We start from the raw sequence: 50,815 nt of genomic DNA on the forward strand, positions 1-50,815 counted from the left end.
ATAATAATTAATTATTGTCCTCAACCCACAATTGATAGTCTACTGCATATGTTTCTGTGTCGTCATTAGTTTAATGATCTTGGATGGGACTGAAATTAGAGTTAAAAATGTTTTGGTAGTGTGGTTTTTGTGATTGCTGTATGACCACACCCACAATGCATGTAGGAACACTTTAATTAGAGAGGGAATGGCATGGGTAATGACCAAGCAGAGGACCATGAGAGATGGTATTGGTTTCCAGGGTTATTGGAAGTGATGTCATGATTGTCATCTTTAAAGTTAAAGTAAATCCACTTTCTTAAATCAATACTTTTAAATTTTTTGTAAATTAACAATATATAATATTATGTTGCTAAAATTTGAATACATTTCATTGGATCAAGAGCTTTTCTCTGGTTATCAAGTGTTTTGTAAACCTAGTTCTTGGTTCAATTGCTTTTATTTAGTAATTGAAAGACCACTTTTAGAAGTAGAAGAATCATACATATGAAAATAACTCAACAAAAAATATATATATTTCAATGAATGGAATAAAAACTAATTTACAAATGATAATTTGATTAAGGGGAGAATATAATTTGTTTGTGTGTTCTAATTGATTCATATAATTTTATCAAGGTGTTTAAATCCAAGCATAATAACCTTCATCTGGTCCGTCATATCTTACAGGATCATTGACAAAACACTATGAGTTAGGTTAGCAAAATCTATCATTCTCACGTCGACAAGTGGTGTATAGAATCTAGATGTTTGTGCTGTAGGAGTTGGGTTAGTACCCTCCAATTTGTGTGTCAATATAGGAACAGTGGTTTTGGAGAGATACCAGTGTCCTGATTTAGTGGGTTGTCTTCTTCACCTTCATATATATTAACAATGAACTAGAAAAAAATCGATAAGTATTCAGTTTACTAATACATTTTTTTAATTTGGTAAGTTTCTGGTAATTTCCTGTGCGACATCCAGTCTTTTTGTGTGTGTTTGGCCATTAAGACAAACATTTTTCAAATTATCAAATAAAGCTTGCTCAGTGAAGCCATTTCCATAATATTTGGCATAACAATGGTAGCTTTTCCTTTAAAGTGTTATAAAACCTAATGGAAAAAAGTATCAAAATTTCGAAATAAATAAAAATTACTATTGTTGTCTTACGTGCATGCCTCCCAAGACGTATACCTAACTCATTGATGTTGTAGACGCTGACTATCCATATGTTTTCTTGTCTCTTATTGGCACTCATAACATCAGTGTACAGATCGAGTTCCTACTTTTTAAATCAAGAATACAAGACATCGATATTTACCAGTTTAGATTTTCAAGAACAATGTACTCTGAAGGGTGAAGAGAAATAAAAGAACTGTTAAATGACCTTTAAACTCTACCATGCATTTCTGAGTCTTGTTTTTCCAGTCCTTTGAAAACACACCTAAACGAACTTGAGTCCAAGGACTAGTGAAACCATCTCCTATTGAAGTTACATGTTGTGCTAGAGGTGGTAATTAAAAGTTTTACCGTCACTAGGTGTGAATGGTATCTCATGACATTCTGTTCGGGTAGGATCATTCCTCATGGAACATTTCAAGACTTGCAATCTTTCAAGTTCCTCCTCTCTGATACTGTTATTCCCACACTGGCCTCACAGACTGTCTTGCTGGGAGCTAATGATCTAGGATGGCTGTTATAAGGGTATGCATGTATTGGAGCTCTCCTGTGTCACCTTTTGTAAATTGAACTAGGATGGCACCTAAAATTGTGAACAAAGGATACCACTGTCAAACTATATACTTGTTTAAGGACTTGGTATTAATATGGACGCATTCTTACCATGATATTGTGGAGCAAATTCTTTCAGGTCTTCCGGAATCGTATCATAGAACAATTTTCTCTCGACTAACCAGTGGCTTGCAAATGAGATCTTTGTTGATCTCCAGGACAAGAAAATGGCCCCCTACTTGATGGTTAAATGGACGTAACAAAAGCAAATGAAAAAATCTTCCATCGTGCAAAAAAAATGCAAAAAGTCACTCTACAGACAACAATAAACAATAATTCTCTTCCTGTCACCGTGCTGACCGTGTTGCCCATGGTTACAAACATATGGCGTCTTTTACGAACTGTCACGTAGTTTATTACAAATAATTATTTTTTCCCTAAAACTTTAGCTCTCTCTATATAGCAGCACGCCTTTATTTCACAAAGTAACTCTGCGAAAATGTCGCGCAGTGTGTCATGGAGACGATTGTGTACTGACTTAGTCAGTAAGAGAATACACGAAGCACTCCAATCCGTTGTGTATAGACTCCACCAGACGAGGACCAACTGGTTATGTTATCATAAGAAAGATGAGAAAATCAAAAAACATAAGGTAACACAACAACAGACGATGATGGCTGCATTTATACTCGGGTACGACTGACATAGTTTTTCTCGGAGATCCACATACTTGCACATGTCTCTTTTATAAAGAAAAGGAGGCTGTGTATACATATATTATGGTAAAATAACTATAGCTACAACTGATACTATAATTTATACTAAAAATTCGGCTGCTTCTCAAGAAGTTCAGAATTCCTAAAGACCATACCTGGTAGGTACAATTGCTAAAATATATTGAGAGTATCTGAGAGACTATGTCCTAAGTAGTATATTCTGTCTAAATGTCTAAAGTGTTAATATTAATACTTTATGTGCATCAAAGTGCATATCTCACTTATGTGAGTACATGTATCATCTTATTATTATGTATTGCAGTCATTTTTCAACTTGGATTGGTTGAACGAGAGATAAATGAAGTCCCCTTGGATACTTGACACGACAAATCCCAATGAAAAAGATGGTGCTAATAAAATTCCCTCTTGTGATCATGTGATCAACGACGACCATTCTTCTGATGACATGTTCCCATTTGTCAAGATGAGTTACTGAAAATACCTCCAAGACTCAGCTACTGCAGGTACGAAGAGTTAACCAAGAGATGTTATTTGTTACTTAGATATGGATGTGGAAAAAGCATTCATCCTTTGAAGGGGCATTAAAGTATGGGCTGAACATCAAAAGTCCCCCAAGGAGAAACATAGATCATCTGTCCTCTTTGCAGAGAAAAGATTCTGTTCCATTTAAGTTTGTTCATTACAATATATAGAATCACTAAGATGGCTTTTCTATTACATTATATGAGGACTGAGTCATGAATTACACAGCAGCAGGACAAAAAGACAGGCACAAAAGCAGGAAGAGAATCGCTCCATTTTTGGAAATGCATGCAAACCATGTCCCGTTTGTCCTATAGCTGGCAAATGTTACAAGTACAAGAGAAATGATCATATATAAAGTGACAATCTGGAACATTTTGTAGGTGCACTTCCTGTCCTAATTTCTATCTATGTCACCCGTGTTTTGGGCAGGCTAATCCTCATCCAACTCATTCTTTCCATTTTAAACAAGTAAAATATTGATTCATAACTTTGCATGCATTAAAAATTTTTATAGCACCCAAGTCATCCTGGGCGTCCAGCAGTTACGTCCAACACTCCTTTCCTCTTTTCTCAATCTTTCATTGATAACATTCAAACAGAGATCTCACTGAGAATGATATGATCTTCTTTTACAGTTGGACAACCCTCATCATTCTTCATTAATGATAGGAGCTCCCCTCTTTCATCCTCCCTCCATCATTTCTCACATTCCTGAACTCATTCAATACAGAACCATTGGATCATAATAGTCTGCTGATAACATCCGGAGCCACATGTCAGATCTGCTCAGAGCCATTCCAACGAGGAAATGGATTAGAAATTGCCTTGCAAACACAAGGGTACACTAGTACAATGTATAGTTTAATACATTTACTATAGTTATGTTTTAAACTTTTCGTTTCACAGAGAAGTATTGACAGTATAATAGAAATGAAGGATGTACTGCTTGTCCTATTGATGGAAGAACCCTCTTTCTTTCTGAGGCTCAAAGCATGAGACAATCCAGGATCAACAGTACGACCAATCCGTCAAGTCATCATAGGACAGGTCATCTTCTCTCTAGTCAAGAACATCAATCGCCAGTTGAAGATATCAGTATCTCAGTATCAGGTCATGGACTTTGTGATATCAATGGAAGCAGGAGACAACACAGTCTAGTACATACATACAATTAAAATACTTGATCAATGCTACTGTATAAATTTTCTAATAGAACTCATCTTCCAGCCATTACTTCACAAGCTAAAATCCCCTCTGCTATTTGTCGAGGAGTGTGTTCTTAATACCTCCAAGCATTTGCCTCAAGAGAATCCCCATTTACAGCAGATTTCAGTCTACAAGTCACTTCATTGTCCTCCAGGCAGTTCCAATAGCCAGTCTCCAAGTATAAGTTCGTCTTCAAAACAAAAGAAAGAGCACGTCAAGGTGACAAAATGGACACTTTAGACAGAAGAGGACATAGAAACACGACGACATCACAGCTTCAGACAGTAAGTCTTGTAGCTAAAGCATGTGAGAAATCAAGGAAAGAAGAAAAGGAGAGATTACCAAAATTATGCCTGGAGGATAAAGAACAATACATTCAACATTACATGTATCAAGTCTACAACTGTTACCACCTATCAATAACAGTACAGAGTTAATGAATACAAGTTAATAATTATATTTATAATTTATAATTCCCTTCAATCAACTTTACATTGACTAAGTGTAACATATGTACACAACTATTGAAAATAAAATTAAAAAATTAAATGGGGCTATTTGCAGTCATTATAATTCCTTTTTTTGAGATGTCATAGACAGTGGGTAGCGAGTGATATCACTCTCATTGCGTAGGAGTCCCAAAGATAAGCTGCAACCAATGCTAAAAATGGCAGTGCTAAACACCAACAGAGATTCTCTTGAAATAAAAGATGAAAACGGACATTAAAAGAGACAGAGTCACATTGTCTGTACTCGTTACATACTTCTACACACCATCATAGGCACGAACTGGAATGGTGGAGTCACAGCATTTAAATTAATAAACTCAGTCATTAGATGAGTGACTTTTAATGACTCATTGAGGAGAATATATTTTCTGCCTACCACTTAACACAGCTGTATAATGATGTGGGGTCTTTTCCGAAGCCCGGGGGGGGCCTTTCTGTCATGAATTTCAAATGAAAAGGAAAATACTTTCCATTGCATCTCGGGGACTAAGAACTGCGACCACAGACTAGAACAAAGGTACTCTCTTTATGTGTCAAATCCATTTCCTCCTAATGTATCAGATGGCCATGTTTCTACACTTATCATAGTCTGTTGGAATGGACAGTACCAGTTGAAAAACATACTATTCCCCTGATTAGACTTGTTTGCCAGTATTTCCAGACCTGAGATTAAAGGATCTATGTGATCAGATTGTAGTGTGTGAGGTATAAATCGTGTTTCAGTAGTAACATGGGTCCACACATCCAGCTACAAGTCGACAATGATATCACACCACTTAAAGAATGGAACGATAAGCAGACAAATGATATCCCCTTTAGGAGAAGACAAGTGTATAAGAAGAGGTGAAGAAATGGACAATTGTATTTAAACTCATCGGTGTTGACATGGTAGGTTTTACCTGTTGTACCATTAATAATCCCAGGTCACCGAAAATTTAGACAACAAAATAACTTCCATGGAACTGTCTGCATGAAAATTGGCAAATCTTGCACTCAATTCTATAGGCATTTTAACATTATACTCCCAGAGTTGTTTCCCAGTTTTATCGACACAGATAATGTTACCACTTTTAATCCCCGACGACTAATTCTTTTAGATTCCCATCCCCTGTGAGATCTTCAACAGCAACTTGTGCTATAATGGAATCTGCTGTGACAGGAAAACCAGGAGCATCATCTTGAGTTCAAGACCTTGAAGAACAGCAACTGGGCCTGCAGTTGAACCTATTATAATACTTAAAGTGTCGCCCTTTACTGAGTCGTACTACAGTGGGTGAACCCAGTAAATATGAAGGTTGGTCTGATGACAATTTCGATTCAAACTAAGCAATTCGTTTTTTATAATTTGTTTTGTTTTAAGACTTATAATTACTATACTCAGATGCTCCATAATTGATTAATTCCTCTGTCTAAGTCCAGTTTTGATCAAATTAGAACTCGATCCGTATTGATGCGCTTGTCAAAGTAATAGCTTACAGGAACAATCATTTCATCTTCTTCCCCATCTTCGTTAATATCAATAATTACAGGGGTTTGCCAATACATGAGGATCAACAAAACATACACTGTTGTCATTGGGATCCAACCAAAGGTTCTCTCTCCGTGGTTGGTGGCCGAGAGAAAAGAGTATCTGCATCGTGACCGAAATACGAATCAAACTTAGAAAACTGGTCTGAATCAGACCAGCTGTGGTTCTTGTTGAATAGGTTTGTAGGATGGATTCTACAAGTAAAAATATAGATAAATAGTATGTGTAATCATATGCCATATAGCAGGGAATCTTTGTGGACAAAATATTGGTAATTAGATTATAATACTAGTAAAAATTAAGTTTGATACATATGATTGACAAACTAATGACAAATGTCTCTTCAAAAAACCAGGAAGAATTTGTTTTGTTCTTTTAAAATCATTTTGTAAAGTGTAAATGACAACCGAGGTAAAAAGTTAGAAAGGGCATACTCACTAATTGCTCCACCCACTACCACACCCCCACTTGCTCCACCCACTACTACCACACCCCAAATCAAAACATTGAGGATAAAAGTTTGACAACCGAAACACGATTTGCCAATTTTTCTTCCTCCAAATTTACCCACTATATGGTACATAATAAATTACTGGATTGAACTTGAAGCGATTTCCTACTTGTTTTGTCATTTCTGCTGCTAATCTCTCTATATAATCTTTCTCCAAGCTGTACCACATCTTTCTTCTTCACTCCGTAATGGAGGAATCTAACAGAAAAAGGAGGACAAGAAGACAGATGAATGAGCAAGATGAAAGCTAGCTTAGTAAAACTTTATTGCTGTGTCTCCATGGAATAAAGTGTTATTGACTCGGAGTTTCTAAATAAAACTTCAGCTCAGTATAGTCAATACTATATCAAGTTGTCCATTTCTGTCAACATCATACTAAAATCAATATAAAGAGTTGACCCTGTTATAATAATAATCTTGATTAATAAAATAACATACAGCTAATGGACTTGCAAAAAAAAGCTCGATCTTCTACATAAAAGGGCCAGTTGTCAACAATGTGTCCATTTTCTCTCCATGAATAGCCCAAACTCACCTGAATAGGAGGAGCGATTATGTCACGTAAACTATCACCGTCCACATCATTAAAAGGGTGTGGCCATAAGTGGTGATTCTCGAAGACGAGATGTCCATAATGTCTTGAGATTGAATTGAGATCAACTGTAGATGTGTAATAAATAACTAATCAATAATTATAATATACTTATTAATTCTCAATATTAATTAAGATTATTTTTCAAGCTAATTAATTAATGGTGCCAAAATTTAGTGTATTTTACCTTTCTCTTTGGGCTTTTTTGTGTCCTCTTCGCTAGAGCATTCCTGTATTGTTAACAATAGAACATACTAGAACCAGATGCAACGAGACTCATATTCCTTTCACCTTCTTAGCACCACCCCTTCACGTGTTGAATAGGTAGGCGTGCAGACGACTCGTAGTACAATTACGTATCACTGCAGTTTACTGCATGATATCTTGCTTACTACAACAGATACTCTCCTCCTTCTTTTCACTAAAGCTACATTGCTGACGATCCTCTTCTGCAATCGATTACACTCACGATTCAGTGTGTCATGTCGACTCCAACTATAACTTCTCGTTACCCCAGACCTCTCAAAGCAACACAGACTTTCCAACACCAGGTGCTAGCTTCCTCTTCTTCCTCTTTAATTAAGTCTCAAACCAAGGTTCTCCTGCCTACTCTACTTCGGGAAACATAGAAAGGGTTCAACCCACCTCCTGATCTCACTTCTCATCTCCCAGTATCTGATAACAGGAGAGGTCAGTACTACATTGTTTACATAGTATAGTTTTCTCTCTGTTAATACTCCTGGCTTTTTTTTGTCCTCCATTTTTAGACTGTCAACAACCACATCCATCAAGTAAGAGTTTGTTGATCGTGCCAGTCTTTCTTCTCTACTTTCAATGGTGGCCCCGAGACGTGCTAATTCCCGTTGACTCGTTGGACAATGCCATATTTACCCTCAGTGTGGCAGCTTGGCCAGGGGTGGAGATATTCACTGACATCTTACATTTACAAAAGCCCATGTTTTGAGAGGTAGTAGTAACCAGCGCTAACTGACTATAACCGAGGTTTGTTTTTTCAAATAAGAGTATGTTTATCACTAAGACTTAAAGATATCACATTCAAACTCCTGTTTGGAGAACAAACATCCCTCCCTTATCCAATTAACAACCAGTGACAGCCAATTGTGGGCAGCACCTGTTCACATGAAGAGGTTCACACAAATTGGGATTTAATTTGTATACAGCACCTGGAGTGAACCCCTTTGTAGTTGATTTATAATTTGTTTCGTCTTCTCCTTTAGTCTGTTAGTCCAAAAGAGGATATGTGGAATGAATGTTCACATAAACGATCCAATTCTTGCTCCAGTGCTGACAGAATTAATAATGTAAGTATGATTTTTTGTCTGCTCATATAATTATGATATTCATAGTTTATAATTAGTCTTGCATACTGGTCATAGTATCAAGTAGTTTATTAAAAATATTAAAGTATTTATCATTACAGCATTGTTGTTAAATTGTGTCAAAGAACATTATTTATGTTCTTTAGTTTCAACTGTCACTGTAAGCAAAACTAGTCACTATTCACGAAAAAAGTGTTGAAGACTTAATCAAGAGATCTCGGCTGTTTTGGAAGGAAAGTCCTTTGATTATGTCGTAAGACTTTCAACTCTTTAAAGAACACTGTAGTTGTAGTTTTTGTTTAAATACACTCTATCCCGATGGCCATATAGCACCAGTTTCACGAACTTCTACTCAAGTCAGTTTTCAAACCCTCCCACCCATTCCTCTCCCTCTCTCTCTCTTCCTTCGTCTCCTCATGAGCTCACTCCCTCTCCTTTCCAGAGGACAGTCCCATCATTATTGATGTTTATTCATCTTCTCATCCACCTCTTCCTAAAGCTGCATTTGGTCCGCGAGCCTCCTGATAGTGCAGAGAAATGTACTATTGTACAGGATAACTTGTAAGTCCACCATTAATAACTGTTAATAATGTTATCAAGCAATAACCACAGACTGTATCATTATTGAATGTGTGGTGTGTGTGTGTGTGACATGTATAAATTAGGATGTATCTAATTGTTGTCATTTGCAACAAAGGCTGTTCCTGTGATATCATAAATGCCTTTGTGTGAACATAAATTGCTGTATATTCTGTTTTATGAATCTTTCTCTCTCTCCTCTCTCTCTGCGCTTTCCCTCTCATCCTCTCTCTCTCTCTCTCTCTCTTCCTGGTAGATGTCTCTCTGAGAATTATATCCACGAGCACACCTGACAAGTCAAAAGCTAACATTGTTTTTTAAGGAACTGTATTTGCTCCTTTATTAACCTCTCATAATTTGAAGACTGTAGCTATTATTATAACGCTGGTATATAACCAGGTAAGGGCTAATGTCAGTGTCTGCTACTACTTTTTTTTCACCAACCTCGGTATATAATATAAAATGGCAGAAAATAGGCGGGGGCTGAGCTGCGTGGTGGGCTGAAATAATTCTCTGCACAGTATTAAAGTATATTCTAATTATAAGTAATCTCAATAATTCCAAGATGGCTACCTTGACGGAGCAATTCGGAATGCAGAGCAGTTACTATTTAAAATCAGTCAATGAACTGATTGATAGTGATATTAAAATAAGATAGGTAAAAATCTACTAGGCTATAATATAAATAATACATTTAAAAATAAATGTTCGGGGGACCTCTCGTGGCTATCATCCTGCAGTTATTAAATATGGGTCGGGGGCAGTTTTATTGCTACTTAATCTTCTCCCAATGAAGACGATAAAGAGAGCTATTAAGTTAAAAGAAATAGCAATTTTAAAACTGGGGAGACTTTGGCGAAACATCAAATGGCAGAAGGGTTTCAATTTTGTGGGTGTGGTTATCGTATCATTGCATATTGTAGCGTTGCAGCGCCTAATAGAACCAACAAGAGCGTCCATTGCTGTCTTCTCTAAAGCTAAAGCTGCCAAGTTAATTCGTGCTTTGGTAGATTTATTTTTAGACATTGAAAGTATCTACAGGACAACGAGTCAAAGTTCAATTTATTCATTGAACCTAATTATAAAAATGGCACAATTTTTAACTGTTATTAATATTGTTAAGGTATCACTTTGTAAGGCAGTGTATTGATTGGGCTAAAAATCAAAACAGAGTCATTTGCGACAGGCACTAGAGGTAATCTCCTTTGACCTTTGAACTTTCGACCTTTATTTTTGTTAGCTCGGCTAATAGCTGTCTCATATGACCAACAAAGTTTAGTGATGTCCTTATTGATAGGTTAAATGACAAGCTTTGTTAAATGTAATTCTCTGTTTTCTGTCTTATCTATAGCATCTTCGTTGTTAAGGGAGTTAAAAAAATAATACATGACAAAGCACTACTTGGTTGAAGTAAGTACATTAAAAACTATGTGTCCTTTATATAACTATGTATCCATACATACAACTATCTGTCCATTCTAGACACATGCATCCATTCACTCATTAATGCATATAAGAAAAGTGTATTCATCTATTTATTCTATATTTAAATACAGGTCCAGCTGCTGGAAAGCCAGCTTATCAAAAACTAGGCAACATCAACCAGGCCGGTAAGTATATTAATATGTTTATTATATTTTAATATTTTGACTTAGAGCTGGCATTAACATCAGCTAGACAACAGCTAAATGGCAGTCTACTGCCCACCAAAACTACAGGTAATATTATCACATCTCATGTTAGCCAACCTGCCACCTGTCTCTGTACTCCGATGGACACACATATTTAATATAGATTCAATTCCCAAAGTTTGTCTTGTATTAACAGCGACAACTGTATGTCGTTTTTTATTATATTTTTGTTTAGATTACAGACTCTAGTGAAGTTTTCTCCATATATGTACATTTGTTTATGATATGGTAACTATCCAGTTGGTAATAGTCATGTGGATCAATTTTCCCATAAAGGATTGTTTCCTTATATTCCATAGTATATTGTCCCATGAGAATTATTAATTGTTAATGGGCTTTGAAACCGGAGTGGGGCAATAGGCATAAATATGAATGTTAATGTACATGTAAGACAATCTATAGAATGGAATTATTAGGTTTGTTATTGTTGTGTTTTGTTGTAATGTTCTTTTGTTCATTTTTAGGCATCTTTAGATCTTCAATCTGGTATTGTTACTACATTTTAAATGATTTGTTCTATATAGCAGACAGGTATCTTCATGCTGAAGAGAAAGATTTCACGAAGGCTTACTCTTCCTTTTATGAAGCTTTTTTTGGAAGGTACATGTTTAACTAATTGGATATATGGGATATTGATCCATATATCTTGTCAGATCATATTTTAGAATATGATCAGTATATCCATCAGATAATTTAGGATATGACTAGTATATCATCAGATCATTTTAGGATATGGTCAGTATGCTAGTTTCGTGGTAGATAGTATAGGATATGAGTCTGTTTTATCACTATTAATAGTCGACGGCGGAAACTATCTTTGGTTTCCTTTCTAATGAGACAAAAATTCATTTTTGTGGGCAATAGAGACATTGGTTTTCTGGTTATTACCTAAGAAGTTGGGTGGGGACTAGACTAGTTCCTTTTTGTGTTCACTTTCTTGCCTTGTTTCTCAGAACTATGATTCCATTGATCATCCCCAGCTTGTCATTGCTCTCAAGTACATGTATATATGTAAAATTATGCTAACCAGTAAGTTTTAAACTGATAATGTGATTAGAAATACGCTTTCCCTACTTTCTTTTCAGACCTGAAGATGTCTCAACTCTATAATTACTGGGCTGGTGTTAGCATTGATGTATAGCGGGGCCACAGGTAGAGGGTTTGGTCTATAATTACCAACTGTTTAACGTTATCATTTGTAGTTAGTGCTATGCAAAAATTGCTAAGCTAGTCAAAATCGCTCTGTTGCTGAATTTGAAAAGGTAATATTAATTTATGTACAACAATATTCATTCTTCTTGTGTTGTTTATTGAGACATGTCAAATTGCATTTGTGAATACATTTCAGATGACCCCAATTGTTACGGTACGTTGATTATCTTATCATTGTTATTTAACGGGAATCATCGTAATTAGTCTCCTCTGGACAGTCTTCTATGACACCTTACTGGAACCAAATTATTACGAATTTATAGAGCCATTCTCAAGGTATAGGTGTAGACTCTCTCCTCTCTCTCTCTCTCTCTCTCACTCTGTTTGTGTGTGTGTCTGTGTGTACATGTAAAGAAGAGAAAGAGACTTACTAATTGTCATTACTAGTGGTCACTTTAAAGTCACTTCAAGGTTTGTAAAGAAGAGACTAACACAAGTTAAGTTGTAATTAGTCCAAACACTAAATTGACCACAGCATGTTTGGCACAATTCATTTGTATTCTAACCATATCATGACATAGACAACTAACTAATACTATCAAATAGTATCCCTAGCTGTTAGCTGTGGTTATTAGAGTAGTACACAGTCAACAAGTGCTTTTCCTCATTTTTTTTGAATGTCTATGTACTCACTACATCATACAGCTGTGACTTTATCAACACATGATCATATTATAGTGACATTGATTTTGATGATCATGATTGTCACACATGATTGTCACGTGATTTTTACCCTAGAGTTGACTATTGTTTACATTGAGGTTTTTTTTTTTAGGTTGATCACGTAGCTTCTCTGATTAATTTTAAGACAATAAGTATATAAAAGATATATATCTTGTTGTATTACTCATTATAGATCTTGTAGAAAGGAATATATCACATGATATTGACAAAACACTACATGGTGATTCTTTGACAGTTTTATGGGTTTAGCCCCTGTCATTTAGATAAAATTAACTAAGGTATAGCTTTCTAATTATTGATGCGATGTATATTAGTTAACTTTGTTACTCTCCACCATCACTTCCACTAACTTCCCCGTCACTTTCCGTGTTATAATTAATTACATATTATAATTAACTAATGGTAGAGTTGTTATGTAACTCTAGAAATTGCAATATTTCAACGAATTCTCTGTTTGTATATTTGAAGATTGGGCAGCTGTAAAATATTTAGCTATTATTGTTTGATACATGAAATTGGGTTTCATGCTAGTTTTTTTGAGGTAGCTTGTCATATGACATACCTCAACATTGACTCTCCCCATCAGTGAAGGGATGCATGAAAGAAGAACAAATTATGGATAAAAAGATACCTGTCTTAATAGATTTATAAATCATGTGACTTGATGTTGTGGTTTATATCAAGCTTTCTTCCTTTCCACATATGTATCTTGGATCAAGCAAAGGAATTCCTTGTTGTTTTTGAAGATAGTACTGTTATCCACATATACAGCTGCTCTTGATACCAACATTGGACAACTGGAAAGGTTGGTTTGATTCTCTTTACCCAAAAAGCAAACTCGTCCTAACAAAATACAATACAACTTGTATAATTGAATGCATGTTCACAGTGTATTTATAAAAAAATTGATAAACACCAATAGTATTCTTTGCGCATCAACTTTTTAAGGGAGACAAAAAAAATTGTGAACAGTTAGAAAAAATACATTTTCTCTTTCTCCATTTTTTCCTTTTAACCTTACTAATCTCCTCTCTTGGGGATGTCCCACTTTCCCTAGTTATGGCCTCTTCATTTGACCTGATCATTATGACTAATGCTCATGTAATTTACAGATAGGACATTGTTTCAAGTATTTGTTCATAAACATTTCCACTGACTTGTTTTAAAATATTCGTCTCCTAATAATTCTGTCATTTTATTCAGTATAAACATACATTTATATTACTTATATACTACATATTATATCTATAGTATAATCTATTAATGTCATATTACTGAATTACTCATAAACCTTCCTTGTAACGCATGAGTAGACCAGGTATTGATATACCTGTTTAGCTAAACAAGAATACTCCCACGCATTAGAATCAGCTTAATTGTTGTTCATACTACCAGAACTTTCCAATTCTAAACCAGTCCCTCATCTACCTTATTAATACAGACACCTCATAACACATACTCTAATAATTATAATATATATATTAAAAATTTATTTTTATTCTCGAAAAGATTGAAGCCATCTATCATCCTTAGATCGTTTTGGGTGTGTGTTAAGTCTTTAAACAAGATACTAAGAATCCTTACTTTATTGATATAATACTTACATTGTTTAGACAGAATGTATAGATCAGGTATTTGGCATGAGATAAAGACTGCCAGATGTTTTTAGTTTATGAACAGCCCATCATCATTTACCAAATAGTTTACTCATAATGATGTTCAGCTGGACTTAAGGAAACATTTTCTCACCCCCTATCCCCTCTCCTCTCCACAAAGGGGAAACGGTGTACACACTCAAATGCTAATGAGTAAATTGAGATTTATTGTAATTATTATAATTGTCTATGGTCATTATAACTAGTGGTTTAGCTTATTAAGTTTAAATATGTTTAGGTATGCAATTAAAATAATGAATTTAATTTTCTGCTGCTTTTATAGTGTCCAGCAAAAAATCTTAGATCATCTATTGTACCTATTTAAATTTAAACCCCTATTTCAAAAAACATTTCAATTAAAAGTGAAGGAATTATATAAATAAAAGAATAGTTTAAAAGAGAGGTTTAAAAATAATATAATTATAAACACTGTACAATAGGAATAAAGGGGGGGGGGGGGTGGGATACGTGGGGGGGGGGGGGGGGGGGGGGGGGAACGGGGGGGGGGGGTAGTTACCGACCATCCTATCATCCATAAAATATATAATAGTTGTCATATGTCATACAGACTCTCCACTAGTTAATGTATCCAGTGATGTCCTGTTAGAGCTTTTTGTAGTTTTTGAGTTCATGAAGTTTTTTCTGTTTTAAACAGAGTATAACGACGAGAATAAAAAGGAATTAATAGTATAATATAATATTACAGACAAAATAGAGACTATTACTAGATGTGATGAGCAAAAGAGAAGACTTGTAAGAGAGGGATAGGTGGGACTTGTAATAGCGATATAGGGGTTTCAGTCAGTGTCGCTGGAGGATAGACGAGAAGGCACAAGTGACAGACAAAAACAAAATATAATTACCAATATATGTTAATGATAGTTATAATTGATATTAAATATGGAATTTGTTAAACATCTTGAATTATGCATACGCTATTAAATGAATATAGGTTTTTATAGAACACCTCCCTGTATTGTTAGTATATAATGCTCAATGGATCACATCCTGTGCGCAAATTTGTCCCCTTGTAAAAAAAAACTTCAATTAGAAAATGACCACATTTTAGGGTGTTCAGGCCTCACTCCTACAATATTACAAAAGAATACCTAAGAAACTTAAAAAACAACTAACTCTCCTCCCTCCCCTCCCACTGAAACACAGATTTCTCACAAAACCACAAGTTAATAAGCCATTTCTTTATTGTGGTGTAAAACTTACTAGTTGTTGTTGTTGTTTGCCATAGCAGTGGGAGTAGTAGTAGAGATGCTAGAAGCAAGTAGACTCTGAGAAGATATAGACACTTTACTAGATGCAGACTCCACTTTGTTTGAAGACAACAACCCTAGAAACAATTGGTAGCCTTTAAAATCTCGCTATTGTCTGAAGGGAATTCTAGTTGGCGTGGGTTTCACCTGCCATGAAAATGCATTACAAAGTGACGTATTACAACATTGTGTTGGACTTTCTGTTCTTTTTTTCTTTCAACCGCAAGTTTTTGAACATCTTGTCTTTCACTGACAAGTGGAACCGTTGATGCAAATCTTTGTAGTTTATAACAACTACCTTTTTTGTTAAACCAAAAAGGTCCTTTTGAAGGCTTGTTGGGATTGTACTGATAGCACCATAATATCTAGAGAGCGAGAGAGAGAGAGATGGAGAGAGAGAGAGAGAGAGAGCTCTCGAGAGAGAGAGAAGAGAGAGAGAGAGATAGAGAGAAGAGAGATCCTGAGAGAAGAGAGAGCAGAGAGGAGAGAGGAGAGAGAGGAGAGAGAGCTCGAGAGAGCGAGAAGAGAGAAGAGAGCGAGAGAGAGAGAGAAGAGCAGCTCATTTCAGGTAGTATAATTGCACCGTTAATTTGATAATGATTGATCTACATAGTACCATTCCATGCAATCGTTTAGCCTAGCATATATTGCATCTGGATATGCTTCACTGAGTTCTCCATGCATGTTAATATGCATTTTTTTTTTGCTAGCCTGTTGTAACAACTTTTATGACGCTGCTGCTGATATTCCTCAATTGTACACCTTGTAGAGTTAAACTCTAGGCTTAAAATCTAATTCATGTAATGCATGTAATTCTGCTTTTTCATGCTTGCTACTTTTCTGGTGATTTACCTTAACTAAGGTTGGAGTTGGGTACAGTCGTACTAGGTGTAAATTTGTGTGACACAGTGGTGGTAAGGCAGTATTTAAGGTTGGAGGGGAAAGTAGGATTAGATTATCATTACAATAGTCCTTTATCATTACACTCACTCTATGACCCAAATTACTGTTGTTTGGAACCGCACCCAGTGGATATCGCTGGGTTGTAGCAGTGTCTAGTAAGATGATAACTGTTGTTGCTCAGGCGTACCAGTCGTGTAAAAACAACATCGACCATTGTCGCCTATTGTACAGAAATCTGTATGTCTAGTATAGTCTTCTTACAGTCTCGCAGGCGCACTTCAATCCATCTACTTGAATAGAAGAAAAATGAACAGAGTTAAAGCTAGTATCATAGCTAGCCACCTAGAAAACACACTATACTCCACTGGAGTCAACATCTTCTGAAGTCTAATCAAATTAATCGCTTAGAACACCCACTTACCAACTTCCCAAGTAACTAAACCAGTAGGACAAGCAACTTCAACGTAGATAGTCCATAGCTCTTCTCTTCTTTTTTTGAACGCCCCAATCGGGCATCAAATTTATAAGTCCTGTCAGCTACTTATCAGGACTTATTAATTAATTAATTAATTGATTTGTAAAAATAGTTAAAGTAGCCGGCCGGTCAGGGTTGAAGCTAACAATAATTATGACATGTATAGTAAACTAATTCATGAGAGAGGAGAGAGAGACGGAGAGAGGGGGAGAGAGGCGGATGAGAGAGAGAGAGCGAAGATGAGAGAGGGAGGAAAACTCAAAATGTTAATATAATTAGAGAAGAAAGTAAAAAAGTTGTGCATTTCTTGTAAGTTTCCAAAAAATTTTAATTTATAAGTGTTTATTTGTAGGTGTAGTTATGTGAAACAATAAACATTATATTGTAAATAATTGTAATATATTAATTTTGTATAACATATATATACAGACGACACACACACACACAGATTAATCATTAGTGTAGAGAGTTAAACAATGACATCATTGTCTTTTATGGCGTCTTGTGTTTGTTGACTGGTTTGTGTGGAGTTGGATATAATGCTGAGTGAGTGTCATTCCTGGGTACCTCGAGCCGATGTCTGTAATTAATAGGTGAGAGGGGAGATAAGGGTACCTAAAATGCTAGACAGAACTAAAGAGAGATTAAGATTACCAGCTACATATGATAACAGGAGAGAGAGACACAATAGGAGGAATCTATACAATAAATGATATTTTGTCTATAAACTATAAAATGAAGAAATCTTTATACAAAACATAATTTCATAAAAAATATGATGACAGCCATATGTCAATTTATGATTGCAAAAATACAAAAATAAGTTAAGAATATCACACTTAGTGACTCTAATTATCAGAAACACATTGTTGAAAACTAACATTCCTATCAATTAAGCCATTGAACAAAACTGTCTTTGTGCCAAATACCACTAACTACTACAACTATTACAGGGAATCACTCTTGGACTGTATTAGGTCAGATCATATGCCAATACCTATAATACCAGCATCTTGAGTACTGCTTCTTCAATTCTTTCACAGCACTTACTAGGTTGCTCATTACAGAGTTCTCCGTCAAACCACTGGTTCAGTACAAGCATGTCATATAAAATAATATTGAATTCTTACCGTCTACTAATGGTTCTCTTACATAACGGACATTTTGGTTTTTTATTACTTGGATAATACTGTACCGATACATTTCCTATTGTTGACATGATAACAATTGGAGTATAGTTACACACGTCTCATACTTGCAAAACTGGTGAAGACAACGCTTTTTTACAAGGTTCGTCCCAAACGTTCTAAACTTTATGAGTGGGTGGAGTTGAGGGAGAAGTCAATCTCTTCAAATTTTCTTACCATATAGGACACTCTAGACACTTTTTTCAAATTTCTTACAGTCTCTCTGACTTCAAATACATTATCTTCTGCTGGAACTTCTTCTGTAGACATTTATTTTTCCGCTATTAGCACGTGATGTTTACCACCCACCCACCTCCTCAAAAATGGATACAGTAAAATGAAACTATCAACAAGGCTATGGCATTTGTAGAAGTAGATTTTTCTGATTTGGAGTTCTACGAGAAGCTCGGTGGAGGTTGCCTCTGGATCAGTTATCGAGCAAAATGGAAAAGCAAAGACAAGATAGTTGCCAGTGAAGAAATTACTGGATATTTGGAACGGAGGTTGGAATGCTTTTATGGTTTAAGATAAATAAAGATTATAAGGACAGCTGAAGACTATCTGTTATTATATTACAACTAGTTACTATTAATATTTATCTATGACTCTTACAACTAGTTAACTATTAATATTTATTATGACTCTTACAAATAGTTAACTAGTTCATATTTATGTATGACTCTTACACATAGGCAGAGGTATTGTCGTTCTCTCAGTCACTCGAAATTATTGTCCCAGTTTTTTTGCGGCAGTGACCACGAAATCCAAATTATTGTTTAGTAAACAGGTAATGTTTATTGGAATATTTTGCCTCAATATTTCCCTCCATGGTATAGAGTATGAAGAACTTGGTTGTCTTTATGATTATCTTAAGAAGAATTCCATTGACTTTTCAACAGATTCTCTTGGGCCCAAGCAGATAGCATTAGGTTAGTTATTATGTAATGGATCTAAAAAAATATAAACAACTTATATTTTATCATAGGTATGAATTATTTGTCATTTCGAAGCTCCTATTCCTGTTATTCACAGAGATCTAAAATCTAGAAATGGTAAGAAAAAATCAAATGAATACCTTTCCTCTCTCCCTTTGTCCTCTCTAGTTTTGTGATTGCTATGGATTTATCAGCAAAGGTAAGTTTTTGGTATTGCATTCTGAAGCAGCTGTAATCATGCCCTTTGATATGTGATTTTGGTTCATCCAAGTTCCACTCTCACACAACTCATGTGTCACTTTTAGGTACTTTCCCTTGGATGGCCCCTAGGTACACACCTTCTAATATGTTAATTATATAATTACCACTGTCATAAATAGTGAATGCATTCAACTATATAATACTCTTTCAGATTTTTACCAGTAATATTTTTAAAGTCCTCTTTCCATGTAAAATTTTATTTAATATTAAACCCTCATTTCAGACATTTATATGTACCAAATGTAAGTACTTGGCTAATTTGATTATACCTAAAAAATTTATGTATATCAAACTTGTAATTGTTGATAGTTTCACATTCAATGGTAAGTATTTTATCTTACTATCTTTACAGGTCATTCAACAGTTGCCTGTCCCTTCAGCCTGTGATGTCTTCTCCTATAGGTGTTGTATTGTGGGAACTATTAACTCATGAAGTACCATTTAAAAGCCTAGAAGGTCTTCAAGTAGCATGGCTAGTTGTAGCCAAAGGAGAGGTACAATTTAATTATAGACTCAAATGCTATTTATAGTAACATTACATCATTATCTATATTTAGCGTCTACGATTCCTAAATTGTGTCCACCTGCCTTTGCAAGCTTAATGCAACGCTGTTGGGTGACAGAGCCAAAAAGTATGATATAACGTAATGTTAATGATCGAAGTCACTGGTTCTTTTAGGAACGCCTACTTTTAAACAAATACGGATGCTTTAGAGAGCATGATAGAAAATGGTTAACTACTAACAAAAATTATGTAATAAAAGTACTTGTCTTTTTTAGATTCTCTTCGTGAAGAGACTGACTACTTCTTGGAGAAAAAAAAGTCATTTGGAAGTATGTTGTAATTGTCAATTATTTTAATTTCATTGATTTCTTTAGAGGAGAGATAGAAGCTAAATTAATAGAACTTCAATCAATGCCGAAAGATTTGATGATAAGCAACAAGAGTTAGACCATAGAGAGCGATGGTGGAGAGAGAGAAAAAAGAATTAAAACGAAAACTATCCAAAGACGTCTACAAGATCCAACTGCAACCAAGAGTAAAAGATTTTTGATTTCTATATACTCTAATTATTATATCATGTGTCCTCTGTAGCCTTCTCTTCAACTTCATGACATGAAGGATGGTCTGAAACAGATGTGGTAAATAACCATGAAACTAATAACTGTGTATCTCTCCCCCCCTCTCCCTCCCTCCCTCCCTTCCCCCCCCTCTCTCTCTCTCACTCTCTCACTCCTCACTCCCTCTCTCTCTCTTTTTCCTCCCTCCCTCCTCCTCTCTCTCTCTCTCTCTCTCTCTCTCCCACTCTCTCACTCCCTCACTTTCTTCTCTCTTTCCTCCCTCCCTCCCCCCCTCTCTCATACACATCACACACACACACACACACTAGGCTGATTGGGTACGTAATACATTATCAATGACTTAGACCAATACGCTGACCTCTTTGTAAAGAACAATGTAAATGGTAAGACATTGTTTCGTCTTAATGGAGATGATCTTCTGCAAATTGGTGTATTGTCTGTGGGACATCGAAGAGAACTACTAGTATGTCGTGAATATTTAGTTATCTGTCCATTTTTAATACTATATCTGTCCATTGCTATTTTCATGTAGGATGAAATTTCAAAATTGAAGAAGGAAAAATTTTCGCTTACTTAACTTTCCTCCACTTCCATCTGCTCCAAAAAAGGTTGGTCTTAAAAATGATTACACATTTCCTTACTCTTTGTCCCCTATCATCTTAGAATCATTCACAAAGATCTTGGTATCTCCAAGCAAAGAAGTTTCAGGTACAGAAGAGATGCTAACTATAATGTTTGGCAATATTTCCAGACAGATACCAACTCGAAGGTCAGCTGCTTTCTTGGTCATGGTGTTAGCCAACAAATGACAAACATTTTCTTTGGCACATGTATACATGTACATGTTACAGATTACATGTAAATAATGCATATATATTATATTATATTCTAGGATCCCAAATGGAAGCTGGTTATAGACTTTGAGGGTTCATCAATACGCGTTAGGTTGTATTAAGGCAAGATACATATTCTCGTTCCTAATATAGTGGATTTAAAATATATCTTTTGTACATGTATAGGAGGTCACCTTTATAATCACTAGGAACCATCCCACCAGACCAAAGACACTTACTCAACCTCCCTTTATAACTTCCTCTTGGATTAAAAAGGCCATTAATGAGCCATTGAATGTATAATTGCATACAAGGTATAATCACCACAAAGATCACATGATAGTCACATGATTATGATGCATTGGTAGGAATCTCTAGTTCTTAAGCCAAAGGAAACTTGCCATCCTTATCTCTTCGGGGAGAATGGGTGTCACAGAGGAAATACAGTGATGTTTGGAAATGAGAACAAGAGAAAGACACTCAACAGGTCAGCTCACAGCCTCTTCCACTGGGAACTCCTCCAAATGGAATGGTTTTCTTTCCTCCGACAACCAGTACATCAACACTGTCAGGTAACACAAATATACTAATCCCTTTGGGAAAATTCCATCTTTTTTTACAGGTGTATGGAAGGAAAGAGCATCTTTATTCCTACCTCCAGAGATGAAGACGATACAGAGGAATTCCTCCCAACTGCTCAGGCCACACCCACTTCTGCTACACCTCCTCAAAACAGTTATTACACCTGTTTCTGTCACCCCTCCTCAAACAATAACCTCTCAGGTCTTCTGATACTTCTAGTGCCAACTATCGAGGACAGCCTTTACAAGGTGTTTGGGGGAACAGTGGAGTTACAGGAGCTGCCATGATTAAAAAATCACTTAGTGTCCAACCTGGTTTCAACAAGTAGTCCTGCCTCCATTAATCGTGCAAATTCAGGTCCGTGTCGCACTCCTAATAATCTAATTTATCCTCCGCTGAGAAACCTCATCGAGGTCAGAGTCGTGGTAACAGTGACCATGGCAATAAGGAGTGGAAACGTCAGCAGTCCACGAGATAATTGGAAACGAAGTAGTGACTCTCAAACTAGAGGGCGTGGTTCACGTGAGGGAAGGGACCACGGAGAGGTGTGACGATATTTGAGGTCAGTTAGTGATGCTTCTTATGCTACTCCTCATGGACAAGGAAGAGGAAGGAGGCGTGGTCAATCTATCCATCCCATTCATCCAGCGAACCTGTTGGAAACCGTACACGATACCAAAAAAATTAATGGAAACTAAAAATTTTATTGACTTCTATTTTATTTTAGTATTTGGAGAATACAAGATTCTTATATGTACAAACTCTTTTTATTGAATATAACTATCATCATCATTCTAATATTAATTATATAAAATTAATCAATGTTTTAAAACGAATATAGCAGTGTTGTTCTGGTTTGTTTAAATGGGACTAATTTTATTCTTGGCTCTTAAAAATTTATAATAAATTGACTAAAACATTTACAATACACAATTAAAACTAAAACATTTACAATACACAATTAAAACTAAACATTTACAATACACAATTTAAAACTAAAACATTTACAATACACAATTAAAAACTGAACACAAAAACAGAATGATTATTAATGTTATGATGATTCATGAAAATAATCATAAATTAATTGTTATTAATTAACTTTGTAGACTGTTCTAAAAAGAGATTGGTCTCATTCTATACCAAATGTACCTCCTTCTTCAATGGCAGTTTTGTAGTTTTTCATATAGAATTTCAAATGTTGGATAGGGTGGTAAATCCAATCGATTAAACAAGTATGAGCTCTGAAAAAGAAGCAATGAAGTTAAAGTCACATGACAATATGTTAAAGTCATGTGGTATATCATGTAATTATATAGTGTAGTCACATGACTTGTACTAACCTGGGAAAGCTTCGTACTTCATTGAAAAAATCAATTGTGAATCGTTTTGGTCCACTACTACCTCTCAAAGCTTTAAAAACCTTCATAAGGTACACTAGATGTACCAGTGACAACTATACAAAAAACATGAGAAGCTCACTAGTGTGTCATATGACGTGTAGTACCTGTAACAAACGTAATCGTTGTTCATTGTCAAACATTTCCACCGCCTTCCAAAATGACACAATCACAGGATGCTCAGCATGATAACCTAAAAAAGTCATATAATATTCAGAGAGGTCACATGATCACTTACCATTTCTATAGTCAGTGTTATTTCTCCAGTCATCAACATCAATTTCAAGTGTGCCTGCAATGATGGAAAACTCAACTTCATGGCTGTCAAAAGGCTGAAGTAGACTTCGTGGCATAATTTCTGCAAAACCTTTAAGAAAAGCTTGTGTTGTGCTCATGAACACCTCTATCCAGTCTCCAACGAATCATGAGGGTCAATGTACTCGTGTTTATTCTCTTCCAAAACAGGGAATATCACTTCCACCTTCTTTTAATTCATGTGTTGTCAGCTAGTGTGTAAATAAGCTTTATAATAATTCATTTTGTTTAAGTTTCCTTACTTGTCCAAAGGCCTCCTCTTCAATTGTAAATGTTAAATCCAAGGTTCTGGATCATTCTCCTTGTATCCATAAAAGACTGTTATAAAATGCTGGTTCTAAAGACTCCAAATCTCTCAACGATGGGGTTCTGAGAAACAGAAAGAAATAAAAAATCATACAAGGGTTCTCATTACTTTCCAAGAATAGACTTATAGACTGGTCTGTAAAAAACACATCCAAGTAAAAAAACCTTGAGCAATTACTAGTCCTATAATTCGTCCAGCAAACCGGAACCAATCTAAGTTATTATTTGAATAAAAGAGGAAGTTGGACTGATCTGAATTGTATAAGTGTCATTGGCTGAATACTCAAATAGTCCATAATAGGGGGTTAAAATGAATCGAGAAAGTAAGAAAAAAAATTCTCGCGACGGACCTCCATAATCAAGTCTAAAAGAGAGCAACATATATTTATTAAATCATAATTGTTTATTATTAACTCCTAATATATTTGGTATTTTGTGGATAATTAAGATATAAAAATTTCCAACCAGCTAAAAATCGGATCATAAACAAAATTTAATGAACAAAAATTAGTATTTGAACCTCAAAATTTGAGATTATAATTTATTTTACTGGGCATATTTAACAGTTAAGTTTGTGAGTTACGCTTACCCTTCTTCTCCACGAAAGGCAATGTTTAATCTTTTACGTTGCAACTGACGTATCTCAGATTTCATCGTGTGTTTTCCTATGCATCCTCCCAACAAGTGGTCTCGACGAATATTGAACTTCAATCGAGAACTCTGAGCAAATCCTAAACCGCCAGTTGTAACTTGAAGGTCTGTAATTTTGGCAGCAAAAGCTTGTTTTTGTCTTTGTATGGTGTTAGATTGTCCTCCACTCTTTTGTCCATTTGTTGGTGCACTATCAACTAATAAAAGAAAAATAATAATATATACATTGTATATTGTTCTAATGATAGAAATACTGACCAACAATCTGAGGAGTGGCAGTTGGTGGTTGAGGTCGTAGGCTACTAATCTCTTCTTCAAACATGCTAAAACAAGAATAATAACTCTCTCTCTCTCTCTCTCTCTACCTTAAATAATGTAAGTTCCAAAGCAAGGCCACTTCCTGACAGCTGGACTCTCTCCAAAGCAGATACTCCATTTCGTCGTATATCTTGAATTACTTCTTTCATTTGGGGGCGTACCCCTCGTCTGTAACGAGCATTAATTATGTCAACAACATCTGACTGTTGGAAGAAAGTTACCACTTGATCCTCATAAGCTAACGTGGGAGGTAAGATAAATTTTTAGCTATTAGGCATCTTACTAGGCTCATTAGAAGAAGGTGGAGCTTGATTTGAATCACGAGCTGGTGTGGTGTTACCAGATGATCCTGGGACAGATGTGACTGCACAACAGTAGAATGATGGGGACGAATATTTGGCTAAACAAAGGAACCCCATATTTAATACTGATTTGTTGCCCATTACAAAAGTATGGTTTAAATGAGGTACCTCATCCGAAGTGGAATAAACCCGTCGGACTGCAACAGGAATGGATATAGTACTGGGTGGAGACTTAATAGGTTCATCGTTTTCCTTAGGAAGACGTGGATCAATGAATGTTGTTATTTTATGGTTGTGGTCTATAAAGAAAACCCTACAAGAACAAGAGATCACATGATTGTCACATAACACTCACTGTCCTGTCTGTTTAATTTTTTTCTCCCATCCCTCTGGTAAGTCCTTATCTTCTCTAGCAAACTTGGTTTAATGCCTTTATTAGTTGTCGGCTGTGTTGATATCTATGTATAATTAATTACACTAATTATGGGTGTTGTGGTTTATAAATGACATACTTGACAAATAATTTATTATCAGCTCTTATTCGCTGAACTAGTTCCATTATTGCTCTCTGAGAGAAGAATTCTTCACCTGCTTCCTGCAATACAAATAATTTAAAACAAAGACAACTTTTTCTACTTACTCCCAGCAGAATTCAAGAATGTATATAGATCATGACGAGTAATAAACTTGAGAGCAGGTATTGTTTAAGACCTTCTGATAACTTTAATTGTCCTACAATTTTGGTGCAGTTTACTTGTGAATCAATAGAAGTTACAGATCTTTTCTATTTTGTTCCTCTGTGTTCTATTTGTTGTACTCTCCTCTCTCTTGGTTACTCTAGCATCAGGGTTGTTGTTCTTCAGTTGGTGAGGACAACACACTACTTCGTGGAGACACTACTTCATTTGTTTCATCGTCTGTGTCTCTCCCTCCTGATGGGAACTCTCTCGACTGGTACGACGAGCATGCATTCTTTGCTGGGCAAACAACTGCAGCTGCTCTGTCTAAATCAGTGACAACAGCTGATGTTCTGGTTCCCTCCTCGACATTACGAGGTGGGTGTGACTCTTCTGATTTACAATAGCTATCAAGCAGCATTACCACTTCTCCTCCATTTCTGGTGGACCAAATAAAAGACTGTTATCTGGAGGCATATTTTATTCCTCTTTCAGTGATAGTAGAATCTGGATGGTGCTCTCTAAAATCCTTCAGATGTGTCTAGACTGATACCTAGTTCTTCTAGTGAAGGAGGTGATGAGAGAGAGGACTGAAAATATCGGGGCTTTGTCCTCGAGTAGATATTGGCAATACATTGTCGGAAGTTTCGAGGTTGCTGGAGATTGAGGAATGGTAGACGATTGAGATTTCCGTCCAAATGTAAACCATTTTGCTGACTTACTCTTTCCTTTTTTACTTCGAGGACCTGCCGCTGGGGAAGTTTTTGAGAAGATTCTCTTTCTAGTGGCATATATGATATTGCACCCACAGACTCATTGGAGTCAAAGTTGTGGGAAGAGTTGGAATCTCTTCTCTGATGATGAGCACTACGAAAACTTCTTTGAAGACTTTGATAACGTCGATTGAGCATCTCACGTCTAGCATCATCTATTCCTTGAGTATTAGGTCTCTCGTTTGTTTCGTCATCATAATTAACTGTGCGGGGTCATGATCTAAGTAATAGGTACGTCCTTGGTTATCGACGCGAGACTCACCTGTACAGATACAATCAATAGTTTCATTGTATTGGTTTTAATAACAACAATAGTTAATAATAATAATAATAGTTAATTAATGTATAATAGCTGCTTAGAAATTGACAAATTTTAACCCACAAACATCAGATTACTACTTCATAATGCAATAACATTACTAAGGCTCTGAAATGCTAGTATTCTGTATAGAATATACATCATATATAATATAATACAATATAACATAATATAATACAATATAATATAATACAATATATATATAATACAGATATTAATAATACAATATTATAATATTATATAATAGTTAATATAATGTTATATAATACAATATAATATAATATAATACAAATATAATAATATATATAATACAATATAATATATATATAGATGACTACATGATTGAGTAGCATGATTATACGAGCAATAAACTTATAAATTTTAGACTTACGTCTGTTACAGCAGGTGAACTATTTCGATTTTGTTCAAGTCCAGGCTTCCTACGTACACCTTGTTTGTGATGTGTCCCAGTAAATGATTGATGCTTGGTGTGTTGATGTAACAAAATGATGACCAGGGGAATGTACCATACCAGTGGGAGTGTCAAAGTTACTTTTCATGTTTGATGTACGTTTTTTCCAGAAAATCTAATGAGCTTTGTTCATCATTGTCATTCTTGACGTTGTGGAGTGGGGCGAGGTCTTTTGAATCTAGCAGAATAACGTCTACGACTGTGTGACAAGTTTTTTCGTAGAAACTCATATTGATCATTAACTTCATCAAATCTAGGAATCTCTCCATGCTTCCGTCAGAGGGGAGAGGTTCCAACTGAGAGGTTCAGTACTACTAGTGGGTCCATACTCCAAACTATATGTATCAATTGGAATAGGAGGAGGTAGGGCAGAGATAATTTGATCTAAATTATCAGGAGCATCCCCACTAATGTCCAACAGGTGGTAAATCAGGCAGAAGACCCATAATATTGATGTCTCCTTCATCATCATAGCTACTAGCTGGAAGTTCAATGAGGATGGGAGTGGCAATGCATCAATGTCAACAGGATCAAAGGTCTGTCGGTCTAACGATACTGCCATTCTCCGTTATGTGTGGTTGCCATAGTAATCCACTGTAATGAAATGAAATAGGGCTACTAATTACATTGTAACAATTAGATTTATATTACAACAAAAGTCATGTTGTGTATTGTTTTTAATAACAGCTGTTAGTGGAGAATTTTTCACTTGGTCCAGAGTTGAGGGTCATGTATTAAACATTGGATCTTCCTATCATTATTAACTCGTATTAATTTAAACAATATATCACCAAAGGAACTCATAACCACAATTTGGACATGTACCAACTACAATAGCCATGATTTAAAATATAGTAATTAATTGTATAGAAGTAGTCAGTACTACATATTAACGTGAGCTAATTATATACCGTTTATATTATGATTTCACCTAAAATATCCTATAATATACAAATACTTCGTTACATTAGAAATTTATCGATATTAGTGTAATACAGATTAGCTTTACCTTTACTCGAGTGTCTGTCTAACAACAAACGATGGGTTTCAGCTGCTCGTATATAAATTCAAGGACAGAACAAACTGGAACGGTTTTGCTTATATCCACGAGAGCAAGTCAACTTTCAAATTACTTTCTTTCTTAATTATAAGAATATTTACGGTATAGGTAAAGTAAAAGACAAAATTTAATAATTACAATATAATGAGTAAATAAAAGAAAAGGGGAGGGAACTATTATAGCAAAAATGACGTAATATAGAATGAATGAAGTAAAACATCAATCATTGAACAAATCATTAATACCAAATTGCTGTTCAGCTAATGTTTGTTCAACCTTTGAATATGCTTCTTCTAGCTCTCCATCAGCATCAGAGCTATCGTCATCATGTCTCTTTCCCATTTTAGTACGAGGCCTTCTTTCATAGCTTTGTCTAAAATCCTTTCTATCTTCATCTGGTGAGTAGTAATGAAGATCATCTTTAGTGCCATGTTGTGAGGCTTTCCTTCTTTCATTAGACACAGTTGGGTGTTCCCTCTTCCTATCAGAGGTTGAATTCTTTGATCTTTATTATTATCTATCGATTCTCCTTAGGGACTTGTGGACTTAGGGTGCCTTGTATGATTGTTAACAGGAGATTTCTCTGTCTCTGTCTCCCTCTATCTGATGACCTTTGCCTCTCTCTCTCGGGATCTCCTTCTCTCAGGAGGAGATTTGTTCCTTTGATTGTCTCCATCTTCTACTTCTACGTTCTCGGCTATCACTCCTCGACAACGATCTTCTGTTGCGTCTCCTGTATGGTGGTGAGGGTGATTGATTTCTTCTATCTTCTCTCCAGGTGCTTCTCAATGCATTATCTTGATTGCTGAATGGAGGAGGGGTGATATTTCTGGACAAAAATTAGTAGTTATGAAATACATAATCGAGTGCTTACTGACCATCATTCCCTCCTTACTTCAGTTTTCTTCCCGATCGAGACCCCTAGATAGAGACTTGTCAATAAAATTAAGATCATTTTTAATTATGCTTGTTCTTCTAGATGAAAAATGCTCTTCTTTGTTTGTGTGGTCCTGTTGTTGATATCAGATGTGAGAAAAGAAAGAGAAAAGGAAAGAGAGAGAGAGAGAAGAGAGAGAGAGAGAGCATCTTTAACTACTTTTTAAAAAATACCTTTTCTTTTCTTCATTTTTTGGACTTGGACTGCGACTTGTACGATATAGCCAGGACCGTCGATTTGAGGAGATCTCTGGAGGCAGAGATCCTTCTTCAAGGCTTTTTTCAGGTTAGAGCAGATTGGTTCCAAATTTTCTTCTTCAACTTCTTCTGAGTTAGATTTCAGAACTTGGACTAAAACATTACAAGTATTAACAGAGGATAAAAGATTATAATTACCTCTTCTCTTTTTTATCATTTTTATTTCTCTTTTTCTTTCTTTTTCTTTTTTCTGTTATTTTTTTTCTTCTTTATAGCTTCCTCTTTCATCTGTCAGTACCAAATGCATCCACAAAGCAACTTTTAAAGATCTTACCTGCTTCTTTTTTTCCTCTTTTCCTTTGGATTTCCTTCTTTTTGTGCTCTTCTTCACTCTCTGATTCCTCATCATCACTGGGACGAGGAAGACTCTTCTGACTCAGAAGTAGATTCTACCTTAGCTCTCTTACTTTGAACAGCTTTGCCTTCTACAAAGAATATAAAGAGTTTAATAATAAATGTACATATTATTAATGTATCTAATATACAATAATACTAGTGTTACTTTCTAATTGTTTTATATATTTTGTTATTCTACTTTAACTCACTTTTCATGAGGATTAGCTCCCCACAGTTAGAAATACGTATATCAGCCATATGGACGACTTTTGGTATCCACTTTTTGGTTCTCCATTTCTGTTACAAACTGGTGTCCACTAACCACACAACCAAATACAACATGTATTCTAAGAGACAAACGAGAGTGACTTTCTCCATCTCTTCCTTATCTTTACCCCATCTAAATGAGGAGCAGGCCGAGTTGTACTGTAACGGGAAAAGGTGAATTGTGACTTGATTGGGGTGTGGTCAACTTTATATACATACATGAGAATTTGATCCATTTGTGTTGGGTCCTTTGTTTGCCATAGACAATAGAAATGGTTGATCATGTTTAACTTGAGTTTTCATCTAAACATTAACCAAGAAACACCAATGATGACAGAAACTTCCTGTTTTCACAGTGACTATAGCTTATGTCCACAAGTAACTACATATGTATTAATCACCTTTAAACAGCCCCACCATATATGATTCGCCAACCACTTCCAATCACCTAATTATAAGAATTTTTTTATTCTCATTTGGATAATTATAATAGTTTGTACCCTTTGCAAGTCCCCGCCTTGTATTTATAAATCCTTCACAATACGATGGATAGGTGTGCCTTTGTAATGCAATGGGCTTAAAGTTTGTTTTTCCTTCCCCTTCTCTCCCTATTAACTAATTACATGGCAAGAATAACACCTGTCCCTATGTACTGTACAGAGACAACGAAAGTTTTCACAAGTTTTAGGGCACGCAATCCGTGAATAGTTCAAACACCAATTAACCACCTATAAATAAATTTATAGTCTACTAAATAGTAGTGGATTATACTTACTCGGTAACTCCATTAATAGAAATATCAAAGAACACCTCGGAAGAGGCATCCTTCATGTACTTAAACACACGTGTTGGCCGGCACACCCACTCATAATAATAACATATTATTAACTGTTTACAAAAATTCCACCCCACCCATTTTAATTACAAACAGTATGATAGTGTTGTTATTCTGGTAGAAGACTTTCCATCTGTTGCAGCTGATTCAGTAAATCTGAATACCACGTTCATCAGCTTGTTCATTCACCTAATACTTCAAGTGTCTGATTGACATATTTACAGCCAAACATCATCCCATATAATGATCTAAATGAAGGACAGAAAAAAAAATTTTAAAAAGACTTGATTTAGAGGGTTTGCTTTAATTACTAGGGGGTTACCTCTCTACTTGTATTTTTGTTGAGGGAGATGACATAACACATTGAGAATGATTTTGCAATGTGTTGTTAATTAGTTTAACACAAGATGTATATAAAACAGAGGCAAGTTTCTCAGATTGAGGGAGTACCGTAATTAGACCTAATTATCTGAATATTAGAAACAGCAAAATAAATATTTGAATTTACCTGATGTCCGTGCTTGCCAGTTTAAATACGTCTTCTAAATAATCGACTGTAACAATGATTTGATCTTTAGGACACCTTCAAAATTGTTCACATACAATCTGATAAAGAGATTAAAATAAATAGTTATTAATATAATAGTTTGTTTACCGGACGTTTAGAGCAATGATATGACCATCATATTCCTTAATACAAATAGCAATGTAAGTTGTAGATAGTACAGCAGCTTGAACTAGCGAGTCCATGTAAACATACACTAACAATATGTAGTAGTGTTATAGTCAGTACATAATGTACATTGTGATAGTGGAGAAGAGATCAAACAGTTAGCAAGTAATATCAATCCTTCCTTAGTTTCTCTTAAGCTAAAGTGGAAAGTAAATCCTTATTGAAAAGTCTCATACTACAACTTACCTTTGTTAGTCGAGTTGATTTCACTGCACACACAACACCATCAATTTTTCCTCCCTTCTTCAGTACTATCTGACAGTAAAACGTGATACCAACTGACCAAGGTATTCTTTGAGCTGACAGCAACAATTCTTCATCAAACTGGTAAACCAGAATCTGTCCAGAACTAAATAAGTACTTAAAATCTTAGCTTTATACAATGTCTTAAAACTAACCGAGCAGTAGTAGATTGAAGAGTAGGCCCCATGTTTTTGGTTTATGATTAAATTCATCACGAAGCTGTTCTAGGTAGTTATGCAAGTTAAGTGGAACGATGAAGAATTGAAATTAGAGTCTGTTTACAGTTTAACTTAATATCATTTTGAATTTGAACACATTCAGTCATTGTTTCAATTTTCTTTTCAGCAATCGATAAAGAGGTAACTCTTCTACCATAAAACTCCATTTCACAACATTAAAACAAGATCTCTACTTACCTTCATTTCACATTAACCTCCTGGAAACCATAAACGAAGCATCTTTGGAGTCTCTCACTACTTAGAGAGTTTCTCTAAAGTACTAGGCTTTCAGACTGTAGTGCTATGAAAAAGGAAGGGTTATAGTAAAATTATAGCCATTTTCCACCCTAACTCAAGTACAGTTTTGAACTAAACTTCGCTTTGTTTGGTTTTGACTAATGCAAGGAAGTCTGCAACTGGTACCTTGCGTTTGTGTGCCTGGATCTCAACCCATTGTTGAGCCTAAAGATGGATCATTACAATAAAAATAAGGTAATGTGTACCTTAAAATTTGAAACTGTGTCCAGAAGAAGTTTTACTCTCCCCTTCCCCTCCAGTCTTTTCATCATTCTAGTCCTTAGTCTGTTCTGCATTTGTTTGAAGTTTATTTCGATTTTTAACTTGACCAGATACAGGTGTGGAATCTTGACTACCAGGCCCATGATCAGAGAAGCAACGGAGGAGGAGGAGGGACAAGGCAACAGTGGGATAGGAGGAGGAGGAGGAGGAGGGGGAGGGATTGTTTGATGCTTTGTTTAGCTAAAAGGTACCAGTACAATTCATTACTAGTAATGATGACATACCTGCAAGTCGCGGACTCCTTCTTGGAGCTTCTGTTTGAGTCTCTTCAATAATAGTATGTATAATTTGAGAATGAACTGTCCATATAGAAACTCCTCAAGAAAGAAGATTTCGATATTCCATGTTTTACTAGACAGTTTTGGACTCTCCATCAATCCCATTTAGTCCTTTACTATTAGTTTGATATTTCTCAGCAGATTGAAGTAAGGAACGTGTTGTACAAACTTTGTGTCCAAAACTTTTGCTGAGATAATTCGGATGATAGTCCAGTTGTTGGGGATTGAAGAGATGTAAGAACTAATGGTAGGTTTCAATTGATCTATTAATACACTATCTCCATAAATGAAATGATGTGATAATAATCGCTGTCTTACCTTCTTCGTTCCTTAGATGTTTGTTGCTCATGATTCCAGGTCCCAGAGTCATTCTCCGATTTTTTGAACGAGATTTTGAAAACACGTTTAGCAGCTGGCACATCAAACTGGTTTACTTCTTGCAAAGGACGTTTCTAAATGAAAGATAATAGAGTAGCTATTTTATAAAAATGACGCTCACTCTAGGTGATGAGGGTTTTGAGGTGATGTCAGCAGTGGGTGTGGTCTCAAGTCCAACAAAAAATCCAATGGGGCAGACTTCATCCATGTAAGGAGACCATCCCACATTGATTAAGGTTTGACGGTGATGCTAATGGATTAAAGATAATTGTATATTATCAAAATCATAAAGTACCTTCATTGATTCCTATTGAAGATTGATTTTGTCACAGGACATGGCTTTCTGAATTTTTAACATTGACTAGGTTTTAGAAGTGATTGTGAATTATCCTCACTGACAGCAATAGCCTCTGAAGGAACAGTATCAGGACTTAGTGGACGTTTTCTAGTAGTTTCTGGTGATTTATTTTTGTTAGGTCCTCTCCAACACTTCAGGGAAGGGACTCTGCAGCAGGTGAGAAAAACCAGTAAAAGAGGTGGGACAGTTCATGATCGTATACTATAGTAACCAAAACCCTATTACTTAAGCTTACATTTTCATCTTTTTTATTCTATTATCACCAGGACAGCAACCCATCTTGTTTATGTCTTGAAAGACCGATTGAAAGTTCTTCAGGACAACAGCTTCTCCTTCTTCTCAACATGCTGTCACTTTGAATATCCCCGCTCATTTAATACGGAAGTATACGGAAACATTCTGAAATTTGTACAGGAAATAATAATGGAAGAAAACGCGCTTAATTCTTTTTCGGATCTCCGTATCATTTATAATTATACTAGAGACAGCAGAAGAAAAGAATTCCCTTCCATCATTTTGGGCAAATGTCTTACTGTTGTAGTGCAACTAGGACAATGTGGTAATCAAATTGGAACAGCACAAACTCTTTTCAATTCTGCATTCAGATGCTAAAAGCAGCTGTGGACAGGTTAAAACAAGCGTCAGGACCCTTATCTTTCATCAGCCAAACCTTCTTCCTATTAGGCTTCAAAAAGACCATTAAATAAATACTTCCATGAGAGAGATAGCAAAGGTTCCACAAGCCAGAGCAGTGTTAATTGACATGGAAACGAAGGTGTAATTGAAGCATCTCTTAGTGAGGCAAGACAGGATGGACATTGGTTGTATGACGCAGCCAGTATATATAAAGGTCATAAGGGGTCTGGTAAATAATTGGGCTAATGGATTTTATCAACATGGACCTTTTGCACGTGAAGGGGTCTTGAACATAATACAAAGAGAAGTGGAGAAATGTGATTACGTAGATGGATTTCTAGTGTTAATGAGTGTTGCCGGGGGGAACTGGTTCTGGGTTAGGAACTTATATTACTACTGTACTACGTGATGAAAGTTCCTACTGTTAAATATCATTAATCCTATTATATGGCCGTATGCAGCTGGAGAGGTTATTGTACAGAACTATAATGCTCTGCTGACTACAGCTAAACTCTATAGCACATCAGATGCATTAATTTACTACTAATGATCATTGCATAAAAATAGTTCAAAATTACTTCATCTATCTGAAGCGGATTTCATCAAAGATTTAAACAAAGTTGCTAGCCAGCTTTGGCAAGTGTCCTTCAAACCATCTGTCGTATTTGATGAACAGGCACATTCTAAAGATCTCTTGAGTCAATGGTGCTCCTCTTTGAGTGACCTTTGTACCCTACTGACTCCACAAATAGACTATCGGTTACTCACTATTAAATGTGTGCCACAAATGCCGAGCGTTCTCATGCATACATCATTATTGTGTGGCCAGGGTTATTGAAGTACCTACGACAGATGGTGCTGACTGATTCACACCCATTGAAGAAGGCATGGATTGGGAGTTGTACTCTTTCATCACATCAGCAATATATCAGCTCTTCTTATTAAGCTTAACAAATCTTTAGCAATTTGCTCATAGTTAGAGGCAAAGATTTTAAAAGATATAGAACATAGAGAATTCTCTGACGGTTTCTATACTCTAATTGGTTCCAATGTATATGAGGCAATCAATTTGGTGTAGTCCACATAACTTCAACCACTATGAAAAAGAGTTGCACTGTTGTTTCTAATAGTCAAGTGTGTGTTTTGCCTTTAAATACTATTACTGAGAAAGCTTGGAGGATGTACGGTTCTCGTGCATATGTTCATCAGTACACTCATTTTGGATTAAGTGAAGAACATTTCATGGAAATTTTGTCAAAATGGAACAGATTTTAAAAAAACTACTCATCCATTAAATGACCTTTTCTAGATTTAGAATTTTTGATTATCTGATACATTTTACTTGATGTTTTTTTTTATTACAAGAAGTGGGGCTATATTTATTTTCCCTCGGAGGGGAATGAAACTTTATGATTTCCCATAGTGGTATAAAGTAGGGAAGGGCCTAGGAGGCTACTGATATATGCTAGTGTCATATATTGAGTGTTCATGAGAGGGAATCAAGATACTAAGAGATAGATATCCATAGATATAATGGATGCTAATAGCTCACTCAATATCTATCACTATCTATGAGTATCCCTCTCTATCCATGAAATGAATATATATATAACTAAGATAATGATAGATATTAAAAATGAACTAAAAACTTAAATGTAAAACCACTGAACATAACAATTTGAAAGCTATAAGTTATAACCAGCAATTTAATGAGCATGCGCATAACATTTTACACCACAAGCCCACATATTAGTGAAAGCGAACAGAGACATGGCTCTCGCTACAATTCTCCTTTTCTATTGGCGTTTCATCTCTCGCTTGGTCGTCCAACACACCCTATTCTAAAACGATCATCCAAAGTGAATAGTATGGTCTGTCCCGATGGAGAGAATGAATGCCCCAGCGATAATACATGTTGTAAAATGTCGTCTGGTTATTACGGCTGATGTCCACAAGAAAATGCTGTATGCTGTAGTGATGGCAAGCATTGCTGCCAAATAGCTGGAGCTGTGATGCGTTGGTTCTTGTTCCAAGCAAGCTTCCAGTTAGAGTCATTGTTAAGAATGTCATTTGTCCTGATGGACAGAGTGAATGTCCGATAGTAACACATGCTGTAAGTTGTCTTCTGGTCAATGGGGTTGCTGTCCTCAAGAAAATGCTGAATGTTTGAAGTATGATGGTAAAACATTGTTGTCCTAGTGGGTACACATGTAATGTAGCTGAGGGCACATGTGAAAGGCAAGCTTCAGTTATACCTGTTGAAAAAAATGCCATCAAAGAAAGTTACCAACTTGAAAATGTCGTTTTGTCCTGATGGTAGTGAATGTCCTGATAGTAACACATGCTGTCCATCATCTTCTGGTGGATATGGTTGTTGTCCTATGGGTATCCTGTATGTGAGTAGTGATGGCAGAAAAGCTGTTGTCCTAGTGGGTATGCTGTATTGTTGTAGTGATGGTAAAACACTGTTGTCCTAGTGGGTACACATGTAACGTAGCTGATGGGACATGTAGCAGGCAAGGTTCAGTTATACCTAGTTTTAAGAAAGTGGCATCAAAGAAAGTTACCAATTTTGAAGAATGTTCATTTGTTCCTGATGGACAGAGTGAATGTCTGATGGTAATACATGCTGTAAGATTGTACTTCTGGTCAATGGGGTTGCTGTCCTCAAGAAAATGCTGAATGCTGTAGTGATGGTAAACATTGTGTCCTAGTGGGTACACATGTAATGTAGCTGAGGGACATGTGTAAAGGCAAGGTTCAGTTAACCTATGTTGAAAGAAAAATAGCATCAAAGTAAAGTTACCAACTTGAAGAATGTTTGTCCTGATGGACAGAGTGAATGTCTGATGGTAATACATGCTGTAAGTTGTCTTCTGGTCAATGGGGGTTGCTGTCCTCAAGAAATGCGGGAATGCTGTAGTGATGGTAAACATTTGTTGTCGCTAGTGGGTAACCATGTAATGTAGCTGAAGGGACATGTGAAAGGGCAAGGTTCAGTTATAACCTATGTTGAAAAAAAATAGCATCAAAGAAAGTTACCAACTTGAAGAATGTCAATTTGTCTGATGGACAGAGTGAATGTCCTGATGGTAATACATGCTGTAAGTTGTCTTCTGGTCAATGGGGTTGCTGTCCTCAAGAAAATGCTGAATGTTGTAGTGGATGGTAAACATTGTTGTCCTAGTGGGTACACATGTAACGTAGCTGAAGGGACATGTGAAAGGCAAGGTTCAGTTATACCTATGTTGAAAAAAATAGCATCAAAGAAAGTACCAACTTGAAGAATGTCATTTGTCCTGATGGACAGAGATTGTCGAATGTCCTGATGGTAATACATGCTGTAAGTTGTCTTTGGTCAATGGGGTTGCTGTCCTCAAGAAAATGCTGAATGTTGTAGTGATGGTAAAACACTGTTGTCCTAGTGGGTACCCATGTAAGGTAGCTGAGGGCACATGTGAAAGGCAAGCTTCAGTTATACCTATGTTGAAAAAAAATGCCATCAAAGAAAGTTACCAACTTGAAAAATGGTTGTTTGTCCTGATGGTAGTGAATGTCCTGATAGTAACACATGCTGTCCATCATCTTCTGGTGGATATGGTTGTTGTCCTAATGGGTATCCTGTATGTTGTAGTGATGGCAAAAGCGTGTTGTCCTAGTGGTATGCTGCTATATGTTGTAGTGATGGTAAACACTGTTGTCTAGTGGGTACACATGTAACGTAGCTGATGGGACAGTAGCAGGCAAGGTTCAGTTATACCTAGTTTTAAGAAAGTGGCATCAAAGAAAGTTACCAATTGAAGAGTGGTCATTTGTCCTGATGGACAGAGTGAATGTCCTGATGGTAATACATGCTGTAAGTTGTCTTCTGGTCAATGGGGTTGCTGTCCTCAAGAAAATGGGCTGAATGCTGTAGTGATGGTAAAACACTGTTGTCCTAGTGGGTACACATGTAATGTAGCTGAGGGCACATGTGAAAGGCAAACTTCAGTTATAACTATGTTGAAAAAAATAGCATCAATAGAAGTTACCAACTTGAAGAATGTCTTTGTCCTGATGGACAGAGTGAATGTCATGATGGTAACACATGCTGTCAACTGTCTTCTGGTCAATGGGGTTGCTGTCCACTACCAGATGCTGTATGTTGTGGTGATGGTCAACATTGTTGTCCTGCTGGCTATCTTGTGACACAGGTGCTGGTACTTGTGTTCAAAGAAGTACAACTATACCCATGTTAAAGAAACGTCCCAGTTGGATTTTGGTTCTCATACCAATGATCGTCGTCTTTGAAATGATGGCAACATGCTGGCTGCTGCTGACATAGTGTTCATAATAGATGGACTGTTACATTTTCTGTAACACTTAGTTTATAGGTCTCTCCCTTTGTTCATACATACATGTACCATTGCTACTTCAGTCATTTACTGTATTGCAGTTGATCAGTTTTGTCATAAAAAGTTTTTTTCAATAGCAAATAAGTCAAATTAATATCAAATTATTAAAAAGGCATTATAGGTTTTGTGAGTGGTCTTTTGACAGCATTCTTTTCATATTGAGTTTTAACCTGTATTGATATAAATGATTTATTTGTATATCAATACTTAAAGGATCTGATGAAATGACATGAATGTCAATTGGACACAATTGTGATGTACTGCTGTATCAGTGAGTAAATTCTCTTACTTGATCTGGTGTTCTCTCATAAGGTCTAACTAGTCCAATTTTTTATTAAGAGTGACTCCAAATCCAGGTCTGACAAAAAATAATATATTTATAAAGTTATGTATCTAATTGTACACAAAACACACTTATCACCATATAAGCTAATTAATTTAGTTACAGTTAACCATGTGACTGTCACTATAGTAATTAGTTATAGCATCCACTAACATTACCAACAACACATTGTCAACTATATACTAGCCTATACAATAACATTGAAAACAAATTGACAACAGCTGTCGTTTAGACTCCTACTAAAGCACAAACATTAATTCAATTCAATGGGATTGTTTAGTCTAAAAAACTAACTCATTGATGTTTGTTTTGAGCATATATAACAAACTTTTTTCATTTCTTATTAGGTTGTGTGTTGTACACAATCTACCTGTCTGGTAGTTGGATAGTCCCATTGTCTGGTAGTGGTTCATCTGGGAAAAGACCTCCAAAATAAGGGTACAATTTGGTCAGCCTACAGTATAATAGTTTATATTGTCGGATATGTACACATAACTACCACAAAATGTACTAAAGTGGGTTTCATGTTACATGCAGGAGTGTCGACACTAATTGGTGGTATGAAGGGATGTTCCCTGGGACTAATGCCACAAAAGGTGTATCATCTGACCTTTGGGCTGAGATTAATATATTCAGCTAGTGGGCAGTTAGCAAATGCATACTGCAAATGATTAAGAGTAAACACTGGAGCCGTGTGGGATCACATGTATGTCATGATGATGATGCCATAGCAACCACACGTCTAGCCTAAACAAAACATTATGATAACTCTTTGTTTGAGATATTTTCCTAATTCTTCTGACCTCAGTTATTCCACCAAGCCAAGTAATATCAGGTTGTAAAATATCAGCACATTCACCCTCTATTAGTAGACGAAAAACCATACCTAATGTGAGTAATTAAGAGAGATGCAAGCTCATTTTATTATGTACCTGGTGTACTCATGTTCTCCTGTTGTAACTAAGGTAGTCCCTCTTAGAGCACTGTGCAACTGACTATATCCAGAGTAGTTCATCAGGTGGGAAACATTCTTCAATCCACTTGAGATTGTATGTCTGAAGAGCTTTGCCAGCTGGAGATATCACCAAAAGTGATAGTTAGGGAAGAGGAAAGAAATTGGTACCTTTATAGCATATGGTACTGAGAGTGCCATATAACAGTCCAACCTTATTAAAATGAATATATCTAATTATAATTATTATAACAATAATATGATGTAACAAACATCAATGGAAAATCAGGTCCAACTGATTCTCGAGTCTTTTCAAATAAGCCAACTTTTTCCAGAAGCCTTCTTCTCCTTCACTGGGACCATAAGCACAGGGTACCTTAGCCCCTACAAACCCATAATCCTGCCAGCAAAAACATATCACTGCATATTGAATATACTTACCTTAGCAATATCAGCTCTGGCTGTTGTACAATATACTGGCAAATAATCCTAAAAAACATAAAATATTGTAGGTAGCTGACCAGTCAGTCCTTTTATTGAACTTAGATGTCTTTTCTAATTACTCAGCTTATTCATTCATCCCATCTATCACTGATTGCATACCTTAGTTTTCCCTCCAAGTAAAGCATAAACAGGTTCCTTTCTCAATTTTCCAAGCAAATCCCATAATGCTAAATCACACTGCACTGATTGCTTGACTATAAGTGAATTAGTGAGTGAAATAAATAGATCAAGAGAGAGAAAGAACATAAGAAAATTGATTTAAGCAGACAATTCTTACAGTGGTTAGACCTTTTCGACCATAATTGAGAGTACTGCGAAACATTTGATCCCACATAATCTGCATATTGCGTGGATCCTAACAATATAATTACATTTGGTCAGTAATCATACATACGTTACCATAGCAACATACCTGACCTTCTATAAATCGACTCAAGTGATGTTCTATAATATAACAGGCTGGAGGTCCACCAATAGAAAACACCTAAAGAGACACATTATGGTAACATCAGCAGCAGGTCCTTCTGGATATAACTAAACAATTGCTATAAATAGTAACACACAATGTGCGTTATTATGTTTAAGGAATACTCAACAGTGGGATGGGTGTAATTTCAATAGTGGTTACATCCAGAAAACTGCCTCAGTAGCAGGAGAGGACCACTTGTTAGCAAAAAGTCATAGCTATGTATTTATGCAAACACATGTATAAGTGTCTATACAGAGTATCCTTTGTTATATGATCTTACCAACTCCTACTGTTCCATCTTCACTTTCAACTTCTACCACACACCCCCTAAAGCATTGATACCCCAGAGTTTCCTTTGAGGGCGGTACATAGGATAAGTGTCATGGGGTTAGCTATTGGTGTGGGATAACCATTGATCCAGTGCTGGTCGACCACATCATGACAATCTGCACCTGTCAAATGGTATACATAATGTTATTAAGTACACGTTAAAGAAGTCTGGAAAGTTTTGTAAAGAGGGTGTGGCTACAATCTGTTTGTACAGTAACTTTTCCAATATTGCAGTAAATAAGTATTATGGTATACTAATGGTGAGTCTACCTTGATCAGATGATTCTTCCTTTGCATAAGCTCTCACACTTCCTTTATCTTTGGAAACTTAACACAAACAGTAGCCATTATTGTTGTGATTTGTAATGAAATTAATTATATAATATATTTTTGAACAATAATGCATGCACTTTATTAGTCGATGACAATTAATTCAGAGACATCAAACACACACCACATTCCCCAATGATCACTTGGAAAACGGTTAATCTCAGATACTCGTTTCTTTTCCAACAAGTTCAAAATTCAACGTTTTCACATTGGGCCATCACTAGGACAGAGATAAAGTCGATCAAATCGTAATTTGGGTTTGTTACGATAATGCCAGTCCAAATTATCATTTTTTCGTAACATCCCCATGTGTATCTGTGTTCCTCTATACTGCCACAGGCTTCCCAAACATCAACCATTGATGGTAGAAGACCAACCTTAGCTACTTCTTCATCTCGTAGATTAAGATCTCCACCCAGTATGCATACTCTGGAGAAGAGTTCATTCTGTTCTTTGATGAACTCAAAGCATTGTTTGAGTTGGTCTTTTTCGTTCTGCAGAGCAGTCTTTAGTACTTTCTAAATGACTGGTATACAATGCAACAGGTACACCACACACTTTGATAAACAGCTGCAATAGATGGCGACCCATTGTTGAACCAGGAAAATCGAAGGCACCAACCTTTCCTTCAAGAGCAATTTTAGCTGATTGTTTCATAACTAATATAGCAATAAAGTAATGAAATACTATTTTATCACTTATATGTACAGAATAATCTGATCTAGTTTAGACTTGATAACCTTCAATGTAGCTGGAACAACTTCTTGTAAAAAACAACATGTGGCCTTTGCTTGTGGATCAATTCACATACTGCGTTTGTTCTCTTTATTGTGTCCCGACCATCAAGTCCATCGATATTCCATGACAGCACCTTTAATTCAATCCAGGACCCTCTGTCTCCTCAACAGATTGAGCCTGTCCCATCGCCATACTATGTCTTTTGTTGTGAGGTCACGAGGTCATCAAATGGGTGTGTCATCTCAAGTTAGGTCATGGCAGGCAAGGACACCCCTTCTCTCACTCTACTGACTTGGAACAATTTATGGTCTCCAGAGTAGCTATCTCCAAGAGCGGACTAGATCAATTTGTGACTATATCATTACTCATCAGCCTTCAATGGTATATTTGCAGGAAGTAGTATATGCAACATGGCCTACCATTACAGCTGCTCTAGGCGTCCATTATCATTGTTTTTGTGGGAATCCTAAAGCTCATTATTTTATTGCAATATTAATTTATAAAGATGCTAGCATCAAATGCTCTGAGAAGGAAGATGTCGTTGAGTTTCCCACTTCAACTATGGGTCGTTATCTTATTGATGTATGTGTTGTTTGGCATAGCCTCACAATCCATTTTCTAACATCTCATTTGGAAAGTATGAATGAGGAAAGAATTGTAATTGAAAGAAAAAAAACAGATGAAAACAACTTTTTCACTCATGCAGGATTATTGTGAAAGAATGTAATTAGTGTTTTTGGCGGTGACTTGAACACTACTAACTTTGAAGTACAAGATGTTGGTCTTCCTGATTGTATTGTTGATTTATGGGAAGTGTGTGGATCTGATAAAAAGAAAAAATGACTTGGAACAGTAACTTCCTTACTACCGTTATGATCGTATATATTTAAGTCAAAAGATGGCCCTGTTCAACCTGTTAAATTTTATTTAATTGGTCGCGAAAAACTGGATAAAATTGGTTGTCATCCCAGCGATCATTTGGGCATATGGGTGAATTTAATTTACATAAGTAATATTCATTGATGTATGCTATTAATATTATTAGTGTGTATCACGTGATATTTCCTGGACCAGCTCCACCCAATATTTTTGGTGAAGCCATTCTCAATGGAGGTTATAAGTCTTGATAATTTTGATGATCCACAGTACAAGAAAAAGTCAATATGTCCTCACTAGTCCAAGATCTCTACAAGTTTGTGCAAATTTAGGAATCAAAAGTAAATTATTGAGAGGCGTTCTGTCTGTTTTATCCTGTGAAATCTAGCCACTTGAACTGCTTCCTCAATCATTCCAAGAGTTCAGAAAATCTCAAGCAGGACTTGGTTTACAAGGTAGTATTCTAGTTGCAGTATATGAAGAATACGAGAAACAGAAAAAAAAGTAGAATCAAACTTTAACAATTATTTTTAAATATATGTCATTTTAACACAGTTAAATTGAAACAAGGCGAGAAAAGAAAGACAAAACTTCTACAACCACAAACTGTACAATTGAATAGAGGACACACTTACAACTATGCCTCAACAACCATCACTGAATAAGCAAACCCAACGAGGATTCTCCATCAAGAGTAGATTTGATGAAAACAATGAAACCAACTGCAGAATGATGAGGACACAACTACCAAAGAAGGTAAGGTAATGATAATAGTATTTGCTGGTATTTTTGATATTTAGTTTGTATGCATAATTTAATTTGTTTAGTTTGTTTATAGGATCAACGCATCATTGCTGCTTTAGCAAGAAAAAAGAGAAAGCTTAAAGCAAATGCAAACAGAAGTAGGAGAGAAATGGAGAGATATGGTGTTGCTAAACAGATACAGAAGAGGAACCACAATCATTATTGACTGAAGAGCAATTACAGAGACATGGAAGAGCATCTGTGAATAGAGAGATATTGATGAAATGAAACTCTTGTACGTTGAGTAAATAATGATGATTTAAATATTATCATAATTTTTTTTATTAGAAACTTAAAACAAAGAATTATGCCGAGCAAATGAGATTTAAGAGAAATCAATTGCTATTGCAGAAGAGAGAAGGTGATATTAAAATTTCTCATTGTCTGATTATAATACTCTCCAGGTCTGAAGATGAATATCTCAAACATTCGTTAGAAATCAAAAACACTGAAGCAAATACTAGATTAGAATTTCAAGCATCACTGAGAGAAGAAGAACAAAACAATCAAAGTATATAATTAATATATAATTTGTCATTTACTTTCTTTTTCAGAGAGAGGAGAAGAGCAAGAGAAGACAACAAAGAAAGCTAACTGCTGACATTATAAGCTGCTGAATTAGAAGAATGCGCCAAAGTGTTTGATGAACTTTCTAGAAATGTAAGATATGATAGATATTTTTCACAATATTTGCTGCCTTGTGTTAGAATGCAATGAAAGCAACACAAACAAATCAACAAATATTGTTTAATAAAGTAAGTCAACTCCAACAAAAGAGATTAAAGAAGGAATTTGAACATGCTCAAACTTTGAGAAAGTAAGAGATCGATCCATTTTGTTTTCAATTTATCTTCATTTTTATGCACACAGATTACAGGAGGAAGAGAAAGAAATAAGGCACACAACTGCTCAACAGATTTCTCAGAAATATAAGAGAATTGAAGACTTTAAAAGATACAAACTGACCAACTATCAAAAGTAAGTTAATGATCCCTCCATTGTTGATCTATTTGGTATCTATTCATTATATTACCTATATAATATGACAAACTTGTCCTCTAGTCATTGGAAACTGCCCATTTAAGTGCAAGAATACGTGAATCAATTAAAGATAGCTACTCATTTAAGTAATAATGCATAGTATATATGTTAGTATGACCTATATAGTAAAATCTCACTGCTTTAACAGGTGGTAGTATATTACACATGTGTTAGTTAATGAATTTATTTAGATATATTAAATATATTATTATTATTTCTACTATTTTTAGTTCTTTTGATCAGTTAGTATATTATGCTAAAACAACGTGCTGCCTTAGAAAAAAAGAGATGAAAGTAGAAAATGTTTAGATCCATTACGACACCATTCTAAAATCTGCTTGGGATGACTATTAATGAAGAATATATTTGTCATATAATTCCACCAAAATTGTTCTTTAAAAATGATGCAATTTCTATAAAAATAAAAATACAATTATACTTACATAATAATGTCACTATATCTTGTACCTCTATCTGAAAGGCAATATCTTTGTCGTTCCTGCCTTTTCAAACTCTCGTCTCACTTCTCTTTTATAAAACTCTTTGTTTGTATAGATGAGATTGTTAGAATGGCGTATATTGCGACGATATAACTCAGTACCTCAGCAGAGGTAGCCATCTTGATAATCAGATCCTGCCACGCTTGGTAACCATTAAATTAACTTTGTTTAAAGCTCAAGACAGCATGTGTTGCTGCATGTGGAATCAAAGAGAAGTCTGTGTCTATAAGGGCTCTTCTGTCTTTCTGTGAGAATCTGGAAAAACGCTGTTAGAATCAATAAGATTCGGGAAAGAAGTTTTACCCCTGCCTATTTATCGTTATCTTACTTTATAGTTGATAGACAGTTACTGACTGAACTCAGTGAACTACAAGATCACGTCTGCTACAAATAATTGAATCATATACTAAACCAAAGATGGCTAACTTTAGCTCTGAAGAGACTGGTAAGGCAGACTTTGTCTTACTAGACTCAATCACTATGGATGCCTTCATGACCAATCTGACACTACGTTACAAGAAGGGGAAAATTTATACATATTATGGTGAAGTTGTTGTCTCCGTTAATCTTATCGGCCATGAAGTATCTATGACAGATCTTTTATACAAGACTACAAAGGACGGGAGAATGTACGAAAGGGAACCTCACATCTACGCTCTAGCCGACTCTGTGTATCGTAATATGAAACGTACTGGTCATGATAGTTGCATTGTTATATCTGGTAAGAGGAAGAGTAATTGTTTGGTTCATACCAATACCCAATGGATAATACCAAATACAAACAATAGACATAATAATTAATAATGTTTGTCTATCTTGTCTATATATCCATTCCATTCTCTTATGCATCCATTTTTTGATGCATAAGTGGACAATCAGATAGAACCATCTGTCTATGTATCCATAGATATGTCCATCAGAATGTATCCATTAACATCTATTCATGAACATGTATCCATTAACATGTATTCGTGAGCATATATCCATTAACATATATCCATTAACATGTATCCATTAACATGTATCCATTAACATATATCCATTCATATTGTTTGATTTTATGTGTTTTTAACCTCTTTTTACCTTCTTTGGCCAACATAATTTATTTGATGTGGACAAACTATCCTTACTTACAGTATTCTTATACCAAACTTCAGCCTTAATTCTTTAGATTAACATTTCACAAAGACCATGCCAAGATTAATTCATTGCTAGATGGCACTGAGTTATCTAGTTGTCTAAAATGGATAAGTAAATAATTTCTTTAATCTTTTATCCTTTTAAAGTAAAACTATTGACCAAGCACAGGCACTCTATAGTAATAACTATTTGGTAGTACAAGCCTAAGCCTGATATTGTATATTTATAAGTAGTTTTCTCTATGAGATAGGTTTTCCTTAATCAATCCTTGATGACCAGCTGTTCTTGCCCATGTCTAAAAATACGTATGATTATTAATAGATTGTTAATGTCAGATAACAAATGTCATAGAGGATTCTGTTGAAAGTATAAGTTTTTAGACTTATCATTAATGTATGAGAATGTTTGATTACATGTATAGATGTATATGGTTTGTATAGTACATGTCATTAATAGTAAGTTACAAAGACTATAATAGTTATTCTTATGATAATAGTTTGTTGTAACTCAGTACACATAACTAACCCACAATAATTTATTTATAATAATATATCTACAACTTGTTGACGGTATCGTGGAGGGTGTATGTGTCTCTTGATAGTTTTTTTATTTATTATTTATTTCTCTAATTACTTATTTGTAATTCACATTAACTCTCTCTCTCTCTCTCTATCTCTCTCTATCTCTCTCCCTTCTCCTCGTCTCTCTCTCTCTATCTCTCTCTCTCTCTTCTCTCTCTCCTCTCTCTCTCTCTCTCTCTCTCTCTCTCTCTCCTCTCTCTCCTTCTCTCTCTCTTCTCTCTCTAGGTGAGAGAGTGGTGCTTGGTTAAAACTGAGGCTAGTAAAATTCATTATGCGATATATTTGTGAAACAACTAATCGATCACAACGATCAGAAATTGAAAGGTTAGTTTCCTTTGTTAATACAAGTATCTCATGTAATATCAACTCTTGTTTATAGAGTGACAGAACATGTTGATTAAGGTCTAAACCAGATCATGGAAGCTTTTGGGAAATGCCAAAACTAAGTAATGATAACTCATCACGATTTGGGAAATACATGGATATCAACTTTGGATTTTTAATGGTGAGCCTACTGGGGGCCATATTGAAAACTATTTACTAGAGAAAGTAGTTGGACTCATACCAATATCACTTCAAAAGATTCATACTTCAGTATCAATCCAAATCATGTTGACAAAAACCCTTGTATCAGCTCAGACTCAAAACCCATACAACCTCATCTAGACTCACATGGAGTCACATCATCTATTCTAGACTCATAACCCACCCTACTTTAGCTTAGACTCATATACATAGATACATACCCATGTCATTCAGCACACCCAGACCATATATTCTAGACTCATGCACATTGACACACACTATATTATCTCATGCTAGGCTCATTACCATACCAACATAGTCTCATACTTATATCCTTTCTTTTTAGTCTCGTGTTGTCAAGCAACAAGAAGGCGAAAGGAATTTTCATGTATTTTATCAGTTCGTGATTATGGGCTCATCAAGAGTCACTGACCACTTGTCTCTCCTTAAAAGATCCTAAATGTTATCACTATGTGATCAAGCAATGCTCAAAAGGTACATTTTGTAGGACACACTAGATTAATTATAAGTGCTCCTTTATTATTATTATGTTGAATATTGTTATATTGAAATGCATGTTATTCCACCTGGTTCTTGTGATAACTGTTGATATGTGTGTTGTATATTAACTCTCTTTACTCTACATATCATAAGACCTTATCATATCTCTTTAATACTATTTTGTAATAACTATAATATGTGATTATCATGTAGATATTTCTCTTATTATTATAATAGGTGGAGTCTCTTAATGATAGAAAGGATTTTGACAAATATTCGTAATGCTATGAAGGTACTTGGGTATCAAGTTCATGAAATTGATACAATATGGAAATTAGTGGCAGCCATCTTGCATCTGGTAGGTGTTATAATTAACTGGGGGTGTGTTGCTTTAAATATAATAATAAAATTTTAATTGTTTTTATCCTAACACTAGAGGAACCTCCAGTTTCGAGATGGAGAAGTTGAAGGGTGTGAGGGTGCCGTCATAACTTCACCTCATTTGGTTGAAACTATATCTCAACTTCTTGCTGTTGCTCCTGAAGAATTAGAGAAAGCTCTTTGTTCTCGAGTATTGTGCTAGTAAGAGAGAAGTTGTCAATAAAAGGCATTCAGCTGAGTTAGCCTATTACAGTCGAGATGCTTTTGCTAAAGTAATAATGATATATTGTACATATATTATATATTAGTGACATTAATATTATATATCAATCACAATTTATATAATATTTAGTCACATTAATATAACGTATTAGTCCCCATTAATATAACGTATTAGTCACAGTAATATAATATATTAGTCCCTACATTATATATAATTATAGTCTTGTCACATTAATATAAGCATTATTCACAGTAATATAATATATCAATCACACTAATATTATATATTAGTCACATTAATATATGTATTAGTCACATTAATATAATATATTAGTCACATTAATATAATGCATTATTCACAGTAATATAATATATCATCACACTATCTTATATATTAGTCCACATTAATATAATGTATTAGTCACATTAAGCTAATGTAGTATTCACATTAATATAATATATAATATATCAGGCACAGAAAATGATTGTTGTTAAATTAATTATTATTGATTACATTATTTTATGAAACTTCTCTTTCTCTTCTCTCTCTCCACACACACACACATACACACATGCACACACAGGCCATGTATGAGCGTCTCTTTAGTTGGATAGTTCGTTATTTTTAATACTAAACTTGGTATTAATATAAATTGCAAACGAGACAGTACTGTGGATTGGTTGTTTTAGATATTTATGGATTTGAAATCTTTGATAATAATTCATTTGAAAAAAAAAACAAAAGCTCTGTATTAATTATTGCAATGAAAAACTTCAACAATTGTTTATTGAATTGGTCTTGAAGCAAGAAACGGAGGAATACAGGAGAGAAGGCATAGAATTGGGTCCAGGTATGTCAAAGAGACGGAGTAAGAGGAGGGACCCTTTAATGAAGTTTGAAAAATAAGAAATATTGATTAAAGAAATAGAAATGAATTAGTTTTATAATTTATTAACTTTTTTAGATTGATTACTTCAACAATAAAATTATCTGTGACTTAGTAGAACAACCTCACTCTGGTGTTATTGCTCTTCTAGATGAAGCTTGTTTCCTCGTTGGTACTGTCTAGTACTATCGTGTGTGGAGATTTCTCTCTCCTCCTCTCTCTCTCTCTCTCTCTCCTCCTCTCTCAAATTATATTAACGATTTTTATTGTTACATAACTTTAATGATATTATCTCAATCTGTTTTCTGATTTAAATATAGCATTTTCTCATGCAATGGATGAAAAATTTAAAACTCATGCTCACTATACCTCACGACAAGTAAGATATCTCAATTTCTAATGTAATTACTGTTCTATTTGTCTGATATGTAGAATTATAATAACTTATTAAATTGTAATTATTAATTAATTTCATTTCTAGTAGGGGATCCTCTGATAAATCTCTTCAAAAGAGATGAAAAAGTTCCGAATAAAACACTATGCTGGAGATGTGAGTAAGTAACTCCGCCCATATTTCTCGTATCATTGCCTACTTTTAGATATAACATTTTTGAATTCCTTGATAAAAACAAAGATCCTATTT

The 50,815-nt window shown here is 35.4% G+C and overlaps 3 pseudogenes; 1 reads left to right on the plus strand and 2 right to left on the minus strand.

The window, feature by feature from the left end:
* Positions 1-23,138: 23,138 nt before the first annotated feature.
* Positions 23,139-26,886, minus strand: LOC121391970 (annotated as a pseudogene).
* A 6,884-nt stretch (positions 26,887-33,770) lies between these two features.
* LOC121391971 lies at positions 33,771-35,616 on the plus strand (annotated as a pseudogene).
* A 2,846-nt stretch (positions 35,617-38,462) lies between these two features.
* Positions 38,463-43,329, minus strand: LOC121391973 (annotated as a pseudogene).
* Between the last annotated feature and the right edge of the window lie 7,486 nt (positions 43,330-50,815).

Source organism: Gigantopelta aegis, unplaced genomic scaffold, assembly GCF_016097555.1.
Source record: "Gigantopelta aegis isolate Gae_Host unplaced genomic scaffold, Gae_host_genome ctg3196_pilon_pilon, whole genome shotgun sequence".
Lineage (NCBI taxonomy): Eukaryota > Metazoa > Mollusca > Gastropoda > Neomphalida > Peltospiridae > Gigantopelta > Gigantopelta aegis.